This window comes from Hibiscus syriacus, unplaced genomic scaffold (genome assembly GCF_006381635.1).
Source record: "Hibiscus syriacus cultivar Baekdansim isolate YM2019G1 unplaced genomic scaffold, ASM638163v2 tig00110206_pilon, whole genome shotgun sequence".
Lineage (NCBI taxonomy): Eukaryota > Viridiplantae > Streptophyta > Magnoliopsida > Malvales > Malvaceae > Hibiscus > Hibiscus syriacus.
The window spans coordinates 2,699,621-2,760,568 of NW_024062627.1; the positions used below are offsets into that span (position 1 = coordinate 2,699,621).

At 33.4% G+C, this 60,948-nt stretch overlaps 6 protein-coding genes, 1 non-coding gene and 3 pseudogenes across 7 annotated transcripts in view; 6 read left to right on the forward strand and 4 right to left on the reverse strand.

Annotated features, from left to right (window-relative positions):
• LOC120113406 (AT-hook motif nuclear-localized protein 23-like) overlaps window positions 1-8,693 on the forward strand; it is a 10,587-nt gene extending 1,894 nt beyond the window's left edge. Inside the window, exon 2 of the mRNA XM_039134583.1 lies at window positions 8,683-8,693. The gene's annotated coding sequence lies outside the window, so the exon portion shown is untranslated. The remainder of the gene's footprint in view (window positions 1-8,682) is intronic.
• LOC120219293 lies at window positions 4,481-4,840 on the reverse strand. The gene has a single exon (XM_039216115.1). It carries the CDS (start codon window positions 4,838-4,840, stop codon window positions 4,481-4,483), a length of 360 nt encoding a protein of 119 aa, XP_039072046.1.
• Window positions 6,674-9,499, reverse strand: LOC120219294 (annotated as a pseudogene).
• An 8,567-nt stretch (window positions 9,500-18,066) lies between these two features.
• On the forward strand, window positions 18,067-21,431 carry LOC120113407 (MND1-interacting protein 1-like). Its single transcript, XM_039134584.1, has 3 exons — window positions 18,067-18,155; window positions 18,288-19,941; window positions 20,693-21,431. The coding sequence occupies exons 2-3, from the start codon at window positions 18,310-18,312 to the stop codon at window positions 21,209-21,211; spliced, it is 2,151 nt and encodes a 716-aa protein (XP_038990515.1). The 5' UTR covers window positions 18,067-18,155; window positions 18,288-18,309; the 3' UTR covers window positions 21,212-21,431.
• A 1,054-nt stretch (window positions 21,432-22,485) lies between these two features.
• On the forward strand, window positions 22,486-22,613 carry LOC120113448. Its single transcript, XR_005515306.1, has one exon. It is a non-coding gene; the product is annotated as a U6atac minor spliceosomal RNA (small nuclear RNA).
• A 1,924-nt stretch (window positions 22,614-24,537) lies between these two features.
• Window positions 24,538-27,443, reverse strand: LOC120113408. The gene is made up of 7 exons (XM_039134585.1): window positions 27,064-27,443; window positions 26,379-26,511; window positions 26,005-26,075; window positions 25,824-25,902; window positions 25,629-25,738; window positions 25,053-25,117; window positions 24,538-24,754 (listed from the first exon to the last, which is right to left on the reverse strand). The coding sequence occupies exons 1-7, from the start codon at window positions 27,175-27,177 to the stop codon at window positions 24,661-24,663; spliced, it is 666 nt and encodes a 221-aa protein (XP_038990516.1). The 5' UTR covers window positions 27,178-27,443; the 3' UTR covers window positions 24,538-24,660.
• Window positions 27,444-34,897: 7,454 nt separating this feature from the next.
• LOC120219205 (glycine cleavage system H protein, mitochondrial-like) lies at window positions 34,898-36,033 on the forward strand. Its single transcript, XM_039216057.1, has 4 exons — window positions 34,898-35,081; window positions 35,151-35,239; window positions 35,373-35,543; window positions 35,774-36,033. The coding sequence occupies exons 1-4, from the start codon at window positions 34,973-34,975 to the stop codon at window positions 35,900-35,902; spliced, it is 498 nt and encodes a 165-aa protein (XP_039071988.1). The 5' UTR covers window positions 34,898-34,972; the 3' UTR covers window positions 35,903-36,033.
• A 16,461-nt stretch (window positions 36,034-52,494) lies between these two features.
• LOC120113409 lies at window positions 52,495-54,822 on the forward strand (annotated as a pseudogene).
• Window positions 54,823-57,236: 2,414 nt separating this feature from the next.
• On the forward strand, window positions 57,237-57,312 carry LOC120113449 (annotated as a pseudogene).
• A 1,145-nt stretch (window positions 57,313-58,457) lies between these two features.
• On the reverse strand, window positions 58,458-59,740 carry LOC120219295. The gene is made up of 5 exons (XM_039216116.1): window positions 59,494-59,740; window positions 59,061-59,188; window positions 58,865-58,936; window positions 58,606-58,751; window positions 58,458-58,530 (listed from the first exon to the last, which is right to left on the reverse strand). The coding sequence occupies exons 1-5, from the start codon at window positions 59,738-59,740 to the stop codon at window positions 58,458-58,460; spliced, it is 666 nt and encodes a 221-aa protein (XP_039072047.1).
• Between the last annotated feature and the right edge of the window lie 1,208 nt (window positions 59,741-60,948).

Consider the following 60,948-nt stretch of genomic DNA (forward strand, 5'->3'; position numbering starts at 1 on the left):
CTCAGACACTCAATAAGTTGTGCAAAATATATATCTTAAAGCTGCTATCTTTATACTCAAATATTATATTTTGTTGTTGGTTAAGGGATCACTACAGTGGGTCAATGGCTTAAACAGTACTCTTACTTTGATAAATCTAAAGTTTTGTTTATTAGCAAAAATATCGGGTTTAGTAACATAATCGAATCTCCATTTCATAATGATAATCAACACCAGATTTAACAAATTTTATATATTATATATATGAAAATTATGTTGAGATAAATGGTTTTGTTTATTCATGTTGATGCGGATTCCTTACTTGCTTACGATAATCAATGCCTTCAGCTCACTGAGAAATAACAATTGAATAATGATGTTCATCACTTGGTTTTCTATAAGTTGAGTATTCTTCCATCAGTAGTGGGATATATTTAAAAATTAAATGTTGTGAATGAATGAATTTATTCCATAAAACCTAGCTATATAGATTCTTTTGGTGAAAGGGAAATGCTTGGCTTGCCCCCAATTCCCAAGTTTAAGTATTCTCATTGTGCTTTGTTTTAGGGAGGTCATTTATATTTTAATATCCAGTGTTGTTTCGATCCCATAAAAATCGTATGGTTATACCTTGTATAATGTAATATTTGTTTAAAGATTCTCAAGCGTTTGATATTGAATGCTTATACTCTTGTATATGTGATGCTCAAACTTGAAATCTCAAAGAATAATAATAATTCTTTAACCAATGAAATCGTTTTATTCGTGCTATTAAAAGTAATTTTATATCAACTAAAGAATGTTTTTATATAAGTAATTTTGAAAACAAGTGAAAATGAATATTCATAGCTACAAAATTAAGTAAAATAGAAAAAAAAAACAATAGATGAGTAGAATTAAGAAATGGAAAGATTAAACGAAATGTAATACACTATTTATAAAGCATATTACTTAATTGCTTAGGAATCTTACCCATTAAAACTTTTCACCTATTAACGTATCTGTAAAACACTAAATAAACTTAACAATCAAGTAAGCTTTAGCAAGTAAAATTATAATATAATCTCAACTAAATATTATAAACTAGAATTTGAGTTAATTTCTAACTCACAACTACTCTATAAAACAAATTACAATAAATAAAATAATCATTTTATAAACTAAAAGAAAAATCATATAAAATATAACAGGAGTTAAAAACAAAATGTAAAACTTTTAATTGATATGATGCCCAAACTACTCCAATCTCTCAAATTCCTACATCGAAGGTTTAATACTTAATTATACTCGAATTCATGTTCTTCTAAATGTTGTAATAATGACTATGATAATAAATAAAATGTAAAATCTGTCTTTTCTCATTAATTTGAATAATGTATTTATAAGATAAATGAATGAGGATAAATGAAAAAATAGAGATAAATAATTTATTTTTATATAAAATGAATGATTTAACTTCTTCTAATTGTCTTATATTTAAAAATTAATTGAATAAAAAATTGAAATTATAATATAAATTTCTAATAAAAATTTAAAATTTCTGAGATTATGTTTCGTTTGGATCGGTTTGTTAACATTTATGTCTTGGAGTTTTTCTTTTTTGGATAATTTAGGTTGATTATAAGATAATATATGTTTAAAATCTTTCTTAGTCATTAATAATGCATATATATCCTAACGTAACTATTCGAATTTAAAAATTCAAAAGAGAACAATACTTTTTTCGACTATTGATATCACTCGATGTGATTCACATATTGTAGAGTTAAAACTATGATCAGAACATGAAAAAAAATAGTTACATGTTTCTCATTTTTATTGACGGTCCAAAGTTTCCACCTTCTATTTGGGCTGGTCGATAAATAATTAGGTTCATAATGATCCAAAGTTTGAGCTGAATAAATTATGTGAATCCAATTACAGTTCATTTAACTTTTTTATTATTTATATATTTTTAACTCCTTTTATTTTATTTCTACTTCTTTCAAGTATAATGTCATCTAACATCTTTTATTTTATTTTTATTTCTTTAATCATAGTATCATTTAAATTTTCTATTTATTAAATAATCTAATTAGATCTAATATTTAATTTTAAATAAAATATTAAACATATTATAATTTAAATTCAACACTTAATCTTTCAGTATTTAGTTTTCAACACTTAAATTTTTAGTTTATCAAACTATTCAATTTATATTTTAATAAATTAGTGTAGAATTAAAATAGTTCTACATATTTTTGTAAGTATTCATTTAATATTTTAATAAATTTATCATTTTATTTATTAATAAAATTTTACTTTTCAAACACAAAAGTTTGACATCGATCCAATATTTTGTATCATGTTGGAAAGAAACTAATTTTTCTTTTTGGAGGGGCCGAAGTTGAATGAGAAACTTTTGAAGAGCTAAAATTTATTATTATTATTTTTAATTTAAAAATTACAAATTTTAAAATAAATATATAAATTTATTATCTTAGAAGCTTAAATATAATTTATATTATATCAATGTAAAATTATATAAAATCTAAGGGTGTAAAAATAAAATTTACCATTAAAGGGGAGCCAAGTGTCGGGAACAATTTTGTAGCCATGAGATTACCCTGACAATAATCCGATAACGAACCAAGTAGTTATGATAGTGAGTCGAGGAAAACTTGAAGAATCGCGATGGAAGGCATGTCAAGCTAATGACCTCATTTCAGACATTTTAACATGTACTGATGTTATAGTTGGTAAGTTTCTTTAACTCTTTAAGGGGAAGTGATTTGGTGTTGGGTTTTAACCATCTCCCTCACCCTAAGTTAACATGTGGAGCTACCATAGTGTAAACAATTTTCTCTTAGGTTCATGAGGAGCCTAGGTGTGCGTATATTAAGACCAAGGGGATGATATAATGTCTATTTAGGAGAAATTACTCTTGTTAAGTATGTCTTGGCTTTACTATGAGTTAATATGAGGCACGTATCATTATGAGCACAAATTGTCTATGCGGATGATGTATTGAATTCAGGGCAAAAGATTAGAGGTAATTGTTTCAATAAGTATTCTTTAACTTCTTATTGATTGTAGGAAAAATACCATGAAGCGCGGTGGTACTTGTGACGTGGACATCACAAAATTGTGTGGGAAAGAAGATCAAGGCATAAAAAATGGCTTAGAGGGACAACTCATGGGAACGAGGCAAAGGCGTTTTCATGACGAGGTCGTCATTAGATCAAGTGAGAGAAAATACGGAACTACAGAATGTGGAGTCGTATGGTAAATTATGTTCATGACGAGACCGTCATGAGATTGAGTGGGGGAGAATACGAAGCTGAATAATGCAGTCCTATAGAAGAATTGTTTCAACAAGTTAATCCACATGACTTGGTGTTAATAAATGAGAATCGTAGAAGAGGACTAACCCAAAAATACTTTGGTATCTTGGTATGATGTATTTAGACTCATAATATATTTGTTGGGTTAACCAATGTGTTTGACTAGTTGTGTTTAGTAATGAAACAAATATTTCATGACTATCGTACAAAAATGTGAACAAGAGTAAAAGTGGGAGAGCCTTTAGTTTTTATTGGCGATGCTACAAGTGTGCAATATTTGGCCAGGTATATCAAGTTTAGACATTGTGTCTCTCAAGGGCCGAGAAGACTTGAGTTGGGACATGTCTAACATACCTAAGTGCTCATATATTTAGAGTTATCATGGTATCATTGGGGGTGATTAGCTCAGACCTTGTCATTTATGACACATAAAAAATGACTAAAATAATCATATTTTAAACTCAGATAAATAATATTACAAGAAAATTTTATATTTAATAGTACATTATTAAATAAAATAATTAAAAATTATTATTTAGATTTCTACCCAAATTAAAAATTTGTGTACAAATGTTTTACACTCCATCCAAGAGTAAGTATCATTGGAAATAATTAATTTTTAAAATTTATCAAATACTAATTAAATTATCATACAATATAATGTTTTTGAATAAGTTTAGTTAAACTAAAAAAATCAGCGTGCGATATAGTTTTGGTATATCTATTTCTTAAAAGAAAAAAAATATTATCATTCACAATGGATTTAATGCAAAATTAAATTTAATGGATGAAATAAACTCTTAAGAAACAACAACAAATACATAATAAAATAAGAGAAAGTTGTATGATTAGGACAATAATGCCATCAACCCCACCAGCTCAACTCAACTCAACTCAACTCAACTCATAGGTAAATTATAAAGAGTGAAGCCATATACTTGGTAAATTTGACCGATTGAATGTGCCAAACTTGGCCGATTCTAAAAATATAAAGAAACTTTATGCCTAGAATTTTTTTTTAAATAAAGATTGAGTTATTAAATAAGATTTGTCGATTTGAATAATTTGAAATTTTTTAATTTGACTTAATCGAATACTCACCCTATATATAACTATAATTTTTTTAGATTAACTAGAGTAAATAATATCGTTGTTAATTTCCAGCTCTCTTCTCCATTCTAATTATCTTGAGAATAAAAGTCAAGAATCTCCTCCACATTAAGCTGAAACAGTGAGGAACAGTCATTATTCATCAACCAAAGCATGTGCTCAAACAAGATAGCATCCACATCCACAAATATCACCCTCCTTTTACCATCACTTACTTCACCTCCATTATCTTTCTTCATTGTCTCCATCAATACCCTAAACGGGCTCTCCTCCAGCACAAATGACTCAACCAAAAACTCCCTCCTCTCTTTGCCTACCACCACCATCACTCGTCGGTCCAAATCACTGTATGCGTCATCCTCCGCTAGAGGCCGATATCCCATGCAACGCCGTCGCAGTAACGAGGCCGGTAAAACCAAGCAACCCATTATCAAGCAATTGATAACTTGAAATTCTCAAGATAAAGTGTATATAGCAAAATATGAGATGTTAATGACTCAATATGATGTGTTATGACTAGATGAATGAACCATTTATAGAAGCGTGAAAGTGTGGTAGAAGTGTTTGGCAAGTTCCGGTTGAATAGGCCAAGCAACGACTAGAGAGAGGGGAAAAAGAGGGAATATTTATAAGCAAAGCAAAGAGGATAAAGTAGATTAAATTACTATGCATAGTATTGGTTTTTTAGGTATTAAATTTGAATAACACCGAAAATTGGGATATGACCCGTCATTTTGAGAAAATGTCGCACTCAATTACCGGTCCTTGGATTTGAAGTTGGATTAATGTGGAAATTACTTATTTCTCAAAATTATGAATTCTAAATATTGAAATAATTAAATTAATTAAGAGATTTTAGTGGTAAAAAGAAATATTTTTTCCTTAAAGAATTCAGGTTGAGTAACTGTATTTATAGAATGCATGTACGTTGTAAAAATATTAAGAAAGCTTTGAATAAATACTAAAATGTAAGTGTACTTATCAATTCTATAAACTTTGTTAGGTTTTAATTTGCTAGAGGAACTCATCAAGTGATCTTAGTGGTAAAAGAGACTATTGTTTTTTTTAGAGGTACTGAGTTCGAGTAAATACGTCTGTAGAGTGGGTGTCTTGTTAGTTGTTTAAAAAAAATCTGAACAAATACTATCTTATAATTACTATTAGACTATTAAAAACATATCGATTGGCGTAGAAGGTTGAAAACTGAAAATCATATAAAAAAATGCCCAGTGCGTTAGGACTTTGGAGCCGACCAAACCAACTAGACTAGGTGGCTGGAGACCGAACTCGTGTACTGTGTTTTGGATGTGGCAATGGCTGGTAGCTGCAATAATGATATATGTCGGTTAACTTCCACATTAATTCTCCATGTTGATTTTGACGAATAAGCTCAACGTCTAAAACCCAATCCTTATACTCCATGCTTTGATTATTGGGGAGGATTCCACAATATTTTAATCATATAATCGCAACTTTGGACATTTTCACAAGTTTTTCCTTTGAACTCTAAATGTGTCTTCTGGTGCTATTAGAATCCGGGTTTACCTCTAGCGAACGCAAGCCAAGAGTATTTAGGTCATATATCAAGTACAAGAATGTCTTTTTTTTTTAATTGTACGAGGTGAAAAATCTTTTTGGCCTCTCGACAATAATGCACACATACCTTATAGAAATAGTTGTTCGAATTCAAAAATTGTAAGAAAATAATACATTTTTATTATTGAGATCCTTCAATAAGTTCAATACGAAGGAGAATTTTACTCCTGATAGGTTATTAGGTATTGAACCCAAAACCTAAGAGAGACAAAAGTATCAACTGAGAACTTTTAACCATCCGTTCTAGAGATTGTTGATCAATACAAACATAATTAAATGCATAAAGGCTTAAGAATAATATATGTATGGTACCATTGTGCATATAATGGCACAAGGATTTTATTCTAAATACCGGTAGCCTATACAAGAAACTGAAACAAAAGGCTGGCTGCATCCTTTAGGTGGAATGGAGGCTTATTCACCTTACCTTCAATACACGAAAGAATCAATTTCTACTTGGTTAAAAGTGGGTAGCCGAGTAAATATTGTAGTCGACACTCAGGTTGTCGATACAATATAACAGAGAGGCTCAATGATTCTAGCACCTGACCTCGTATGAGCCGGCCTTGGTAATATATCGAACCCACTCAACCGTGCTATACCCACTCTTTTCCCATACCTTCGAAATAAAGTATGAGTTCAACGTAAACGAACCGCACATACATTCAGAATACGTAAGAATGCTTTACCTTAAGAAACCGGACTCGTAAACGGGGAGGCTGTAAACATTGGCACCTGAAATTCCATCTGAATTGGTGGCTTTGTCCAACACTTCTTTTCTGTCATCGTGGAAATCAACTTCTGCACTCAAGATCGGCTCTGTTTGTCCAGGGACTTTTCTTATCCTAAAAAGTGACGTTGAACCATAACCAAATTTAATCCAAAGATAAATCATATATGCACATGGTAACAGACCAAAACATTTATTTCCAAACCAAGCAATCAATACCAGCATTGTACTATGCTCGACCTGATGTCACTTGGAAACTCGTCTTAGCTGTCTGTTTCGGCACAGGAAATTTCACGATAACTCCAAGAGCAAACATTTTTGCTCCGAAGACACTTAACCTGAAATTTTCAAAGAAATATGGTGACAGCATAATCATGAGCTGGATCCAATTTCAAAATGATTGATTAGTATTACAAACCTTAACATTTACTTCCATCCGTGTTCGACCAAGTTCCTTGATTGTAGGCAATACCCGGAAAGGAGGATTAACTCCCTCCATGATTCGGTACCTATAAGGATGAGCGTAAGATTTTATGTTAGGAGAACGAATTTATAAAATTTGAAGGGTGAGTGAACTTATAAAAGTTTAGAATATGAGAACATGTTTTTTTTATTATAGAAAATATAAAAAAATATATATCTAAAATATATGAGAATTTAAAATTTTAAAGGATGTAGACCCCACCCGCTCTCCTCGATCCTTCCATGAGTACCTATGAATTCATCAATTCAAAACAATAATATATTGTATAATCATTGGGAACTCAGATAGTTCATCACCATATAGCATTAATGTTATGATTGGTAGGGACTACTATTCTTCCTAGGATAGAGTCTACTAGCAGCCCCTGCAATACACCAAAAATCTCCATTTTTTTCCCTCTATTATGTAAAGGGACATTTTAGTCCCTATACATTTGATAAAGTGAATATTTTACTCTAAAATGTTAAATCTATACTTAGTTGAACTAAAATACTAGGTTTAAACACCTCTTAAGCCCCTATCAATTTATAAATGGAGCAAATTGAACCTTCTCCAAAAAAGTTAATTTAGTGTCTATGGTTTTTTTAAATATAATATTTAAAGTTCCACGATATAAATTTTTGTAAAGAAGACAAAAAGATTATATGAATTTTTGAATATTATATAAAAAAATCTATTTATAAATTGATAGGGACCTAAGGGATGTTTAAACTCAATATTTTTGATTAACTAACAATAGATTATTTTCACTTGGTAATTCTTAGCCATTCACATAACTTAAACAAAGAGAACGAATATTTATGAGTTATATTGAATATGAATTATTTTTTACTCATCTTTCTAACTTCAAACTTAAATTCGTAAAAATTCTTTTAATCTATGACAAACTATTTTAAAACTCGTGTACTAATTTTTTTTCTTCTATTGTAACCAAACGTAGGACAAGTGTTAAACATTTGTTTTCACTATATATCTCCAGATATCTAAGGTAAGGAAACATTTATATATATATATATATATATATATATATAAGTTGCACACTGTATAACAAAACTACAACTGAAGTTGCATACCATATACCGCAAGTAAATAAGGGAGAAGACTTCTTGATCTTACTTCATTAATTCAAATTCACCGTCTGGTGGCACAAAACTAACAGTCTTTTCTGAGTTGAATCTTGTAAGATTTACACACTAATGGAAATTAACATCGTCCAGCTCAATAGTCTCGCCACTGAGACAACATCATTTGTAAGAGAGAGAAAAAGCAGAACTTAATAACTAAAAAACCAAGAGAAATTATTTCATGAACCCTCTTCTCCCTGTCTTCCATGGCTCCATCCAGTAAAAATCGCACACCTTACATTTCCCCCCCTCCATGTCACTTTTTTTAATAATGAAATTTCACTTTTTGCCCATGTATATATGGAAATGGGTGATTACTTGAAAGTTAATTATGAGTGGATTAATGGCATGAAAGAAAAAGAGTGAACCGAGTGGTTTTTACTTATTGAGATCATATACGTCACGTAATCCGATATGTAATCTTTCAGAAACTCAAGTCACTTGAAATGATAAAAAATGAACAGAACCCCCCCCCCCCCCCCCGAGGATTGTATTGTATATTAACAAAGTAAGGAAGCATAGGATGAAACATAGAAGCCACCTTTTAGTAGGGTGGGATTTCATTTGTTATTCTTTCTCAAGTCCAATCTTATCATTCAAGCCCAATTTCAGATCAGGCATTCCAGAGAGGATGCACTTCATAAGGATCTTTCCAGTAACATCACAACGCAGAACACTGCCTGGAATCACCAAATGTTTAATTTTCATCCATACACAAACCAACAAACAAAACCACTATTACGTAATAGTAAGTTTATACTTTCCACAATGTCTAGAAATACCTGCAGCTAATAGATGTTAAACCATAGGAACCAAAACGATATTGAAAGACCTCAGAAGCACGATTACCTCATTCTTCTTATAAACAAGTCCCTCTCTTCTTCAGCCAACAGCACCTGTAACTTGTAATGTTGCCTTTGGAATAGGCTTATCTGCCTATTAAATTGTTACACATAGAAAATCAAAATGGTACGAGTACGAGTATTGCTTACATACATCAAACCTCAACAAAAAATATACATCATACCTTGGATGAGAAGGGGGACCGCACCCCTTCTTGAGTCATGTAAAGCTTTAAAATTTCGGGAGAGAGATTTTGTGGGTGGCCGAAGTCCATGATTTTTGCAACAAAAAAATTACAGAAATGAAACATTTTATCATTCAAATAACATTTGAACTCAAAGTTAATTATATTTTTGTTAAAAGTTTCAAAGTTTGGCAACCAACTTTGGAAAATGTTTTTTCAAAGTTTGGTAAATGTTTCTTTGAAAAATGTTTTTCAAAGTTTGGTAAAATTTTGGTAGATGTTTGTTGAAAATAGGAATGGGTAAATTCACTTTAGTCATTGCACTTTAGGGTATTTTCAAAGATTAGTCCCTAAGTTTCTACTATAAATACCCTTACCCATTTAGCTTCAAAATCATCCCAAAACATTTCTTTCTTCCTATACTAGAGAGCTTTCTTGTGAGTAGTGAGTGTTTTGTAAACACCTGTAAATTTTCTCTCTTAGTAAAAAGATCTGCAGCAGCCCGGAGACGTAAGCACAATTGGCTGAACTCCGTTATCAATTTTCGGGTATTATTTTTCCGCTTTTATTTCGCATTCTCACTAATCTGGTTATAGGGAAATTACTTGTACTCGGTTTATTTTCCTAACAACTGGTATCAGAGCTTTTGGTTGTGAATTTTGTCAAATTTTCTGCGAGGTTACTATTCATTACTATTCACGTGAATAGTGAATTTCGTGAATAGTGAAATTCGGTCGGCGATACGAGTTTGTCGACGGTGGTGTTCTAATACACGGTGATTCGCAAGAATTGTCAGAAACGATCCAAACGAAGCCAGATTCGAGTGGGAGCGATGGCTGCAGACGAAGGGAAGGTGAAAATTGAAAAGTTCGATGGTGCGGACTTTGGCTTTTGGAAGATGCAGATTGAAGATTTTTTGTACCAGAAAAATCTATATCAACCTCTCTCAGGAAAGCAACCAGAGGGCATGAAGGATGAAAATTGGGCTCTTCTCGACAGACAAGCCCTCGGAGTTATCCGACTGACGTTATCCCGCAATGTTGCTTTTAACATAGCAAAGGAAAAGACCACGGCGGGTCTTATGGCGGCTCTCTCCAGTATGTACGAGAAGCCATCGGCCTCAAACAAAGTTCATTTGATGAGGCGATTATTCAATTTGCGGATGGCGGAAGGGGCATCGGTGGCACAACACCTAAATGAACTCAACACAATTACAACCCAGTTGAGTTCAGTGGAAATTGAGTTCGATGATGAAGTTCGAGCTTTAATTCTCTTATCATCTCTACCAGACAGTTGGAATGCTACTGTTACAGCAGTCAGCAGTTCGTCGGGAAACAGCAAATTAAAATTCGACGATGTTCGGGATCTGGTATTGAGTGAAGAAATTCGACGAAGAGAATCGGGTGAAGCATCAACCTCCTCAGCCTTACACACGGAGTCTAGAGGGAGAACTTCAGAAAGAAATTCAAATCGTGGCAGATCAAAATCTAGAAGGGGCAAATCAAGAACAGGAAATAAAGATTTTACCTGTTATAATTGCGGCAAAAAGGGTCACTTCAAAAGAGATTGCCGAGCACCGAAGAAAAATACCGGCACACAGGAATCTGCCAACATGACGGAGGAGACAGGTGATGCCATGATTTTAAGCGTCAACAGTCCGATTGAATCATGGATCTTGGATTCAGGGGCATCTTTCCACACCACCCCATGCCGAGAAATCATGGAGAACTATGTCAGTGGTGATTTTGGAAAGGTTCATCTTGCTGATGATGAAACCTTAAAGATCGTCGGAAAAGGAGACATCCGACTAAAGTTGCCAAACCAGACCACCTGGAAGCTGACAGGAGTGAGACATATTCCTGGCCTCAAAAGAAATCTGATTTCTGTTGGACAGCTTGATGGAGAAGGATATAGCACAACCTTTTCAGGCTGTGAATGGAAGATTACCAAAGGAGCACTCGTCATTGCTCGTGGTAAGAAGACTGGTACTCTCTATGTAACCTCAAATTTAGAGAATATCATTGCAGTAGCAGATGCTGATGGAAAATCAAACCTATGGCACCAAAGGCTTGGCCATATGAGCGAGAAAGGGATGAAGACACTTTTGTCAAAAGGGAAGCTGTCGGATCTAAAAAATGTAGATGTCGGACTATGCGAGGATTGCATCTTTGGCAAACAAAAGAAAGTCAGTTTTGCAAAGATTGGCAAGACACCCAAGGCAGAAAGGTTAGAATTGGTTCATACTGATGTATGGGGACCATCCCCAGTTCCATCTCTTGCAGGCTCACTATATTATGTCACCTTCATCGATGATTCAACAAGGAAGGTGTGGGTTTATTTTCTGAAGAAGAAATCAGAAGTCTTCGATATCTTCAGAAAATGGAAGGCCATGGTGGAAAATGAGACTGGTTTGAAAGTCAAGCGGTTGAGGTCTGACAATGGAGGAGAGTACATAGACAGTAGATTCAGAGATTTCTGCGCAAACAATGGGATCAAGATGGAGACAACAGTTCCCAAGACACCGCAACATAATGGTGTAGCAGAGCGCATGAACAGAACTCTGAATGAACGTGCCAGAAGTATGAGGATACATGCCGGCTTGCCCAAATTTCTATGGGCTGAAGCAATCAACACTGCAGCTTACTTGATCAACCGTGGGCCCTCAGTTCCTTTGGATGGCAGAATACCAGAGGAAGTTTGGAGCAAGAAAGAAATAAACCTTTCACACTTAAGAGTGTTTGGTTGTATTTCTTATGTACACATAGACTCTGCTGAAAGAAGTAAGCTTGATGCTAAGTCCAAAAAATGTGCCTTTGTTGGTTATGGCGGTGATGAGTTCGGTTACCGGTTTTGGGACTATGAAAATCGGAAGATCATCAGAAGCAGAGACGTCATTTTCAATGAAAATGTGATGTACAAAGATAGATCAACCGCAGAATCAAGTAATACCGAAGCTGAAACAAAGGAATTTGCTGAGTTCGAGGAGATTTCTGGAAATGATGTTCAGATCAATCCTGAAGCAGTTCAAGAAGAACCAGGCACACCAGAACTGAGACGCTCCTCCAGAATTCCTAAACCAACCCAACGGTATTCTCCTTCTTTACACTACTTGTTGCTGACTGACAATGGTGAACCAGAGTGCTATGATGAAGCAATGCAAGTGGAGGATTCAGTCAAGTGGGAGTCTTCCATGAAAGATGAGATGGACTCGCTTATGTCAAATCAGACATGGGAATTAGCTGAATTACCACCAGGCAAGAAAGCGCTCCACAACAAGTGGATTTACAGGATCAAAGAAGAGCACGATGGGAGCAAACGCTACAAAGCAAGATTGGTTGTCAAAGGCTTTCAGCAAAAAGAAGGTATTGACTACAATGAAATTTTCTCTCCAGTCGTAAAATTGTCTACAATCAGACTGGTGTTGAAAATTGTAGCTGCAGAGAATTTACATCTTGAGCAGTTAGATGTAAAGACAGCTTTCCTTCATGGTGATTTGGAGGAAGAAATCTATATGAGGCAGCCAGAAGGCTTCATAGAGGCAGACAAGAAAAACCTGGTATGCAGGTTGAAGAAGAGCTTGTATGGTTTAAAACAAGCTCCTAGACAGTGGTACAAGAAGTTCGATAGCTTCATGAGTAGCAGTGGTTTTATCAGATGCCAAGCAGATCATTGTTGCTACATCAAGAGGTTCGACAACAGCTTCATTATTTTATTATTGTACGTTGATGACATGCTCGTTGCAGGCTCAGACATGCAAGAGATTATACACTTGAAGCAAAAATTGTCGAAGCAGTTTGCTATGAAGGATCTGGGCGCTGCAAAGCAGATTCTTGGGATGAGGATCAAGAGAGACACAAAGTCGGGGACTTTGATGTTATCACAGGCTGAGTACATCAACAAAGTACTCTCCAGGTTCAACATGCAAGATGCTAAACCAGTAAGTACACCTTTAGGTGTTCATTTCAGACTCTCCAAAGACCAATCACCAAAGACGGAGGAAGAACGTGCACACATGGTGAAGGTGCCGTATGCCTCAGCAATTGGAAGTCTGATGTATGCCATGGTTTGTACCAGACCAGATATTGCTCATGCAGTGGGAGCTGTTAGCAGGTACATGAATAATCCGGGCAAGGTACACTGGGAAGCAGTCAAATGGATCCTCAGATATCTTCGGGGTACCACAAACAAAGCACTTTGTTTCAAAGGTGGAGATATGATACTGACAGGCTATGTAGATGCTGACTTAGCCGGAAATGTCGACATCAGAAGGAGCACTACAGGGTATGTCTATACTCTAGGAGGAACTGCAGTGAGTTGGGTTTCTCAACTACAGAAGATAGTTGCTCTCTCCACAACTGAAGCAGAATATGTCGCTGTTACGGAAGCCAGCAAGGAGATGGTTTGGCTCCAAAGTTTCTTGGAAGAGTTAGGCAAGAAACAAGAAAACAATATCTTGTATTGCGACAGTCAAAGTGCTATCCATCTAGCAAAGAATCCGTCTTTTCATTCCAGGACAAAGCACATACAATTGAGATATCATTTTATCCGGTCTCTTCTGGAAGATGGGATTTTGAAACTTGAAAAGATTAGTGGAGCTCAAAATCCGGCAGACATGTTGACAAAGACGGTGACTACGGACAAACTGAAGTTGTGTTCAGCTTCAGTTGGCATGCTAGAATAACAAGACCAGACATGCTGCTGCATTGATCGAGGTGTGAAGACATATTAAAATCAGTCTTCAAGTGGGAGATTGTTAAAAGTTTCAAAGTTTGGCAACCAACTTTGGAAAATGTTTTTTCAAAGTTTGGTAAATGTTTCTTTGAAAAATGTTTTTCAAAGTTTGGTAAAATTTTGGTAGATGTTTGTTGAAAATAGGAATGGGTAAATTCACTTTAGTCATTGCACTTTAGGGTATTTTCAAAGATTAGTCCCTAAGTTTCTACTATAAATACCCTTACCCATTTAGCTTCAAAATCATCCCAAAACATTTCTTTCTTCCTATACTAGAGAGCTTTCTTGTGAGTAGTGAGTGTTTTGTAAACACCTGTAAATTTTCTCTCTTAGTAAAAGATCTGCAGCAGCCCGGAGACGTAAGCACAATTGGCTGAACTCCGTTATCAATTTTCGGGTATTATTTTTCCGCTTTTATTTCGCATTCTCACTAATCTGGTTATAGGGAAATTACTTGTACTCGGTTTATTTTCCTAACATATTTTTCATCCTTCCTTTCTTTACAAGAAATACCTAACAATGAATTCCATGTATAGAAGTTAAGATGCAGCCTAAAAGAAACACACTGCATCACTTAGTTGCCAGTAAAATAATTAGTTACAGCGGTAACTAATAAATTGAAAGCTGAAAATGTTATAGCCCACTATAACAAATTGGTTGCACCCAAAATGTTTGCGGAGTTTCTAAAAGTAGGTGAACAAAATAAGTTGAAAGTTGAAAATGTTATCATTCATACCATGAAATTTGGTTGCGCCCATTATTGTTAGCGTTCGATAAGAAAATAAGTTGAGATTGAGTTTGTTATAAGCTGCTTTAACATATTTGATTTTTGAACGAAGATGTTATTGGAGCTTAACAAATGAGTTTATCAAAATAAGGGCGGTAAGAAAATAAATTGAAAACCAAAAATATTATCCATCATGGGAAGAAATCTGGATACGCCTATGATTGTTAGTGTTCGATAAGAAAGTAAGTTGATATAAGGTTTGTTGTAAGGTACTTTAACAAATATGGTTTTGACTGAAAATCTTATCGGGGTTTAGCAAATTGATTCATCAAAATAAGGACGACAACAAAATAAGTTGGAAGATGAAAAACTTATCAACCGTGGTAAGAAATTTGAGTGTGCCCATGATTGTTAGCGTTTGATACGAAAGTAAGTTAAGATTAGGTTTGTTATAAGTTGTTTTAACAAATTCGGCTTCGACCAAAAATGTTACAGAGAGTTTAGTAAATTGGTTCATCAAAATAAGGGCGGTAACAAAATAAGTTGAAAGCTGAAAATGTTATCAATCATGGTAAGAAATCGGATTGTGCCCATGAATATTAGTGGCTGATAAGAAACTAGATTGAGATCAGGTTTGTTATAAGTTGCTTTAATAAATCCGATTTCGACCGAAAATGTAACCAAAGTTTAGCAAATGGATCTAGCAAAATAACAGGACGGTAAAAAATAAGTTGATAGGCGAAAATTAGATTTTGGGAGATTAAGAAAGAAAATTATGATATTTTTGTGTTTAAGCATTCAGAATCGATTATATTTTCACAACTATATTTATTAGGTTACAACCTAAAATATTATAAATAAATGTCATATTTTCGGTCGCACTCAACTTAATTATTATGTTTTCTCTCACATTTTCGATCATGTTCATTTTCGTCGTTTTTTAACTTTAAATTAAACTAATTTTTATTAGACTTTCCCTTTAACGTTGTTTTCCTTTCCATTTACTTTGATCCAACTAAATCCCATAATTGTTTTTTCTTTTGGTTTGTTTTTACTTTGTTTTTTTCCTTCTATAATTTTATTATTGAAATCATATGGTGATTACAATGATGTTGTTTCTTCTTCTGCTTTATCTCTATGTTTTGATTTATCTTCTTCGATAGATTTTAAAGTGAAATTATTGAAAAAACTAAATTAACTTTTTATTTTTCTTAATTTATTAAACAATAATTTTAATCGACTGTCATCCTTGACGACATGAAAATCTCTTTGTCAAAACTGATTCCTTCCTTTTTCTTTATATTTTTTATTTGACCCATTATTATTTTTAATTATTCATTAAATCGTTTTCTATGTCGAGTTAATGAACGCTAGTAAATGATTCAATCACAACAGCCTAAAATTAATTAAACCCAAATTAAGTCGGCCGTAGTTAAATTAAGGGTAAAGTATAGTAATGGTCACTGAAATTTTCTGAAGCTTTCATTTAGGTCCCCCAACATTTAGTCCGTTTGTAATATGGTCCCCCAACATTTAGTCCGTTTGCAATATGGTCACCAACGTAACTGTTGGGGACCATATTGCAAACGAACTAAATGTTGGGGGACTATATTATAAGTTTTAAAAGTTGGGGGCCCTAAATGAAAGCTTTAGAAAAGTTCAGTGACCATTACTATACTTTACCCTTATTTTTTTTGTAATTTACTCGAAATCATATACAATTACAACTTGAAATTTAACAATCACGAAAGATGACAAAATAATTAATCCAAAATTAAAACGACACGACCTGAACTCATTTCGTATTTGGTAAACATTCGACCTGAATTGTATCTATCAATGATGTGACCCGATCTGAACGAGATCTGACTGAAGTCCACCTGAACCTGAATTAACCTGGTCTTTATCTGCTTCGGACCTGAACTAACATCGATCCGAACTGAAAATGGCCCGACTTGAACCTGATATGAATCTGGTGTTAATCAACTTGAAAATAACTCGAACTGATTTGACCTGTACCCGACCTGATCTGAGTCAAACAATCAAATTGACCTAACTTGATCTGTACCTGATTTTACCCGACCTGCTAGGATCCGACTGAAACCTGACCGATTACATGATTTTACAACCTTACACCTTCTTGAGTGGACACTCCACCACGTCGGGCTATTGTGGTCGGCCTCTAAGAACGAGTGTAAGGATGTTGTTTGGGTAAAATTATTGAATTCTTACGTAATAAAGTTAATCACCAATAAATTTTTAACCATTCGAATTATAATATAATATAATATAATTATTAATTAAAATTTGAATAATCTAACAATAAATTATATAATACTCTAATTATATTTATAACTTAAAATATAAGATTAATTAATACTTGAATATGATATATTATAAAATAAAATATATTTGAATTAAACTATCACTAGAGTTAATTAATTGGGTAAAGTATAGTAATGGTCACTGAACTTTTCTAAAGATTTCATTTAGGTCCCCCAACTTTTAAAACTTACAATATAGTCCCCCAACATTTAGTCTGTTTACAATATGATCCCCAACATTTAGTATGTTTGCAATATGGTCCCCAACGTAACTGTTAGGGGACCATATTGCAAACGAACTAAATGTTAGGAGATTGTATTGCATGTTTTAAAAGTTGAGGGACCTAAATAAAAACTTTAAAAAAGTTCAGTGATCATTACTATACTTTACCCTTAAATTAAAATCGCCCCAAAACAATCTAATTGTTACAACTCACAAGTCTATCTTAACCTTACTAGATGAGGAAAAGAGTAAGGGTAAACTATAAGTTTATTACCTCAACTATCATCTTTGTTTCATTTTGGTTACTTATTTTTTTTAAATCATATCTGACATTTTATTTTGATTTCATTTTGATCACAAAATTAACAAAACTATTGACATGACATTTATTAAAAAATTTAATAATAGTGTGGCATTACCTTATGATAACATATCAGCATTATAATTAATTTTTTAATGGCGTGTGACCAAATAAAATCAAAACATAACGTTATGTATGATTTTAAAACAAAAAATAGTTGATTGATCAAAACGAAATAAAAGTGATAATTGGTACTAAAAGTGTAGTTTACCCAAAAATATGTAGGTTTCTCGGCTATAGACTCTTCTATTCATGAAGGAAAATGAATCCCTAGCACTCAAGGTATTAGAAGAAGGCCAATTGGCGCACTTCACAAGCCACGCATATTTTTACTACTAATCACAGCTTTGCATATTTTCCCCTTTTCCTCTCTTTCACTTCAACACTGAAACAAAACCATCTTTCACCAAATCCCTCTCAAGTCTCTTCTTTTCTGCACCTCTTCATATAATTTTCCCTTTCCATCATTTTGATCTTCTCGTCATAATTTATTTTGGGGTTTTTTTCCCCTTTTCTTTTTAAATCTTAATCTTCTTTTTGTTGTATAGGCTAAAGAACAAACGGAAACAGATGGGCTGCACAGTGAGAGATAAGCATAGGTCGACCCGGAGAAACCGATCGGTGAAACCCGATATCGATCCCTGCTGTCTTATTGATAAAGACTCTATATCCAAATCCATGCTTGAATCGGGTTTCAAGTCCTCGAGTTACCATCTGTGTCTAAACGATTCAACCCAAAGCCCTAATCCTACTCCTAATCATAATACCAATACTAATTTTAATGATCATGGTTTAGGGTATTGTACTGAGGAACAATTAGAGGAATTTTTATTGAAAAATCTGGAGTTTTTATATAATGAAGCTATATCTAAGCTTGTAGCGTTAGGTTATGATGAGGATGTTGCATTGAAGGCGATTTTGAGAAATGGGCATTGCTATGGTGGAATGGATGTGTTGACTAATATATTGCATAATTCACTGGCTTATTTGAATAGTAGTTGTGGTAGTAGTAATGGGAGTAATTCTGAGGAAACCGATACAGGTTTTCCGGATTTAAGGCAACTGCAGGAGTATTCTCTTGCCGGTATGGTTTGTTTGTTGCAACAAGTTAGGCCACATTTAAGTAAAGGTGATGTTATGTGGTGTTTGCTTATGAGTGATCTTCATGTAGGTAAGGCTAGCACCATGGAGATTCCGTTACTTCCTTCACCCTCCAATGGGTGTACTCCGGTGTTGAACAACCTAGATAACATTGGTAATAATGGGGTCGGTGTTGTTTCACCAGCACTATGTAGGTTTCATGGTGGTTGGGGATTTGGTAACGGAGCAGCAGTAAATGGGTTCTTTTCCAATGGCTCAGAAATGACTTTGCAGAGGGATATTGAATGTCCTGAGAGGTTTAATCTTTCGCCTTCAATGAAGTCTTTGTTGAAGAGGAACGTTGCAATGTTTGCTGCTAGCTTTAGGGCCAACTCAAAACAAACACAGACGCAAAATCAGACATGTGTGGCCATGATGCCTAGTGGGGATGCCCCTCTGGCAGCCCCTGGGAGTGATGTTCCAGCTGAGAAAGCTGATGACTCACGCAATTTGAAGAGCCAGGACGGGGTTACTTCAGTATTGAGTAAATTTCGTGATTTGAATATTGATGAGAATTTGGAACATGTTGGGGAAGTTCAGAGAGGTGAAATGATAATTTCTCTGCTTCATCAAATAAAGGATCTTGAGAAGCAAGTGAAAGAGAGGAAGGAGTGGGCTCACCAGAAAGCAATTCAGGCTGCAAGAAAGCTTAGTAATGATCTGACAGAACTTAAAATGTTGAGGATGGAGAGGGAGGAGATGCAGCAGATGAAGAAGGGGAAACACAAAATAGAGGACTCAACCATGAAGAGGCTGTCAGAGATGGAGAATGCTCTGAAGAAAGCAAGTGGACAGGTGGACCGAGCAAATGCAGCTGTGAGACGGCTTGAGACTGAGAATGCAGAAATCAGAGCTGAGATGGAGGCTTCTAAATTAAGCGCATCTGAATCAGTCACAACCTGTCTTGAGGTTGCGAAAAGGGAGAAAAAATGCCTGAAGAAGCTTTTGGCTTGGGAGAAACAGAAAACTAAATTGATGGAGGAGATTGCTGATGAAAAGGAGAAGATTATAGAGCTCCAACGATGCTTAGCTCGAGTAGAGCAGGATCAGAAAGAAACTGAGGTATGTCTTGTATACATTTAGATGTACACGCTTCCATGCATAAGATATCCACTCAACCTCTCAAGGCCTTGGTTTTTTGTTATTTTGTGTGAAATAAAGCAAAATCCATTGAGCATTTTCAACCTATCTGGTATGCTTCTGTTGGCACTGTTTATAAATAATTGAACTGCATTAGAACCATTCCTCCTCCTCTTGCATAAGCTATCTTTTTTAGTTTAGCTAAAGGTCATAGTTTAGATAGCAAGTGATCATATTAGAAGCTGGAATTTACATTCCGTTGTTATCTCTTTCATTCATATAAATTTTGTTTTAGCTAGACCCATTATTTTGGGTATAAAAATGTCCAAATCAGGAAGGCACTTTAGCTTAAAAGCAGTGGAGGGATGCTGAATACACACAGGCTCTCTCATTTATCTGATCGTGGTAGATCATCTCTAGTAGATTTGCAAATGTGACTTGACTCAGGGCAGGAGCCAGTCTTTCACTTGTTTCCCTTCTTTTAATCTTCTATTTGTATTTGTTGTAGTAAATATTATTTGTCTGATTCACTTTTTTATTTTACCCCTGTTTATTTAGTTCTAATTATTTATATGCATGGGTGGCCCTTTTGTGCTCAATTTTCTATGTTTTTCCTGAACTCTTGTGTTTAGCTAGTCCGTGCTTATAATATCATTATGTTTAATGTTTTTTTGCATTCTACATCTCCCAATTTCAAGTGTAGCAACCATGTTGTGCAATCTTCTTTTTTCAGTCAAATTGGAAAGAGGAGTTGAAGGCCAAAGAGGTAGCCTTGGCTCAATTGGAGCAAGAACGGCATTCCAAGGAAGTAGCTGAGGCGAGCAATAAAAGAAAGCTTGAGGCTTTGCGTCTGAAGATAGAGATAGATTTTCAGCGCCTTAGGGATGATCATCAACGACTTGAGCAGGAGCTTTCCCGTCTGAAACTGTCTGCACAATCTACCGAGTTGAATCATCAAACAGATAATTTACTCACAGGAAAGTCAGAGGGAGCAAAGCCACAGGGAGAAACAATTGCCAAGTTGCTTCACGAATTAGATAAGCATCAGGATTCTTCTGAGAATGAAGTCATCAGTGACAGAGAATGCATAATATGTTCAAAAGATGAAGTCTCTGTTGTTTTTCTGCCTTGTGCACACCAAGTCCTATGTGCTAATTGCAACGAAAGTTACGGGAAGAAAGGCAAAGCTACTTGCCCATGCTGCTGGGTGCCAATTGAACAGAGAATCCGGGTTTATGGTGCTACTTCATAGTTGCAGCTTGGTTTTAAGAAAACACTATGCTGCAAACTTCAGCATACTTGGTATTTATGCAATTTTCTTTATCTAGCAAATCAATGATACTGCTGGCTTTTACATATACTTGCTTGCTTTTAACTAAACATACCCTTGGGAATTCCCATGGAGAATTTGTATTTAAATAAGTACCAATCTTCTATCAGCTGTCTTGTGCTTTTGGCCTTGGAATAAGTTACAAACTCATAATTTCTTCTGTTGCCATCAGGTTGAAAACTTAAATTGAGCAAGTGGTTTCTCGTATATCTTTATACTTGACATTGTTGTCCATAGCAATGGAGATGGTATGTTGGCCTACCAGGGCTTACTTTGAATTCTTTTGCTTAAAATAATGAAAATCTTTTTCCACTGCTGCAATTGATTTGATTAATGAAGTTGAACTAAAAGAGAAAAATGCAAAGTTCAAATTAGGGTTAAAAAAACTAATGGTATCTATTATCAAGCAAAAAAAAGAAAAAAAGACAATAAAAAAGGGACCAACTAAAATCGAACCGGTAACTTCTTGATCTGCAGTCAAATGCTCTACCACTGAGGTAAAGATCTTGTATAAACTAAAGGAATTGTTAATTTAACTAATGACAAGTTGTATCCAAATTCTGATGTGTTCCAGCATGACTGGATACATCATTTTGTTTAGTACATAAGAGAGAAGAACAATGCTTGGAATGGTATATTTGAAAAATAAGCATATTCGTTCTGTAGCTGATCTCTACAATACCAATTCGATTTGGCTACCAAGATTCCAGGATGAATTCTCTAGGCAAGCAAAAAGCAAATTCTGATATATTTGATGCATTCCTCTTCTGCTAAACAAGCCAAGTCTAGATTGGGATCACCAGAGATTTCTTGCTTTAGTTGCATTATCGCTCCAAGTACTGAACTGGAAGATGATGATAGGCTAAACGGGGATTAGGGAAGTTTTGATGGGATCATTGAAGAAAAACACTGAGTAACCATTAAATCAAGCTCCAGGTGCAATCTTTAAAAGTGATTTACCACTATGGGTTCTTTAAAATAAAACAGTTGAGTTACCATACACCCCCAAACTAATTAAAACAAAAACACACCAATCTTAATGGAACCTAACGCCGATGAAGGGGTTGCTGCAACTTTATTATTCATCACTCCAAGAACCAACATTAAAAGGCGCCGTCTTAGAGTCCCCTTCTAAGCTTCAATATCCCACATCGCTAGTTTCATAAGGCAAAGAACAATTGCAGCACCATGATAGTGTGTTCGTAGAAAGGAGAGATGGTTGGCATCTCCCCTGACAAGGACGCCAACGGCTTACGGGCTTTCCTGTTAACACATCCCGTTAAGGCTACCCATCTTCTAGGTGGATATATAACCCATTTTTTTTCCAAATTATTCCTAATCTCTATCCTTAATTAAATATAGGTATAACAAAAAAAAAAAACACACTAATATTTGTAACTGTTATATTTTTCAGGTTAACTAATTGAACTATTAAACTTAAACCATTTTAATTAATCAAGCTGTTAAAAATAACGATTAGCGATTACAATTACAAATTTTAAGGGCAATTTTATGAATCCTATTGAATTTGAGGATTTATCATTAGTCGAATGAACTTTAGAGTTGAGACATTCTTTTATCTTTCCTTTTTCTTGATTTATTTTACAGTAAACTATTAAGTAGTCATTAATATTTGTAAAAGTTTTCGTTTTCCTTACTAAAGTTTCAAAAGTAATAAATTGATTACTAACATCATCGATATATAACAAACCGGTCATCACTGTTAATGGTCGTTACTGCAATAATGGAATGTTGATGTGGCAGTAAGTTAACTTGGCATACAATTAGCTTACTTATCTTGATAACCCATTCACTTTCCCGTTTTTATAACAGCCAAACAATCATTTTCTTCCCTAAACTAATTCAAACAAACCTCTATTCCACAATAGATGATTCCTCTATTCTTTTGGGGAGTAATAAACTCCTGCATGTTAATAAATCCACTCTTAATAAATCCGCCACCATTGTTCTCGATTAATGGCAGGAAGCCAATTCCATTTACAACTTCAATGGAATCACCTGCGACTATGAATATTAAGTTGATGATGTTGAAAGTGACAAAGATGTCTTCAGTGGGGAAACACATCCCAAGAGGCCAAGACCATAGCCAACAAATAGTGTCATGTAAGTCAACTAACGTGCTACATCAACATTCCGTTATCACAGTAACAATGGTTAATGTCGAGTGATGATTTGTTATAAATCGATAACATTAGTGATCATTTGTTACTTTCGAAACTTTAATGAGAAAAACGAAAATTTACTCAAACATTAGTGACCAATATATAATTCACTCTTTATTTTATTTTACTTATTATATATATATATATATATATATATATATATACAATAAACCTTGATAGATATCAATTACAAACCCAAAAGAGTAAAATCCCACGCCATCTATCATCCTTGTACCAAAAAACTATAAATTGAGTTAATAAAATTGTTTAGGCTGATGAAGGTAAGTTTATTGTTTATTATCAATATTTTTTTATTCATTTTATCAGTTTTTTTTTTTTGGAATATTTTATCAGTTAGTTATTAGAAATACTTCGTTATCTTATTTGATTGGACTTTTAAGATTAAAATACTTTGTTGACAAAATACAACGTTATCTAAAAGTACATTACATTAAATTGTAACTATGGTAATTTTTTTTTAATAAGTTTAACATTCAATATTAAATTTAACATTTAACATAGTATTAATATGATATTAAAAAAAATAGTATTAATATGATTAATATATTGAATAGAACTAAAAAAACAATTGCATATATTGTGAGAATGCTGTCATGGAGGCTAAGAATGATGAAAGCTCAAATGAAGGAGGAGGAAACTTAAAGATAGAGAGATGACAGAATGAAGATTTTATTGATCATTTAAGAAAAGTACTCTCCCTACAATCTAATATAAGTGTGGCTTATATAGCCCAAGTAACCAACAACTATAACAAACTAATAACAACTAATAACAAACTCTAACATGAATTGTTGAATAAATTTTCATAAAAACACAAGATTTTGAGCTAACATTGTTTTATTAGGGTATAATTTGGTTTGATTGTAGGCCAGACTTCGAGTTTGAGCTAACAATGGATGAAAGAGATAAGAGGTAATTTCAAAATAGTGTTCACTATTGACAATCTTGATCATCTCAGAAATAAGAGGTAATGACATTATGCCCTGTATTACCAAGTACCAGCCCCAGATAATGTTAACAAATCAAACGATATAATGTATTTCATTACCGGATAAAACCACACGCACACACAAGGGTTACCATTAATTTTGGATGCACTACTTTGTTTTAGGTACATTGTTCGCCCCGTATCAAGCGAACTTTTTGCAGGGAAAAAAGCATCCCGGCTTAAATCCGACCCGTCCTTATGTCTCTATCTATAGCATCTGCATTGAGGGTCCCTGGAAGCTCTCTAAAATCTTCATTGAAGATGGAATATGCACTGTAAATATCTCAAGGGAAAACATAAGTAATAAGTTGTCGTGTGAAAGAAGCATGCAGTTCGTGTTTTACAAAAGAAATAAGTCGAATTCTATGACGGTTTACAAACTAAACAAAGATGATTGCCCATGCTTAAGATATACTCCACAAAACCCTTTGTAAAAGTGTTCGAAAATAAGTTTAATTATTAATCCTAAATTATTGGCAGGGTCAACCACCATGGGTCATGTGACAGTTTATTTGCCATTTATCTTCTGCTTCACATTATAAACTTGCTACTTAGCTGATAATAGGATTACCTGACATCTCCAGGTTGCCGCCGTCCAAGATTCAGGAAAATTAGACAAAAGCCGGTACCTAGTATCTGACCATATGAGAGGTAGAAGAAAATATATGAACATCTTTTGTTATGCAAAAGATCTAGATGCTCAAAACAAATTTTACATGTGAATGTCTGATAAATTGTCTGTGTCTTTCAACAATCTTAGTCTTCATCTATTATTTTGCATTGCTTGCTAGTTTCATACGCAGTATAGGCAAATTATAACATCAGAATTATTCTCTAAATCCTCGTTAAAATTTTACGAAGATAAAACTGTTGGACAATCGAAAATGATTACTTTCATTTACTTCCAACATGTTGATACCCACTTAAATACACTGAAAATAATATAATATTCTAATCTAAGAATAATAAGATAACCAAATGATAACCACGAAAAGCTTTATTTTCGTGCCAGCATTCCTCAACTGTCTAGAAGGAGATAAAAAGAAACCGGATAAGAGAATTCGTGCATAGAGCCTCACTTCCACAAGAAAAGAAGGATACTTTCAACATTCATAAACAGTCGTATGGAAGTGACAAGCCAACTTACATATAGCGGTCCGAGTTCCCATTTATGAGCAATAGGTGCCAGTATAAACCACAAAATGACAAGAGCCCACGCCTTAAGACTCAGAGAAAACATTGCCATCAAAATTATATCTATAAAAGGACATATAAGAGATGGTCAAGACGTGAACTATTATTTGTAAAAAATAAAAAAAGCTGATTTCAAGTTGATTCTCACCAGGAAGCTTCAATCTATTACGTAAAAATGAGTAAAGCTTCTTCTTCCATCGGCTTGTTGACTGTGGGAGCTGAAATTTCTGTTCAAGAATTGAGGAAAAAAGTAAATTATCAATAAAAATTCTTGGTTTATCAAACTGCCATCTAAGCTCAGGTTAAGGACAGTGTTAATTCAACCATACCAAATCTTCATCATCGTCCTCAATATTGAGTCCAACCGGTGCCTTCGGCTTAACCGCAACAATGAGGGAATCTAGAAAATTAGTACATAGCACCCATATATCAATAGCAAAACACAAACATGGACCATCATAAAGAAATTTACTGAGCCGTTGGACATTACGAACAACAATAAAGAGTTGAAACCGGCATTAAATGAGGGAGTTTCGTCGTTCACAAACACTGGACAATATGACTGGTTTTTTAATATAAAGGTAAGGGGACTTGCGATGAGAATAATTCCTTCATTACTTCATCCACACCACTAATGATAAATGTAAGCAGTGAAAGCAAACTACTGCATAATTATTTTTTCAATTAAAGGCAAGATCTATACCACCATCATTGAGTCGAGTGTAAACGTCATCTTCATCTTCACGATCATGCAATACCTTCCCTTGCAAGATAAGCTTCAAATTCTCTTCTGGCAAATGATTCTTTCGAGCTACCAATTTTCTCAACTCAATTACCTGCTTGATAGAAATACAAAAACATAATGATTTATATACATGCAAGGGTACTTAAAATTTAATCAAGTTTATTTTCTTAACACAATGGCACTTAAAAATCATCAAAGTGTGGTACCTAAACACCACCAAAAGAAACCCTTGACGACTCTGGATATGGAAGCAAAGAAATCACATTGGAACCTAAGATAGAAAAAGTAAAAAATACAACCAAATACAATTTAGGCTCCATGAACCTTGAAGTCCAAGGTGCATCCACAGCCACAGGAACCCAAGATACATAGGGAAACTTGAAAAGTTGTTTTCCATTCTATAAGAAAACTTCAAGAACTATACAAAGGCTTCAATGGTTCAACCATAGAAATTACTCAATTTGACTTAAAAGTAAAGATCTTTAAACAAGTTGAACTTCCTCATTCTTATCTCAGGCATGATGCTCTGCGTTGACTCTTACAATTTGGTTGTAAACAAAAGGACATATTTTTAAGTCATGAGATTGAAATCAAAACAACATGCAACGAGATAAACATGAAAACAGAAGGTAGATAAACGTACTTTGATGGAAGAAGGGACATGAAGGGGAGAAGGACGAGTAGGGCCGATGGTTTTGACTGTAATTTCTACCATATTTGCATGTTTTCCATTGGTTTCCTCCACAATGTCTTCCATTCTCGTATAATTAACTGATCTGATGGGTATGAATGAATTTAACAGCTTTTGTTCATTTGTAGGAAGAAAGGTCAAAGACCCAAGTTTTTGGCCAAGGCGCCAAGCTTTGGCCTTTTTTTTTCCCAATAGCTTTTTCCAAAGACCTCCCCGATTGGGAATTTTCCGCCTCTGAGATGAAAGGAGAAAGCTTGAAACTTTCCCAAATACTGGATCAGCCCATGAACTACACCCCCGACCCGCATCATAAACACGGGTTTGTGAACCCGACTTGTTAAAGTTTGTGTTTGGAATCTTTTTTTTAAGCTTAATATATGAATTATATATCTTCCCTCGTTTTGATGTTTAATTTTCCTTTTGTCAATGTAAATATTTAATGTTATTAATATTATAATTTTAAATATCTGATTTGTTAAAATCGTCGATCATTTAAAATTTAACACGTATCATGTTTATAATTTTTTTTAAATATTATTTTTCTAAAAAATACTTTAAAAGACCTCAAATTTTTACTAAAATCTCAAAACTTCTAAAGTTTTTATTTTCAAACCCCATCAGCCATATTCATCTCCGATTACCTCCGGCTTTCACCATCACCGAACAACACCCACTCATTGCAAATCATTCAGTAACCGGTCATGGTCTTGTTGTCGCCCATTATTAACCTCTACAAATACGATAAAAGTTTCTAATAACATTCAAACATATTAGGAAATAGAGAGATGAACTAACTGTAATTGGAGCAACCGAGGCTGCCATTGGAGATATTCTCATAGATGACAAGCTTCTCATCGTTTCCCTAGTAAAACCCAAGCAACTTAACATTATATCTAGGCCTCCTTCAAGTGATGGATACTGTACTACATTGCAGAAAACTGTTGCTTCAGGTAACAAAAGAGGGTTATCCGATGATATTGTAGTTCAAAAGGATTTTCCACCTCTTTGGGATGTAGATACGAAAGGTATGGTGAATGGTGCAGTGGAGACCTGTAAAGGGAGCATTCATAGATTCCACAAGTATCTCAAACAACTTTCACTCATGCTTGTGATTGGGCATTTGGGATGATTTTTTTTTATTTGTAATGGAGAAACCGAAGCATCACAGCCATATATCATCATTGGCAAGATATTTGTTGGAGGAAAATTCAGCAAGTGCGGCTGAATAGTAAAAAGGTGGGGCACGCCTAAATGGAAATTAAAGGTGGGGGCACGCCTAAATGGAAATTAAATGGGTCAATTATAACTTTAGTTATTGTATTTTTTAAGGTATTTATAAGATTAGTCCATAAACTTTAACTATAAATACCCTAACCCATTTAGCTTTAAAATCATCCCAAAATCCCAAATCATTTCTTTCTCCTAATACTAGAGAGTTTTCTAGTGAGTAGTGAGTGTTTTGTAAACACCTGTAAATTTTATCTTTAGTAAAAGATATGCAGCAGTCCGAAGAAGTAGACACAATTGCCTGAACTCCGTTATCAATTTCGGGTATTATTTTTCGCTTTTATTTCGCATTCTCACTAATCTGGTTATAGGGAAATTACTTGTTACTCGGTTATTTCCCAACAACTGGTAATTAGAGTTTTTGGTTGTGAATTTTGTCAATTTTTGCGATGTTATTATTCATTACTACTTACGTGAATAGTGAATTTCGTGAATATTAAATTTCGTGAATAGTAAAATTTTGTCGGCGATAATAATTTGTCGACGGAGGTGCTCTAATTCACGGCGATTCACGAAAATTGTCAGAACGATCCAAAGAAGCCAGATTCGAGTGGGAGCGATGGCTGCAGACGAAGGGAATGTGAAAATTGAAAAGTTCGATGGTGTGGACTTTGGCTTTTGGAAGATGCAGATTGAAGATTTTTTGTACCAGAAAAATCTATATCAACATCTCTCAGGAAAGCAACCAGAGGGCATGAAGAATGAAGACTGGGCTCTTTTCGACAGACAATCCTTCGGAGTTATCCGACTGACGTTATCCCGCAATGTTGCTTTCAACATAGCAAAGGAAAAGACCATGGCGGGTCTTATGACGGCTCTCTCCTGTATGTATGAGAAGTCGTCGGCCTCAAATAAAGTTCATTTGATGAGGCGATTGTTCAATTTGCGGATGGCGGAAGAGGCATCGGTGGCACAACACCTAAATGAACTCAACACAATCACAACTCAATTGAGTTCAGTGGAAATTGAATTCGATAATGAAGTTCGAGCTTTAATTCTCTTATCATCTCTACGAGACAGTTGGAATGTTATTGTTACAGCAGTCAGCAGCTCGTCGGGAAACAGCAAATTAAAATTCGACGATGTTCGGGATCTGGTATTGAGTGAATAAATTCGACGAAGAGAATCGGGTGAAGCATCAACCTCCTCAGCCTTGCACAGGAGTCTAGAGGGAGAACTTCATAGAGAAATTCAAATTGTGGCAGATCCAAATCCAGAAGGGGAAAATCAAGAACGTGAAAGAAAGATTATACATGTTATAATTGTGGCAAGAAGGGTCACTTTAAAAGAGATTGTCGAGCACTGAAGAAAGATACTGACGCACAAGATTCTGCCAACGTGACAGAGGAGACAGGTGATGCCATGATTCTAAGTGTCAACAGTCCGATTGAATCATGGATCTTGGATTCAGGGGCATCTTTCCATTCCACCACATTTCGAGAAATCATGGAGAACTATGTCAGTGGTGATTTTGGGAGAGTTCATCTAGCTGATGATGAAACCTTGAAGATCGTCGGAAAAGGAGACATCCGATTAAAGTTGCCAAACCAGACTACCTGGACGCTGAAAGGAGTGAGACATATTCCTGGCCTCAAAAGAAATTTGATTTCTGTAGGACAGCTTGATGGAGAAGGATATAACACAACCTTTCAGGCTGTGAATGGAAGATTATCAAAGGAGCACTCGTCATTGCTCGTGGTAAGAAGACTGATACTCTCTATAAAACCTCAAATTTAGAAAATATCATTGCAGTAGCAGATGCTGATGGAAAATCAAACTTATGGCACCAAAGGCTTGGACATATAAGCGAGAAAGGGATGAAGACATTTTTATCAAAAGGGAAGCTGCCGAATCTAAAGAGTGTAGATGTCGGACTATGCGAGGATTGCATATTTGGCAAACAAAAGAAAGTCAGTTTTGTAGAGATTGGCAAGACAACCAAGGCAGAAAAGTTAGAGTTGGTTCATACTGATGTATGAGGACCATCTCATGTTCCATCTCTTGCAGACTCACTATATTATGTCACCTTCATCGATGATTCTACAAGGAATGTGTGGGTTTATTTTCTGAAGAAGAAATCAGAAGTCTTTGATACATTCAGAAAATGGAAGGCCATGGTGGAAAATGAGACTGGTTTGAAAGTCAAGCGGTTAAGGTCTGACAATGGAGGAGAGTACAAAAATAGAAGATTCAGAGAATTTTGCGCAAACAATGGGATCAAGATGGAGACAACAGTTCCCATGACACCGTAACAGAATGGCGTAGCAGAGCGCATGAACAGAACTCTGAATGAACGTGCCAGAAGTATGAGGATACATGTCGGCTTGCCCAAAATGCTATGAGCTGAAGCTATCAACACTGCAGCTTACCTAATCAACCGTTGACCCTCAGTTCCCTTGGATGGTGGAATACCAGAGGAATTTTGAAGCAAGAAAGAAATAAACCTTTCACACTTAAGTGTGTTTGGTTGTATTTCTTATATACACATAAACTCTACTGAAAGAAGTGAACTTGATGCCAAGTCCAACAAATGCATCTTTGTTAGTTTGGTGGTGATGAGTTCGGTTACCGATTTTGGGACTACGAAAATCGAAAGATCATCAGAAGCAGAGACGTCATTTTCAATGAGAATGTGATGTACAAAGACAGGTCAACCATAGAATCAAGTAGCTCAAATACCGAAGCTGAAACAAAGGAATTTGCTGAGTTTGAGGAGATTTCTGAAAATGATGTTCAGATCAATCATGAAGCAGTTCAAGAAGAACCAGTCACACTAGAACTGAGACGATCTTCCAGAATTCCTAAACCAACCCGACGTTATTCGCCTTCTTTGCACTACTTGTTGCTGACTGACAATGGTGAACCAGAGTGCTATGATGAAGAAATGCAAGTGGAGGATTCAGTCGAGTGGGAGTCTTCCATGAAAGATGAGATGGAGTCACTTATGTCAAATCAGACGTGGGAATTAGCTAAATTACCACCAGGCAAGAAAGCGCTCCACAACAAGTGGATTTACAGGATCAAAGAAGAGCATGATGGGAGAAAACGCTACAAAGCAAGATTGGTTGTCAAAGGTTTTCAGCAAAAAGAAGGTATTTACTACAATGAAATTTTCTCTCCAGTCGTCAAACTGACTACAATCAGTCTGGTGTTAAAAATTGTAGATGCAGAGAATTTACATCTTGAACAGTTAGATGTAAAGACAATTTTCCTTCATGGTGATTTGGAGGAAGAAATCTATATGAGGCAGCCAGAAGGCTTCATAGAGGCAGGCAAGAAAAACCTGGTATGCAGGTTGAAGAAGAGCTTGTATGGTTTAAAACAAGCTCCTAGACATTGGTACAAGAAGTTCGATAGCTTCATGAGTAGCAGTGGTTTTACCAGATGGCAATCAGATCATTGTTGCTACATCAATAGGTTCGACAACAGCTTCATTATTTTATTATTATACGTTGATGATATGCTCGTTGCAGGCTCAGACATGCAAGAGATTATACACTTGAAGCAAAAATTGTCGAAGCAGTTTGCTATGAAGGATCTAGGCGCTGCAAAGCAGATTCTTGGGATGAGGATTAATAGAGACACAAAGTCGAAGACTTTGATATTATCACAGGCTGAGTACATCAACAAAGTACTCTCCAGGTTCAACATGCAAAATGCTAAACCAGTAAGTACACCTTTAGGTGTTTATTTTAGACTCTCCAAAGAACAGTCATCAAAGTCGGAGGAAGAACGTGCACACATGGTAAAGGTGTCGTATGCCTCAGCGATTGTAAGTCTGATGTATGCCATGGTTTGTACCAGACCAGATATTGCTCATGCAGTGGGAGCTGTTAGCAGGTACATGAATAAATCGGGAAATGTACACTGGGAAGTAGTCAAATGGATCCTCAGATATCTGCGAGGTACCACAAACAAAGCACTTTGTTTCAAAGGTGGAGATACGATACTGACAGACTATGTAGATGCTGACTTAGCCGGAAATGTTGACATCAGAACGAGCACTAAAGGGTATGTGTATACTCTAAGAGGTACTGTAGTGAGTTGGGTTTCTCAACTACAGAAGATAGTTGCTCTCTCCACAACTGAAGCAGAATATGTAGCTGTTACGGAAGTCAACAAGGAGATGGTTTGGCTCCAAAGTTTCTTGGAAGAGTTAGGCAAGAAACAAGAAAACAATGTCTTGTACTGTGATAGTCAAAATGATATCCATCTAGCAAAGAATCCGTCGTTTCATTCCAGGACGAAGCACATACAATTACGATATCATTTTATCCGATCTCTTCTGGAAGATGGGATATTGAAACTTGAAAATATTAGTGGAGCTCAAAATTCGGCATACATGTTGACAAAGACGGTGATCACAGACAAACTGAAGTTGTGTTCAGCTTCAGTTGGCATGCTAGAATAAAAGACCAGAAATGCTGCTGCATTGATCGAGGTGTGAAGACAAATTAAAAGCAGTCTTCAAGTGGGAGATTGTTGGAGGAAAATTCAGCAAGTTCGACTGAATAGTCAAAAGGTGGGGGCACGCCTAAATGGAAATTAAAGGGGGTGGGCATCGACGGTCTGGTGTTTTTTAACAATTGGGGGCATCGAATTCGGTGCCTCAATTTTTAATTAAAATGTAAATGGGTTAATTGCAACTTTAGTCATTGCATTTTTAGGGTATTTATAATATTAGTCCCTAAGCTTCAACTATAAATACCCTAACCCATTTAGCTTCAAGATCATCCCAAAATCCCAAATCATTTCTTTCTCCCAATACTAGAGAGTTTTCTAGTGAGTAGTGAGTGTTTTGTAAACACCTGTAAAATTTCTCTTTAGTAAAAGATCTGCAGCAGTTCGGAGACGTAGGCACTATTGGCTGAACTCCGTTATCAATTTCGGGTATTATTTTTCCGCTTTTATTTCTCATTCTCACTAATCTGGTTATAGGGAAATTACTTGTTACTCGGCTATTTCCCAACAATATGAAAACACTTCACTAATCCTTTTCACGTGTTTCAACCCTCTCATCGAAACTTATTTTAATTCCAATGTCTCTCATGTTAACATTATCATCTAAAAAACCATTTGAATTTTCATGAATTTCTAAAAATCATTTGGTCAATAAAGAACCTACTTTTGCAAAACGAGGGTCGAACTCTTCGAAAGCTTGACACATTGCTACCAGGACTGATAACTTTCTATAACTTAACCTATTGCTCTTATGGTGCCTGGATTTAGACTGGCTTTTGCTTGGTTTTGGACATTATATGGTTTTTCAGGTGTTGAGCTTGCAACTGGGGTTGAATCTATTGACTTTGGTATCACCGCAATGGCTGGTGATATGGATTGGGATGCATTTGGTGGAGTTGAAAGTGTTGAAGGAATCGAGCAAGGGTTTTTCAATGGTTTCCCACATTGCTTGAAAATGATTCATTTTTTTATTATCCAAAGCTTGAGATTCTTCCATTGATCTTCTTACTGGTCTTGGTTGTACAAAATTTATTGGTTGCTTATTTTCCAGATGCATGTATTCTTCGTTCATGTGTAAATGACATTCCGTTGATTGTCATATATCTATATCGGATATGACTGCAGTTAAAGGAAGATTTATTTTTTATTTGTCTTTCTTAGATACTCATCAAGTTTTTCTCCTCTATTTTTGGTGTTTGGAGACATCGAAGTGTTTTGTCTTCTTATGCCATTGTATCAACTATTCACACTCTTAAAAGTATTTATCCACTATGTATATAGCAAGATGTTATTGATATTATTTTATTTTGCTAGTGAATATATCATAGTCATACTTTAAAAAAAAGAAAAAAAATTGAGATTCTGATATTGCACCGATTGAGCTGATGTTTTAAAATATTATTTATATAAACAACATAATTATAAATATTAATATTTAAAAAATCAATTTTTCTCAATCACCTAAAAGGAAGGGTGTGAATTTTTAAGGGTCAAGTTAAAAAAATGATTAAATGATCTTAAGATATTTTTATAACTTTAAAATTAAATTATAAATTTCCACACATACGTACACGCACACGTACACGCACACGCACACATGTGTGTGTATATATATATAATATATATAACTTTTGATTGGATTAGATTGGTTGTGAGTTGAATTAAATTTTTTTGATATCAAATTATTAATTTTATATTTAGATTATTTGAATTTATCGGTCAATTTTTTTGAAGGTTATCATTATATTGATTTTAAATAAACATGTTAGTAGAAGGAAAAAGTAGAGTGACCAAAGAACCCAAGGAATCTTAATGAAAATGGTACTCATTTGCATACTATAATTCACATTTTAGGGGTTATTTTATTTGTTCGATTAAATAAGACGTTGCTTTGATTTGATATGAAGTGAATTGCGTTTAATTAATTGGTTTTCACTTAACATGAAACACGCATATATAGATAATATTATCTTTGTAAGGAAAGTGTGTTGAGATGAGGCTTTCGTTGCGCACCATTCATTCAAGATAAAAAAGCCAGAAACAGCCACCACCTTCTCTTTATTTCATCCCTCCCTCTTACAGATTTTGCACCCAAAGATCGATAGCCATTGAAATGGCACTCAGAATGTGGGCTTCTTCCACTGCCAATGCACTCCGAATCTCCTGTGCCTCCAAACCTCACCTTTCCCTTGCATTTTCCTTCTCCAGATGCTTTTCCACTGGTACAGAATCTGTATTTTTTTGGTCTTTTGGTCACTATTTTAATGTGATTAATATGTTGAAATTTGCAGTTTTGGATGGGTTGAAATATTCCAGTTCACATGAATGGGTGAAGCATGATGGTTCTGTGGCTACCATTGGCATCACTGACCATGCTCAGGTTTCTCCCTTCTTCCCTTAACTTCTCATGCTCAGTATTAAATACGATATGTACCGTTGGCGAAATTTAACGTGGTTTTCAGTCTTGTTCATCTAAGGAACTAGATTCTTACATTCTCGTTTATGCTCTAAAGGACCATCTTGGAGAAGTAGTGTTTGTGGAGCTGCCCGAGCCTGGTGGTTCAGCGACCCAAGGAAAAGGGTTCGGCGCCGTGGAAAGTGTTAAGGCAACCAGTGATGTCAATTCCCCGATCTCCGGCGAAATCGTCGAGGTTAACTCCAAGCTCTCTGAAGCTCCTGGCTTGGTACGTATAAAATTCCCTCATTCACTAGTACAGTTAAAAGATTCCGACCTAAGTGGTAAAAAAAGAATATTATTCTTCTTATAGGTCTTGAATGTCTATAAAATGTGCGAATTGAACGACTAAGAAAGATTTTAAAGCTATACTATTTTATAAATTTATAATCGCAGATTATTAATAAAAAACCTTCCCTTGATAGCTTATATACTCGATTTAACATGGTGTTGTTGAAGATCAATTCGAGCTCCTATGAAGAAGGATGGATGATCAAGGTGAAGCCCAGCAGTCCATCAGAACTAGAATCATTGATGGGATCAAAGGAATACGCCAAATTCTGCGAGGAAGAAGACGCTTCCCACTGAAAATCCCTTTGTACCATGTTTTCAGATCGTGTCAACAGATATGATTCTACAACTTTTATGTTTATTGAGCATAACATGTTCCCTTTCTAGTAATAAAATCTTTATTCCACTTTAATAGTACAATGTTTTCAGCTTTGGGTTTGTAGTTCTGCATACGAGTAATAACTTCTTAGATGCAATTTCCTGGTGAAAACATGTAAACAATCATATTAAGAGAGTTTTAACAGGGTCTAATTACGGATTTAATCTCTACATTATGCTGAAATTTGAGATTTAACCCCTCTCTTTTAATTTGATATAATTTGATTCTACTTTTATAATGTTATAATTAGTAGGCCTAAATTGAAAATATTGTTGATTACTATTGTTAAATTAATGATGCAGATTTTTTTTTTCAACAAGAAATATTTGACTGATATATACATTTATTATTGTTTGAATAAGATTGACTATATAAATATTTTTTTGGAACAGAAGTATTATCTAAACAATACCTCTTAATCATATTAGTACTTCCCTCAACCAGTTATCAAACAATGATGGTTATTATCACTCACGTATCTAGAAAAAATTAATGGATTGGATCAATATAAATATAATAAAAAACCATTTAACATAATTCAGATATATTTTAAATTTAAAATATAATAACAATTATATATATATTTGGATTAAATCTAGAAAAAATATATTAATTGGAGCAATATAAATTTCTTAACATAATTCATACATATTTTATTTAGGGTAAACTACCTATTTAATCATTCACATATTACTTAATTTATGTTTTGGTCATTTAACTATTTTTTTTTTAAATTCATACCTAACATTATGTTTTGGTTCTGTTTTGGTCACTTGTTGTTAAAAAATTAACAGTGATGCTAACATGGCATTTTTTTAAATTATTTTTCAATCTTGATGTGGTATAATCTTATGGTGATACATCAACATCGCCGTTAATTTTTTTAAAGACGTGTGACCAAAATAGATTCAAAGAGTAAAATTAGGTATGATTTAAAGTAAGTAATAGTTGGATGATCAAAACAAAAACTAAATAATAAGTGGGTGACTATATAAGTAATTTACCTTTTTTGACTAAATAATAAGTAAAAATGCTTATGTAACGAGTGTCTCATATGGTAATTTCGAGTTGGGTGAAATTTTAATGCAAGTAGCTTATTAGACAATTTGAAAAAATAATATATATGTATCTCTTTTGACTAAAAGAATTATAAAATAAATGTGTATTATTGAGCTTGTAAAATTCAGCATTGAAATCTATGTTTCTTTATAAGTTAGTAGGTTTCGACTTTGGGTGAGGGCGTTGACATCAGTTTTGGAGTTTAAGTGATTAGCTTTATGTGTCTGTTTCAAATCTCTATAATAAAAATCTCTATAATAAAATTGTTTTGCCGATAAATTTTTTTTTAACTTTATAGAGAATTTTGTACAATTGTTGCATGCAAGTGAAAGTGCATAAACTCTATCAAATTAATAAAGATATATCTTTCATTGTATAATCACAACACAACATGGAGAAAATATGTTTTACTTTAATTTACATTTGCATGGAAAGAATCAGTAAGTTACACAAAACATCAACTCCCATTACAATGTGAGTTTTAGTCCTCAATAATCCAAATGGGTCCCAAGCTAGACTGGAGGCACTTGAGCATCAGGAGTCAGTTCAGACCTATATTTTTCTGGTCCATCGGTGTAAGTACCTACTATTTGAGATTGAGATGCATGATGATCAGTATTCACATAAGTATCCGGTACGGTATAAGATATAGCGATAAGTAACTCGCGAGCTAGCTCCTGAGAAATCACGTTGGAAGTGCTTCTCTATCCATATGATATCAGTTTTCTCCTGCAACACAGAAAAGCAAATTGCAGCATAGCCGAAGAATCATCCATCACTAGTTCATCACCATTATAATACGAGTAAGGACTCAAGAAAGCATAAGCAAACAACATTCTATGTGATGCTTGATTGGTTCCTACCGACGGGTTAACCGGCAACGTCCCTTTTTTTTTGTTGAGTTATATCTCCAGAAACTACCAACTCTCTGCTAGCCAAAAGACTTAGATAGACTTTTCCGTCCACCGGAGTTGCTAAAGGATCCCTAACCTCCGGTAACGACAGGCTATAGCACCATTAATCTAGAATATGATTTATTACTTCGACAAAATAAAAAATCTATATTATTTTCTTACTAAACAATGAACACAAGATTCATGTGAATTACCTTTTACCAGAAGAAGAAGTTGTTTTCATACTAGAATATACAATCTTTTCTTACTTATAAGACCTAGTCTCTTATATAATAGCGCAACATTGGTCTCTCCCTTGTATAACTTTTCATGAGTAACATACAATAAATTTTACATGCTTCTTAATGATCAAGTTATTTCTAGCAAGTTTCCATTTTCATCTATCAAAATGATTTATATAACCACTATTACCTAGCTTTCCAGCTGAAATAAGATTAAAACGCATATATGGCACATGTATAACATCGCAAAGGTGGGCCATTTCGCAAAGGTAGGTATGCAGCGACATTCTCTTCTCAAGCTTGATGGTAGGTTTTTCTGTTGACTGATCTCTTGAGTGGCATGTGGGTTAATGTTTAAGCTGTTTTGGTAGTTCAGAAGCAGGTTCTTTTAGGGGAGTGGGATTGAAGAAGGGTTTGTGGAATGTTATTGTGAGTTTCCATGCTTGTGAAAATGGCTAAGGGTGTTATTTGAAAGGGAGTTAAGAAGTTTTGGGATGTGCTTCAGCGAAATCATGGAGGTGATGGATCTTTTTGATGAATTCGTCCGAATGGCAAATACATAAGGAGAGGGTCAGTTTAGTGGTTTCGCCTTGGAAGGTAATATTAAGGCAGATGATCTCGTAAAGGGTGGTTTAACAGATACTTATTTCAAAGCTTGTGGTCAAGCCAAATCTTAGGGTAGTGCGGTCCTTGGAGGGTGTAAGGCTTTTGCTTTCTGGTTTGGAAATGTGTGGTTAATCTGTCAAGCATGCTGTTATCTTAGTGCTGATTCATCTTTGTTTTTTATTTTTTTGTTTTTTTTCCCTGTTTTGTGGTGTACTCTTTTCTTCCGTAAAGAGGTTTTTAATGAGGGCTACAATTCAGAGTTAAGCGCTTCTCGATCAATGAAGTTATTTTTGCTGAGAAAAAAATATTAGTTTTCATGATGATTTTGCTAATACCTACAATCTTGCTTCTTACTTAATTCCACATCTTCACCGTATCGAAATCACTACTTTGGTAAGCAAAGAAAAATTCTTCATGTGAGATTGCATGAAATCAAGCTCATAATTCAAAAATTTGTGGGTAACCATCAAAGACAATATTGAGATAATTTTCTTCCTCAAATAGAAAGATTACATCTTCATCTTCCTTCGCAACTACAATGGTTATGCTTTCCTCCTTTTTCTTAGGATCAATTTGGTCAAACTTAATTATCCTATTTTTGTCACTTTTGAGATTTTGGAACTGATTTTTTATAATTGTACTTTTTATAATAGTAACATATAATTTTAGTGAGATTTATATCTATATTTCCCATGAGACTTATCATAGCATCAACTCTTAAATTTTTGCAGTCCTCACTCCTTTTGTGATTCTCGATCGCATTTATTTCTGATAGACTACGTAAACCTCATTCCTTATATATTATATATTAATGTTGTTGGTAATGATCAATCTCACATAAAATTAGAAACACTATTGATGATGGGTATTTAGGGTTTGTATTCTCCACTCCCTTATTGAGTGATAAAAATAAGGGAATTCTCGCACACCGTCGCCATCATTCGACTCGACTCATGGTAATATATGTCGTTGACGCGGACTTTTAGAAAAAAATTCATGTGGAATTTCTATCTAAAAAGGCCGATGATAATAGTTGATTTAATATCACGAGTTACATGATTTACATGATTTAATTACATGAGTTACATGATTTAAAAAATGAACTTAGACTATTTTTGAGTCAGATTATCAGGACGTTTCAACAGTTATAATAGGGTTTAATTCCAGAATTAAAATCACATATTAATCTTATTTTTTGTTGGACGATTATACCTCTATTTCTAGCCTATAAATAAAGAGCTAAATTTAGCTTCTTAACATACTCCACATCTCACTATTCACTCTCTTAGTGTTTCTAAAGATGTTCTCTCTATACTTTCCGGTCAAAAGTACAATACCACCAACAGTCCACTCCGATTTCGGGTGTACGAAAGACAGTGATTTTTACCACGACATGATTTACGATTTTAACTTTCGAATTATTATTGATTTTTCCGGTCAGTGCTAACGGTATAGTTTTGCAATCTATATTTTCAACAATTTCTTCATTCATTAAACCTCATTGCTCATCTTATTCCTTTAGACATGGTCTCAATTATAATTGATTCGTATAGATCTTTATCATAAAAAAGATCTTTCATCATTGACTCTCGATATGAAAAATTATCGACAGTGAGTTTAAATATGTCACCATCATAAATAACGCTCCTTTCTATTTTGATTTCGTAAAATAATTTATGGAGATTATAACCAAGTTTTGATATTGTTGTTGGGTAAAACAGGAATATTGTAGAATGCCATTTCCCTCTTTTTGAAAGTAAAATTTTTAATAATAAGAATAAACGAAAAAATAAAAATAAGAAGAAATAAAATAATAGTGATACGGAAAACTCAAATTGAGAAGATTACGAGACTCTGGTCCGGTACAAAATTACCTTCTACTATTGAGTATGATTAAAATTATTATCTCATTCAATAGAATGATTTACAAATTCTCACAACTGTAGTGACTATCTCTAATTTTCTTTCACTCAAAAGAATATCCTTGTGAATATGCTTCATAATTCATGATTTCGATTTTTTTTCTCTATCTCTCTCTTGTCGTTCAAATACATTCTTAGAGTTACATTTTTATTCTAAAATAATGGATATACAAAAGGACATTATACATAACATCTAATCAAATCCATATTAACTGGGTGTACCTAAAAACTAATTAATGTCAAATATGAGAGTACATCTGTTAAACATTGGGAAGTAAAATCAGGTAATTGTTCAGGTTTTAGTCGGATTCTATCAAGTTAGGTAAAATTGAATACATGTCGTGTCAGGTTATTTTGAAGGTTCGACTCGAATTAAGTCGGGTCCAAGTCAAATGCGTTCGGGTCATTTTGAGGTCGATTTGACATCATATTCAGTTCGGGTTCAGGTTGTGTTAATTTCAGTTCAGATCGATATCTGTTCAGGTCAAAACGGTTCATGTCTGGAGTAATTAAACACCAGGTTAATTCAGGTTCAGATGAACTTTCGTCAAATCTCTTTCAGATTGGATCACATCATTGCCAGATAAAATTCAGGTCGGATCTTTACTAGATACAGATTGACTTCAGGTCGAGTCATTTTTTTATTTTTGGATTAGTTATTTTTTTGCCTTTTGTGAACGTTGAATTGCAATTTGTAATTGTATATGATTTAGAGTAAATTACTAAAAATATAAATAATTATGGATCAATTTTGATAAAAATATAATTTTAAGGATTAAATTGAACAAATATGAAATTACAAGTAAAAATTTAAATAAATTAAACAACAAGCATTGATGAGGGACCAAATCAAAATAATTTTAAAATGTGAGGTTGAAATTAATATAAAAAAGTACTAAATTATACCTATTTAAAAAGTTATGGGCCAATTTCATATGCAAATATAATTTTAAAGACTAAATTGAACAATTATAAAATTACAAATAAAAATTTAAATAAATTAAACATCACAGAGAGATCAAATCGAAATAATTATAAAATGTGAAGAAAATCTATAAAATAGACTAAATTACATTCATTTCAAAAGTTGAGAAAAAAAATTGAAACAATTATAATATATATATATATATATATATCCTAAATCGCCCATTCAACAAAGTTTGTTTTCTTTATATTCAAGGATATCCATAACATAATCCCACTATAGAAACACAAATGTCAAAATGTGGTTTGGCTGCTCGCAACTATTTTAACAATTTCATATTCTCAATTTATCAAATAGTCTCAATTCTGAAATGTGTGTGCCTGTAATGTATGTAAATATTATCAATTGATTTAAAAAAAAATTGAACAGAAAACACCTTACGACCACACAAACTATTAAAAAGAAAAACAATTCCACATTCTAATAGAAACACAAAGGTCTTAAATTTGAACAGTTGTGTGTTTGTAATGTATATAAACATTATCAATTGATTAAGAAATTTTTTGACCATATAACACCTTATGATCATACAAATTATTTAAAAAACAATTTCACATTCTAACACCCGTTAATTGTTGATTATTTTGTATGCCCAATTTCTTTCACCAATTCATAGTACCACACTTTCCTTTAAGCCCCTTTATCACATTTTCAAGTTGTCGCGGCCGTCTTTCGATTGGGCCCGGAATTGGGCTTCGACTTGAAAATTGGGTTAGAGTTGCCACCGATCATTTAAAAATATTTAGGTTGATCGGACACCATCTTAGTTGGTCTACGTTTTACCAGAAATGTGTCGAGTTTGGGAGTCGGTTACAGTCAAGGAAGGATTAGCACCCATGTACTGCCCTTTCGATACCAATTAATTTGTCGGTTGTCTTAATTGCGAAAATTTAAATGAAAATTTAAATTAAAAAACCCGGTTAGAATTACTTACATTTGATCGATAAAAATTCCCCTAAAAAGAGTCAAGAATATTGTCAAATTGTAATATAAAAAATTAATATAATAATAATAATAATTAAATAAATAAAATTTAGTGAAAATAAAAAATAAAATAAAATAAATAAAAAGGTTAAATATTTAAATAAAAATAAAAATGGAAAAATGTTAAGAAAATAAACATTAACAAAAAAACCGAAAAATAAATAAATAAAAAAGGATCAAAATGCAAAAATTAAAATAGCAGTAGCTAAATCAAAAAAGGAAAAAAGTGGCTAAATTAAAACATGCATAAATTCCCAGGCCATTCTCGAATAAATAATAAATTCGAGATCCAAATTAAAATACTGAAAATTAAACTCAATGGCTAAAATGTAAAGAGTAAAACTTACAAGGACTGCGGGTGTAATTTACCCGTGTGCGAAAATGCATAGAAGGTCCCTCCCCAAAACGACGTCATTTGGGGAGGGATATAAATACCCCTAATTTGACCCTAAATGGTCATCCCATATCATTTTCACATTTTCTTTCTCCCTCTAAGAGAGAGAAATCTCATTTCTCTATTGCCTCTCTCTAAAAGACCTCACCGGGGGGGAACCACTCGTCGCCGACCGTCGCTCCTCTCGTCACCCCGAAGCAATATCTAAACCGCAAATCTTCATAACCAGGCTCAAATGGCGTAGATCTAAGGAAAATCGTTCGAGTTTTTTACCTTTCTCAACGAACGGTTTGACTTCCGGTGGTTTCTTCCTCTTTGAGCCCATATCGGGGCTGCTTTTATTTGTTTTCTTGGATATTTGTTATGTAGGTTTCGTTGTACTTGCTGTTGGGGCTTTATCTTTTCTTGGTCTCTTGTGTATTTGCTGCTCAAGGTTGTTGGGTTGTTTATTTTGGTTCACCATTGCTTCTTGTTGTGTGTTTTTATTGGTTTGGCCTCACCGTTCGTTCGATGATCTCTGTGGTCCCTTTGTTGCTACCAGCTAGGGCTTTTATAACCCATGGCCGATCGTTTTGAGCCTTGAAATGAGGGGTTTGGGGTTGTTATGGGTTGTTAGTTGACCGAACACCCCGGGATGGTTCAGTCCCGGGGATTTCGGTCGGAAACTGTTGGCCGTTTGGATGTTGACTGGCGCGTAGTCCTCACGCACTCTTCGAGAACCTTCTTTACGATGCAATGCTAAAGATATAACCCTAATCGACCCTTGGGCTGGTTCAGGCTCGTTCTCCCAAATTGGATTGCATTGGACCCCTCATTCAGACCCTGAAAGAAAGAGGAAAAATATAATTAAAAAAGAATAAAAAGAATAATAAAAATATATATATATACATATAAAATAATAATTTTCAAAAATCATTTTTTTAAAATAAACTATATATTATATGTTTTCAAAAAAGTATTTTTGAAACTATATATTATATATTTAAAATATTTTCAAAAGCTATATATTATATATATGTTTTCAAAATGTTTTAAAAACTATATAATATATAAATGTTTTCAAAATGTTTTAAAAACTATATAATATATATATATATATATATATATATTTTAAAATGTTTTAAAAAAACTATATAATATATATATATATATATTCAAAAATGTTTTTTTTAAAAACTATATAATATATATGTTTTCAAAAATGTTTTTAAAAATGTTTTCAAAACTATATAATACATATATTTTTGAAATGTTTTCAAAACTATATAATATATATATATATTCGAAAACCGTTTTCTAAAAATTATATATTATATTTTTTTTCAAAAAACATTTTCAACAATTATACTATATTACTATATATACATATATATATATATAAAATAAAAATATATATAAAAAACAAAACAAAATAAAACAAATCCAGACGAAAATGAGTGTTTACACAAGTAATATTAATAGGATAACCCCAAGCTTAACTAAATTAAAATAGGATTTGGACAATTGTATTTATATAATGTATATTGTAACTCAAAAATTTTAGAATAAATATTATTTTGTATCCATTTCGACTATTAAAAAACAATATATTAAATGGATCGTACCATAATTAATCAAACAGAAATAAAAAAATATTTAAATAGATGATTGATTTTTAAGATCCAAAACTCTATAATCTCAATAGAACAGTGACATTTTTTTAGAGTTAATTCTAACACAAGCTGAAAAACCAATGATAACTTATTAAAATGGTGGGATTAAATCACGTAATTGGACTTAAATTAGGGCTATATAATTTTAAATTGTTAGTCTAATAAAAAAAGATTAAGGTGGAGAACTGAGGCATGGATCTAGTTGTACAAATGTTTTTTTTATAAAACTTTGGTTTAATATAAAAATTAAGTGTTTAAACTGTACTTTTTTCTCATTTAGGTATCTAAATTTTTCCGATCAATTTAGATGTCTAACGTTACAAAAATTATATTTTAAGTGCCTACATCGTAATTGCTGTTAAAAATTCTGTCAAAAGACATTGTCACATTCATATAATTTTAAAGAAATTATTTAAAAAAAACTTAAAAATATTATTATTTAAAAAAAATCATGTTTTTTCTAAAATTACAAGAAACTCAAATTTCTAAAAATCTCTAAAATTCCTAACTCTAACCCTAATCTTATCATCTCCCTTTCCAGCTATGACTATTGTTATTGTCGCTTCTCTTTCTATTTCTCTTGTCGGTTGTCGTCACTCTTGTCATTGAGATGACCGTTGAGTTCGTCAAATTGTATGTGTCATAATTTATAATTTTGATGTCAATACCAATCGCGGTTGTTTTCTATGGTATACGGTGAAAATACATATAAAATAGGATAAAACATGAATCTCATTAAAAAAAACCACCCTACACCTAAATAGAGGAGAAATAGTACATCATGAATTGTCGGATAAGTGATTCAAAACCAAACAAAAAATAACCCCCAAACATAGAGGCGATCAAGCGGCCACAAGGTTGCCTCACAACAAACAATCGAACCTGATGCATAAGAGAAACATGCATCATGAACATTAAAAACGAAAGTCACCGGCTAACCGCAGCAACCAACGCCACTAAGCTATAAAAAGCGGTCAAAAGGCTGCCTCACACCAAACAATCGAACCTGATGCACAAGAGAAACATGGAACTAGCAAAACTCTGAGTATTGCACATCCAAAAGCAATGAAAACCACCCCATACCATCATGAAAATTAAGAACTCAGATCACCAAGCCAACTGCAGCAACCGTGGTTGTTTAACAATGGGATCGTGGATGGACCTAAAAAACAAGTTAATGTTTATGGATTGGTGCAAATTATCAAATGCTAGCTTTTCAAATTGGAATCGTGGATAGCAAACAGTTGCTTGCTTGGGTATCGCGTGGTTCTAGTTTTTCAGAGGTTTGATCGACGAGAATGATGGCAGCCGACGGCAGCTGGCATGAGTACAGCGATTAAAATTAGGATTTTTAAAATTTGAGAAAATTTTAGATTATTTTAAAAAATTATAATTTTAAGTTTTTTATTTTAAATAAAATTTTCAAAAATATATAAATGTGAAGATTTTTTTAATACCTATTACGGTGTAAGCACTTAAAATATATTTTTTGTAATATTAATCACTTAAATTGATTTAAAAAAATTAAATACCTAAATAAAAAAGAAATATAATTTGAAGATTTTTTTATTAAGTCTAAAAATTAAAATAACCTTCTTTTATCTTTGAAACACGTGCATGTGTCTCCGTATATGTGAGAAAAACAAACGTGGGATTTCTGATTTCGACGTCATGATAAGTTAGTGCGATGGGACACTGGTCATTCAATACGAGCAATGGCATTTCACCATCAGATTTGACCTGTTTTGGTGGATTTGTGTAAAATCTTTCTCATCCAAAAAATTTATTTTAAAATCTGGTCATTTATATTTTTTATTGAAATTATAATTTTGGTTTTTCTCTTTTATTTAAATGTGAAGTTAAGTATAATTTTTTGTTTTTATAATGATATTAGTTAATTCAAATAAATTATCCTCAATTATTTAAATTAAAATATCAAAGTGGATATTCCTTTTTAATAAATATATATTGTAACATAAATTAATACATATAACCATATTATGGATATAATTAGAGATGTGTATGGGACTCAAATCTGAGGAGTTTAGGCTCAATCTAATTTGACTGAGGTGTTCTTTTTATAAAAAAATTAAGATTTATTCGGATCGGGTTTTATATATAAAAGATTGAAAGTTGAATTTAAGGTTAAAATAATCCTATCTGACCCGACTCGAGTACTTAAACAATATTTTTATTTTCTACTTCTTATTTTTTTCACTTTCCCTTTCCTTTTCAAAACTCGAGGAATGAAGATTGTTGGAGCATTTACGCCTAATTAAAATTTAATTTCATCACAAATTCTCTCCAGTTTTATGTTCAAAATTTCTTCCAAGTTTCGATTCATTCTTAGTCAACAACAACCTTGAATCTCTACCTTTGTTCATCAATTTTCAATTTTTCTTCTTCGACAGTCGACACTACTCAGTAATCAACGCTCAGCAGCATCAACACTCGACAATAAAAGAATCTCATTTTTCAGGAAGGTAAATACTTGCCCTAAGTTTTGACTTTATGTTGGTTTTGCATGAGTGAAAACTGGGTTATTTATCTAACCCTTAAGCATATTTTGATTTCGTCTCAAATCAATAGATCTTTTAGTTATTATTCATTGAAATTAGTAGATTTTAATTTATACTTCAAATTAATTTAAAATATGAAATTGTTAAACAATTTGCATCTAGTAGAAACCTGATATATATTTAATAGTCTACAGAATGAATCATTAATGGTGTAAGAAGCAAGTCAGTAGGTGGAAAGGTTCCTTAACTCATAATAATAATAATAATAAAAAAGTTTGGGTTAAACCGATTCGAGCCAAATCGAAGTTTCGTGTATATAAATTTGGGGCTAAAGTCCCTCTTACACTTACCATAGATTTGTCTCTAAAACAATGAGCTGAAAGATGTATTTGTAAAATCATAATAAAGAAATTAACGTTAATATTTAATTAGATTACTTTTTATTCATTTATTTCCATTAATAAATATTTGCATTAACATATAATATTATACAAAAATAAAATATCAAATTAAAATATAAATTTTATATATCAAATTTAAACACAGTAAAGGATAGCAAATTCTTATTTTTAATACTGCAAATGGTGCCCCACGCATTATTTGTAGAAAGTTATCATGAAAATAGTTGTCTGTTTTTCTTTTATTCCCCTTTTCTTTTGTATTGATATACGTGGAAATTTGGGGATGTGTTAGGTCTTGTTTGTACGAAAAATTAATGGATCACCCGACTACAGATAATTTGTTTTTATTTTTGGACAAATATTTTTTCTATTTAGTATTTATTAATAATTATTTCCTTAGGTGACGTTTGGTTCGTTAGAATGTTTATGAGGAAATTGGAATCTGTGAAGGAATTGGAATCTGTGAAGGAATTAGAATATGTGAATGAATTGGAATCCAATTCCATATTCTGTTTGGTTGGCAGGAAATGGAATTGGAATCCAATTCTATATTTTGTTTAATTCGCAGACATGTCAGATGAATTTGATTTCAGTAATGTAAAATGACAGAATTGCCCTTCTTCTTTTTTACTTTATTTTAGTTTATTTTACAACTTACATGTAGTAATATATTATAAAAAATTAAAAAATATTAAATTTTCATTGATTGATTATTCATTTCAATAAATTATAAAAATCATGCTAATAAACATTATAAGTTAAAATCATCACAATCAAAATATGTTAATAAGTTACCAAAAGATATAACAATATTTCGATACATTCCAATCGGAGTATGTTAATTAGTTACCAAAAAATATACCAAAAACTATTTTTATTCAATATATGAATTAGAAACTCGACCCGACACCACTCAAAATAATAAAAAAATTATTTTTATTCAATAAAAACATTGACTTAAGTGAAAAAAATTATATATAGAGGGGTATTATTGTAATTATTCCTAAATATATAAGGTAAAATTATATATTTTTTTCGGGTCGGTCCGGTTTTTTCACCCTAAACCCGAACCCGACCCGAATATCACACTTAAAAAAACCCGACCCGACTCGACCCAAATATCACACTTAAAAAACCCGACCCGACCCGAACAAAATAAAGTTTCATCCGACCGACCCGAATATATGAATTATAAATCCGACCCGAAATAATAAAAAAATATTTTTATTTAGTAAAAACAGTGACTTAATCCGACCTGACCCGAATTATATATATTTTCGGGTCAGTCCGGTTTTTTTCACCCTAAACCCGAACCCGACCCGACCTGACCCGAATATCACACTTAAAAAAACCTAACCTAACTCGACCCGAATATCACACTTAAAAAACCCGACCCGACCCAAACAAAATAAAGTTTCATCCGATCCGACCCGAATATATGAATTAGAAATCCAACCCGACCTGACCCGAAATAATAAAAAATTATTTTTATTTAATAAAAATAGTGACTTAATCCGACCCGACCTGAATTATATATATTTTCGGGTCGGTCTGGTTTTTTTCACCCTAAACCCGACCCCGCCCCGCCCCGCCCCGAATATCACACTTAAAAAAACTCGATCCGACCCGAACAAAATAAAGTTTCACTCGATTCGACCCGAATATATGAATTAGAAACCGACCCGACCCGACCCGAAATAATAAAAAAATATTTTTATTCAATATATAAATAAGTTACCAAAGGATTGATGAGAGTAGTATGGTCAAATTTCAATTCCCTCCAACAAGGGAATTGAATTCCATCCATTTTTTGATGGAATTCACTTTCTCTCATTTGATAGATTTAAATTTCATCAGGGATTCCAATTCCCTTGAAAAACTTGAACAAACATGGGAAAGTGGTGGAATTGGATTCCAATTCCCACCAATTCCAAGGGATTTCATCCAACCAAACGCCACCTAAGTCTAATAGGATGAAAACATACTTACAATCGGAATAAAACTAAAACAAACTATTTGATAATTTATTTATTCTAATTCTCCCTATGTTGATGTATGTATATAATGGTCCATGTATTTTTTTAATAAGATCTTGCCATGAGGTTTAAATTTTCCTTTTCTAAAATAATAAAAAAATCTAATAAGATAATTTAATTGTTTTCCGCATTAAATTATATGCTTTACACGCTCGGAATGTTTATTCATATGTAATATATATGGGTGTAGTTAAGGGAAGAATCTTACACAGTACGTGCATGTGGGTGCCAATGTCCAATACACAAATATCAATGTAGAATCAAACCTGTAAAACTAGCTACCAACTTAATTAATTTAATTCATAATTTGATCATTCCACGTGCTATGAACATAAAAATGGCCACAAAATCTGCTGTGTAACTTGTCTGAATTCATTTGTATCAGTATCGATCCTGGTGGAATTATATATGTTCATAGGTATTATATACTTTGGGATGAAGATTGATTAGTTCGTGGAATAAGTTCAGCCATGTTAAAGAGAATTAAATATCAAAATTCATTTAAACATAAGAGGTGACGACATATTTTAATCAAAATAATTAAACAATTAATGTTATAAGTAGGATGGATCCAAGGGACGGTCGGAGAAATTGATCTTTTAAAAAATTTCAAATTATCATTTATTTTAGATTTTTTATATTTTTATAAAAAATGTATTTTCACGTCAATCACTTTTATATATTTATCTTTGCTAAAATTTTAAAAATTTACCTTCAAGATAAAATCATGCATCTATTATTGTACTTATAAGTTGAATAAAATTTTGCATGCGACCATAAATTAGTAATGAAATAAACCATAGCTCTTGTGTTGTTCTATGAGTCTAATTTGCTGGAGTGATTTTGAATCATGTCCAATGATATATGGGTGAAATTATTATCATAAATCATTATATTAATATGTTTTTTTAACATTTCTATATAATTAAAAATACAAATTCATCAAATTCATCAAATAATTTCCGTAGGTAAAGGAGTATTATTCTTTTTATAGTTCTTAGATTTAAATAATTGTGTTTGCATGTGTATTTACGTTATTAATAATTAAGAAAGATTTTGAATATATATTAACTTATAAATATTCTATACTATTAAAAAAATACAAAATTTACATTCTAAACAATGTAATGTTAGTACTATTTAATTATTACAATTTATTACTATCTAAAATGATTTGTTTGGGAAACGAGGTGTCCCAAACCTGTCAAAATCAAATAAAACCTAATAAGTGACACATTATGGATATCGACGAGGGACCCCAAATTCTTCATCAATCCAAACTAATGGAGAATAAATAATATGTTAAGACATCCCCATCTCTCTTAGTCAAAACATGTTGCATATCATGTGATATTTTTTCTCTATGTGGTTTGCCCATGTGGTCATCCTCCTCTTTTTCCCATACAAAATCTCCACCGTTGAAATCACAATTCCCCACCTCTATTTATACACCTTCCTCTCATTGTTCTTCTCCCAAACTCCCCCACTTAGTGATCATCATCTTCCTTTCTTCTTCACTTAGTTTCCCCTTGCTCCCATCTTCTTCTCCTTTTTTGTCAAGAAACATCAATGGAGGTCGGTTAGGGTCAAAGGGATCTATCCCAATGTTTAACTATTTCCTTAGCCTGTATATTTTTTCTTTACTATGTACCATCGTTCCACTTCCTTGTGAAAAGTATCAAGTTTTCATTTTCCATATTCTTCATATATTGCATGGTATATGTATTAGCTGATGCAAACCATGGTTTTCAGAACCGGACCGATTAGCGAACCTGTCATGCTACTAGTTTACTGGTTCAACCGATCGAACAGGTCCGACCGGTCGGAAGAACCGAACGACGTCATAATTATTTAAAAAATTAAATAAAATACCAAAAATATTTAATAAAAAAATAATTTTTTATATCACAATTCATATTCAAAGCAAGTCATAACATATATAAGTTAAAAACCATAAAATCAAGTGAAACAAAATGATTCAAATTAACTACAACATAATATTTAAGGTAAAACATATTAAATAATAAATATAATTATATAACTATAATTAAAAAATAAATTTGGGGCTAAAAAAATCATAACAAAATGATATTGTTTGGTTTAATTTTTTTTAAAACAATCCCACATGACTAAGAAACATAGAAGATCATCCCAATTAACTTCTATAAATAATAGAGGTAATTTGACATTCAAAATCATGGAGCCTTTTGGTAAGCATTGAGTGAACTATTCTTTCACTTCAATCGAGCTTCTAAATTTTTTTTGAGTTCAAACATTTTCGAGTTCAAGTTTCAATATTATATTTCGAGTTCGAGTTAAACTTCATAATTTTTAGCTCGTGAGTTTGAATCGAGTTGAGCTTACTTTTTAAATTTTTCAAGTTCGAGTCGAGCTCAGCAATACTCGAGTTCGACTTGGCTCGTTTAACAAACGACGTCATTTGGTTTAATTTTTTTTAAAAAAAAAAACAAAATTGGCGGGTTTTCCCTGTTTTCAGCCGGTCCGGTTTGAACGGTTCAGCGGTTCTGACCGGTTCACTAGTAACGGTTCAACCGGTCTAGATTGAACCGGACTAGACAACGGTTCTCGGTTGAATCAGCCGGTCCGGTTTTCAAAACAATGATGCAAACACATGGTTGTTGCGTTCGTGCAATGTTAGTTACTAATATATAACATTTTTATCAGTGACGAATTTAGAAATAATGCTTACAGTGGGCATAAATAAAATATCAGAATTGACACAATCAATAAAATAGATAACTAACGTGAAGAAATTCAAATTTTATAATACTTGCTTCCACTACATGCAATCCATGTTTTCTCCATGATATTTATTTGTTTTTTTTTAAATAAATATAAAGCAGATTGAGATGAAAGAGGAACAAAAAGAAGCATGCACTCAAGATGGAGCTATAGATTGGCATGGCCGCCCTGCATTCAAAGCAAGATCCGGACAATGGACTGCTGGAATTATCATTCTCCGTAAGCTCACCTTTACTTTCTTCTTATATATGAATTGTATATATCCTCAGAATATAGAATAAGCTAATGATAAAAGAGAATATTATTCTTTTTAAAAGATTTAAGATACTACTTTATAAGCATCTTATATTAATTAAAAAAACCACGTAATCACCACCTTGATTTTTATACTACTTCTGTTATTGACACGTCTAGCCGTCATTACCATACAAAAAATAAAAATAAAAAATCCCCTGCTGCCTGTTTAGTCTTCACCCCATCTCCATTGTTCCTTGGGTTATTGATTTCTTTTTTGAATAATAAACCAGTGAACCAAGGCCTAGCAACCCTAGCATTCTTCGGGGTGGGGGTGAATTTGGTGTTATTCCTGACGAGAGTGTTGGGGCAAAGCAATGCTGATGCTGCTAACAGTGTTAGCAAATGGACTGGCACCGTCTACATTTTCTCCCTTGTTGGTCATTTCCTCAGCGATTCCTACTGGGGGAGATACAAAACTTGTGCCATCTTCCAAGTCATCTTTGTTATTGTAAGTTAACTCATCTGATTCTGAAATAAGAAAACATATGATCTTTCAACTGAATGGATCCTAATCATCCTAAATGGCAGGGTTTGGTGTCACTGTCCCTATCATCATACATTTTCTTAATCAGACCAAGAGGCTGCGGGCATCAAGAAATGCCATGCGGGTCACAGTCAGGCTTGGAGATTGCGCTATTTTACCTCTCTATCTACCTAGTTGCACTAGGGAATGGAGGGTATCAACCTAACATTGCTACTTTCGACCCCAAGGAAGGACACTCTAAGGTTTCTTTTTTTAGCTATTTTTACCTTTCTTTGAACCTTGGGTCACTTCTCTCCAATACCATTTTGGGGTACTTTGAAGATGAAGGGATGTGGATACTTGGATTCTGGGTATCTGCTGCCTCTGCTTTGGGAGCACTACAGGTACAGGCATTTCAGACCAAGTGGAAACCCTCTCTCCAGGTTCAGTCAAGTCCTAGTAGCTGCAACCAAGAAATGCAACGTTCATATGCCATCTGATGCAGATAGCTTGTACGATGTCAATGCGAATGATCCGTCCATCAATGGCAATAGAAAGATTCTCCACACCGATGAATTCAAGTAAATATCATTCTCCACACCGATGAATTCAAGTAAATATCAAACCATAAATCATATTAACTAAGCGAAAGACAAATTATATAATGCTAATTTATTAATTGATCTTGTACAGGTTATTGGATAGAGCAGCATACATAAGCACAAGAGATGTTGATGATCAGAAGAAGGGAGTTTACATCCAATGGCTTCTCTGTCCCGTTACACAAGTTGAAGAAGTTAAATGCATACTAAGATTACTTCCAATTTGGCTATGCACCATAATTTACTCTGTTGTCTTCACACAAATGGCCTCCCTCTTCGTCGAGCAAGGCGCTGCCATGAACGTTACTGTCTCGAATTTCCGGATTCCTCCCGCTAGCATGTCCAGCTTTGATATTCTCAGTGTCGCATTGTTCATATTTCTTTACAGACGAGTTCTCGACCCGCTGATGAGCCGACTGAGAAAAAAGGATGCCGGGGGACTAACCGAGCTTCAGAGGATGGGAATCGGGCTTGTCATAGCTGTATTGGCAATGGTTTCTGCTGGAATTGTGGAGTGCTATAGATTAAAGTATGCAAACAAAGATTGCATCCATTGTGAAGGGTCAAGCTCCTTAAGCATCTTTTGGCAAGTTCCCCAATACGCATTCATAGGAGCGTCCGAGGTGTTCATGTACGTCAGTCAGCTTGAGTTTTTCAACGCACAAACACCCGACGGGTTGAAAAGCTTCGGCAGTGCTCTTTGCATGACGTCAATCTCGTTGGGGAACTACGTTAGTAGCTTGCTCATGACGATGGTGATGAAGATTTCGACTGAAGATCATATGCCGGGATGGATCCCAGGCAATCTGAATAAGGGTCACTTGGATAGATTTTACTTTCTATTAGCCGGTATGGCATCAGTTGATTTGGTCATCTATATATTATGTGCCCGATGGTATAAGTGTATCAAGCTTGAAGGGAAAACAACGGAAAATGATGAGAGAGGTAGCTTTAAAGTGTGACAGTGTACATCCATTTATAAATAAATTTAAAAAAATCTGAATGAATTGATGAGCTTTGTCAAGGCTAGGCTTCATTGTATGTATTAATGTGTCAAATACAACCGATAAAGATTCCTATATTAATTCTCAAGTCTATTATATATTGACAAATAATATTCTCTTAATTTTGTTTGATATTAAGTTTTATGTTTGGTCTCACATTTTTTTTTTTTGCTTTCTTATCAATAATAATAAAAATCATATTTTGTATGTAGTGAAGAAAATACCCAATCAACTTAATACCATGGAACATGAAATATAGGCTCAACTTATTTTATAACCCAACATTGTTAAGAAAATCTAAATAAATAAACTGGGAACAGTTCTGGACTTCAGAGCCCAAAAAAGAAATATGGGTGTTTTTTGATTTTTTTTAATTTTAAGTTATTTGAGTTTCTTTATTTAAATTATTTAAGTCAACTCAAATTTTAATTTTGGTTTTTAAGCTCGAATCGGATTCAGATTAACCGATTTGAAAATTTGAATTTTTTTGTTTTATAATTTAATCATTGATTTCTTTATTTCTTCAATTTATCCTTTATTCTAAGTCCATTTTTGAAAATAAAATTGAACCAAATACTCTTAAATTTTAGAATACACAAGTAGCTTCAATTTCACTTTTTGAAAAATAATTTCTAATGTTTTTCAATTTAGTCTATTAACTTTGCATGATTTCCTTATTTATTCAATTACTCCTTCATTTTAAGTCCATTTTGATAAAGTTTAAACCACATGCTCCACTAACATTATAGATTATCTAATCACTTCAATTCCTATTATTAAAAAATTATTCTTTTTTCGATTTTATTCTATTTTATTTAATTTGGTCCTTTGGTTGACTTTTTGTAAAAAAAAATCTTTCCATCAAGTGCTTAGACTCTTTTATACCCCATCAATAATTTGTCCTAAAATATATTATTTAAAAATAATATTATAATTTATTTTATAATTGTAGATTTTATTTGATTTATTAAATAACATTATAAATCTTACTTACACATGTGAAGAAGAATATGGAGAAATGTATATGTATATCTTATATGATTAGAGAAAGTTAATTAAACTGAAACTAATATGTATCATAAAATTATAAGAAAAATACACTTAAACTTAAAGAGGAATTTGAACAAATAGACTCGACTCGAATTTTATAAACTCAATCTGACTCAAAAATTACAAATAAACTTCGAATCATAAAATAAGACTCGTTAACTCGACTAACCTAAAAAAATTATTCAATTTAACTCGACTAACTTAATTTCTTTTGAATCAATTCAACTTGACTCGATCAAATACTTCATATAGCAAAAAGCACCGATATGCTTAATTGGTCTATTAGTTTTTGCTTTGATCATTCACCACATCACTATAATAATAATAATAATAATAATAATAATAATACTAATAATAATAATAATAATAATATATGGGGGTTAGAATTTAAATTATAAAAAAAATGATTACCTTGTTTGTCTATCTTTTGGGAAAAATCCATTTAGGTCTTAATACTCTAAATAGTTTTCTACTAATCTGAAACGATTATGTGGTAAATTTGAAAATGTAGTATAATGAAAGTCTTATTATTTATTTCATTATCCTTTTGAGTACTATATCTGTATTATTTTTTAAATTATTAAACTACCCTTATAGTATTAATTATTGAATTGAGCACGATTTTGATGATTGTACTATCCTTGTAATAATTTGATGTAAGGTATTTTCCTAAATTATTATGTGATGTGTAATCGGTCGATGCAATGCTTGATTTTATATTGGTGTAATTTCAGCATGATGTGTAATCTCCTTGTAATCTACCGTGGCTGAACTTGATGATAGAGTTTGGTAGGTCAACTTAGAACTTTTAAAAAGTTTAGAGTTTTGAATTAAAATTTTCAAAAAATTTAAAGGGTTGAATTTATATTTTTCAAAAAAAAAAAAGAATTAGTGATAATTGAAAGTTCAAATAGATATTTCTTTTATCAATTCAACATGTTACGCCGTCCTCTTAATTTAACAGAGTCTAAGGATATGATGATCATTTTGTAATAAAATTATAATTTTAATAATTGATTTATAAATTCAGAAATAAGAGTGGCCAAACAGACCATTTCAGCTTAGTTTGGTGACCATTAGTATAATTTACCATTTATAATACTTGTAAGAAGTCTACTAGGGTTTCTCTCGGTGCCTATAAATACTCTTTAAGTTCTTTTCCTTCTTCATAAGCTCTTCTTTCGATTTTATTTATACCGATGAATAATTATTTTTCTCTTTGTTTCTGTGGGGGTGACTGCGGTGTGATGAACATCATTTCGTCTACCGGAGGAATTATCTTTGAAGGTAACAAAATCCCTCTAAGTTATGCTTTCACCATTCTCCTTAAAAGAAGGATTTCTTTTTTTGTTTTCATTTTTTAAGAAAAGGGGGATAAAAGTGATGTGATGATAGAAATTCAATGGACTGATCTACTAACTTGATGTACATTGAAGTTCCGACAGGTTCTGATCACTTTTTATTCTTCTTTTTTCTGGTTTTCAACTTATAGCATTCTTTATCACTCAAGTTATAATGAATACGCATGTATTAATCATAGCATGGTAGTTTCGTTTCCAAAATAATGTTTGATTAAATTAAGTTGCATTAGATTTTGATAAAAGTTTGTTCTCCCTCTGTACCATGTCATTGTTTTGGGGGTGTTAATTAATTTCTACATTTGATGGGTAATTTGCATCTAATAGTTTTATAGCTACCCGATGTTCTATTAGATAATTACAAATGCTTTGGGGTTTTCTAGATGAATTGCTTTTCAGATTGCTCATTATGTTGTCTTTTTTACTTCACATCCTGAATCTTATTTTTAAGGTTCAGTTATTAAATTTGAAGTTAGCATTGTGGTATATAATAGACATTGTTTTAAATATATTGTTTCATTTACAATTGGTTTAATAATTGGTTGTAGGCTTTAATAGCTGGTGATAGTGTTTTTGTTTAAAATTTAGCATATACGAAGTAATTAGGTCATGCTAAACTTTGAATGAAAGTTATTATTAGTCTTAAGTATACTCTAAATGGTTTGAGCTTCTAACTCCTAATTCCTAAACATGATGGTCACATCATTGAATAGATAATAAAAGCATGAAATTTTTAAAAGCAAACATTTCCATATTATAAAAGAGAGGAGTACAAGATAGTTATTCTAAACTTCATAAATATTAAGCGCGAACACTATTTTCACAAAATTTGTCACGGTCTTTTCTATTTTCATCATTCCCTAGCTGTTGTATCCCGAGGTTATATTCATTTTAATTCGAGGTGATCATTTTTTAAAATATCACTTTCTTTTATGCCTATATCCATTTGGAATCTATCTCAGCATAGGGTAAATAACGCCAAGATTTGAATTAATTGTTAAACCGAAATACGAGAAACCACTTAAACAGCCTTACACACAGTATGCAAAACCATTAATTTACCATAACTGTACATTTAAAATTTAGTCTACATGATTGTAAAGCTCCTCTGCTCTAGCTGAAAGCTACCTTCTCCGACGGACTTTCCAGAACAATACTGCACACCCTTTAAGCTATAAAGCTAAATATTGTTAACAACTTTCAAAATGTTTACGGTATAACTAAAGAATTCAAAGGATGGCTTTCAGAAGGGATTACCGCTGCACAAACAGGCACAATAATAAGCTAGAGCATCCGGACACTTGAATTCCAGTAATCTATTTGAAAATAAGAGAAATGTAAATTAAAATTTTCCAAGTGCAGAAACATAATATAGATTATGATAAGCATACCCATGGAGATTTGTTCTTGTCTCTAATAATTTAGCTATTGTCTCCATTGCCCTTCTTTTTGTATACGCATAAGTTGTATGGTCTGAGACAACAATTTGCATCAACTTGTGTTCATCTAAATCGTTCCACATATCATTTTCTCGAACCTGAAAGCGGCACATGTTTAGAACAATGGACATCGGTAATATATGGTTTCTAGGATACATAATTTACTGTAAAAGGCATGCAATATCATATGGAATCGAATATCATGAGATACCCAAACTGTCCCAGTCCCATAGCAAATAACTTGAGCATAAGCTTCACAAAGGCCAGCTTCTACCCATTCGGACTGCAACGCATAAATGATAATTAGAAGATGGAAAAAAAATGCGTGCAGCATTCCAAGGGAAAAGATGCAATTGTGGTGTTTCGAATATCAATATACCAAACTAAGCAAGATATTATTAACACACAAGTTTGTTAGCTGTTTCGTTGATATCTCGATCTTCTATACACAGCTTTCCATGTCTTCTATAGCCATAAATACATTCCACCTCGCCTTCATAACATTCCCCATTACTTGGACAAGGCTCGCAAGAATCTGTAGTGAGACACATTTGTCTTTAGATTTTTGAAATCAATCACTAGGAAGCAGGGAATTTGAAACTAGAATTACGTAGTATCATGCAAGTATATATATACACGCACGTACATATATGGCTAAAGCTAAAGCTACAAAGAAACATGGAAGAAAGTGCACATAGCTAAACTACAAAGAAAACCAAATTAACAGCAGAAAATGGATGAAAAATCATAAGAAAAGATACCCAGAAAGAAAAGTTGAACAAAAAACGAAGGAACACCACAAAAGAGATAGAGAAGAAGAAGAAGAAACCCAGCAATTACCAGAGAGAGAATCGGCGGGGTCTACGTTAGTATCGCAAAAGGTTTTTGAGGTGGCAAAGAAGTCACAGGAGAGAGCTACTGCGGATGCGATGGCGAGTACGGCTATGAGCCGCAAGAACTCTCCTTTCGAAGGGAATAAGCTCTGGGGTGGCTCGATTATAGCGCTTAATGAAGACTTTGAAGCAGATGATGGAGAAGACGAATTGTGCTCCGATTTTGAACGCTTTTTGGGCGTTGAAGAAGGCATTTTCGAGGTTACATCGACATCAACGACGTTAATTTCGTTTAACTATTCACTGCTAAAAAGAGGGAAGGAAAGAAAGAAGAACAGAGCATGGCGTTCCTTCATTTGATTTCCCCCCTTTTTTCTGTAACAATTTGAATAGAAAACTAATCGATTTTGAGGCATTTTCTTCCCCAAGGCCCAATTCTTTCCTAGTTTCCACCATCAAACAACCTGTTTTGTTTTCGTCAAATTACGGTTTGTCATGTTCAAATTTGATATAACTTGGCCTCTTTTATTTTCAATTATCATAGTTAGGCCTGGATTTTATTTTAAATTACAATTTTAACTTTTTAAATATGTTGAAATTTTAAATTTAGTCATTATATATATTTTTAAGGCTAGAACCACATGGATTTATTTTTTTAGCTTAATGCAAAAATAAAAGCACAATATATCTAAATTTAACTTTAGTGCTTACAGAATTTTTCAGTCTGATACTTTTTCGCAGCTTGATATAATTCAAAGGGTCCTCCGAGTTTTTGTAATAGTTCAGGGCATAAGATGAGTCTCTCTAATACTGATATCTTCTTTTCAAAGAATGAGATAGAGAACCTGCGGGTAGAGATAACTAGTGGATTCCAGTTATCACAAGTTGATGAATTAGGAAAATATCTTGGGGTACCTCTACATCGACGGGTTACGCACGCTGCTTATAATTATCTTATTCAGAAGGTTCGGGATAGATTAGCCGGTTAGAAGATAAAATCCTTATCTCTGATGGGTCAGGTTATTCTTGCTAAATCCATCTTAATCGTTTGGCTATGTATACAATGCAGACTTGTTATCTCCCTAAAGGTATTTGTGAGGAGATAGAGCGAATAATTAGAAACTTTATATGGGAACATTATGAGGATAAAAGGGATGATGTATGTCAACCCGTGGAGTTGGGTGGTCTTTGGGTGTGTCGATTACACACTCAGAAGAACAAGGCCTCTCTAATGAAGTTGGCTCTGTTTCTGTCTGATAAAGAATGTCTTTGGGCGCGCGTCCTACCAGTGCTGGATGTATGTGTTGTTCAGGTGGGCACGTGTTCACCCTGAAATTCAAATTTTTTATGTTAGTTATCAATTTTATTGAAGGTTCTCAGTGCCCACCCTAAATTTTTTTTTGTATTTACCCCATACAAAATTTATTTTGTTATTAATACATATGTGTCCGTCCTGAAAAAT

Excerpts from the sequence above, each read along its gene's own strand:
- LOC120219293 (XM_039216115.1), bottom strand. The coding sequence starts at position 4,840 with ATGGGTTGCTTGGTTTTACCGGCCTCGTTACTGCGACGGCGTTGCATG.
- LOC120113407 (XM_039134584.1), top strand. The coding sequence starts at position 18,310 with ATGGGCTGCACAGTGAGAGATAAGCATAGGTCGACCCGGAGAAACCGA. Across the intron at positions 19,942-20,692 it reads AGGATCAGAAAGAAACTGAG|TCAAATTGGAAAGAGGAGTT; the intron begins GTATGTCTTGTA and ends TTCTTTTTTCAG.
- LOC120113408 (XM_039134585.1), bottom strand. The coding sequence starts at position 27,177 with ATGGAAGACATTGTGGAGGAAACCAATGGAAAACATGCAAATATGGTA. Across the intron at positions 25,739-25,823 it reads TAATAGATTGAAGCTTCCTG|ATATAATTTTGATGGCAATG; the intron begins GTGAGAATCAAC and ends GTCCTTTTATAG. Across the intron at positions 25,118-25,628 it reads GGGAACTCGGACCGCTATAT|ATACTAGGTACCGGCTTTTG; the intron begins GTAAGTTGGCTT and ends TCATATGGTCAG.
- LOC120219205 (XM_039216057.1), top strand. The coding sequence starts at position 34,973 with ATGGCACTCAGAATGTGGGCTTCTTCCACTGCCAATGCACTCCGAATC. Across the intron at positions 35,240-35,372 it reads GCATCACTGACCATGCTCAG|GACCATCTTGGAGAAGTAGT; the intron begins GTTTCTCCCTTC and ends TATGCTCTAAAG. Across the intron at positions 35,544-35,773 it reads TCTCTGAAGCTCCTGGCTTG|ATCAATTCGAGCTCCTATGA; the intron begins GTACGTATAAAA and ends GTGTTGTTGAAG.
- LOC120219295 (XM_039216116.1), bottom strand. The coding sequence starts at position 59,740 with ATGCCTTCTTCAACGCCCAAAAAGCGTTCAAAATCGGAGCACAATTCG. Across the intron at positions 59,189-59,493 it reads CCCCGCCGATTCTCTCTCTG|ATTCTTGCGAGCCTTGTCCA; the intron begins GTAATTGCTGGG and ends GTCTCACTACAG. Across the intron at positions 58,937-59,060 it reads ACGAAACAGCTAACAAACTT|TCCGAATGGGTAGAAGCTGG; the intron begins GTGTGTTAATAA and ends TATGCGTTGCAG.